The sequence below is a fragment of the Vulpes vulpes genome, chromosome 1 (genome assembly GCF_048418805.1).
Source record: "Vulpes vulpes isolate BD-2025 chromosome 1, VulVul3, whole genome shotgun sequence".
NCBI lineage: Eukaryota > Metazoa > Chordata > Mammalia > Carnivora > Canidae > Vulpes > Vulpes vulpes.
Genome location: NC_132780.1, coordinates 145453039 through 145525127, shown reverse-complemented (window position 1 = coordinate 145525127; position 72089 = coordinate 145453039). Strand labels below are relative to the sequence as shown.

At 35.0% G+C, this 72089-nt stretch overlaps 1 pseudogene; it reads left to right on the top strand.

Annotated features, from left to right (window-relative positions):
- The first annotated feature begins 23989 nt into the window (after nt 1-23989).
- LOC140597880 (glyceraldehyde-3-phosphate dehydrogenase-like) lies at nt 23990-48160 on the top strand (annotated as a pseudogene).
- Nucleotides 48161-72089: the final 23929 nt, after the last annotated feature.

Below are 72089 nucleotides of genomic sequence, written 5' to 3'. Positions count from 1 at the left end.
GCAATTTTTTCACTCTTTATATACTCTCTTGTTCTGCATTTTATCCCCCCAACCCACCCGGTTTGTTTTCCTAAATTAAAATCATATGTATTTTATCCTTTTTATTGACTCTATATCCTCTCATTTGTGTCCATGTATGCTTAAAACAACCTTCACAGTTCTGATCTTTGGAAAGATATTGGGAAAATTGCATCTCTGGGGAGATAAGGATAGGAAAATTCTCAACATTCTTAAATTGTATTATGCATACTGTGTATTAGCAAAAGCAAGTCCATAGTCTTCATCTTTAAATTGAGACAAATAGATAGTATCTTTTCCTTCAGTAATCCACAGCAATTTCCTCTCAAGCTTTATGCTTGTTTTAAAGGATAGTTGACCAACAATATACCAAGCTCCTGGAGTTAAGCTCCACTGACTTTCAAAGCCAGGCATTATGGGGACTTGTTTTCCCAGGGTTGGGGCTGCCCAATGTGGATCTTGAACCTCTTTGGTCCTCCAAGAGAACCTCTATGCCTCTGATATCTCTCTGGCTTCGGAGTCACTGTGCTGGGGGCATTGGCCCCAACTAGACTCTGTTTCTGCTTCTCCCAACCTTTTCATTATAGCTTTTTATTTTTATCTTTAACTGTAGGATAACTGTTATGCTAGTCTTTAGATAGTTTTCAGAATTGCTCCCTATATTGTTGAAACCTTGATGTGTTGATGGCAGGAGGTGAGCACAGGATCCCCCTACTCTGTTATTTTGATCAGGATTTGCTCTTCTCTCAAGTTTCTGAATTTGTGGTCTACTCTCAGATACTCAAAGTCTTCACAGAAAGCAACATTATGTATTGTCCTGGTTAGAAATCACATAATGATGAAAAAACATGTTCAGAATGTATTATTGATGTTATAAAATGCATTTGGTCTTAATATTCATTTTGTGATCTTTAGAACAATGTGTCAGGGATTCATATCTTAGAAATTAGAAGCTATACATCAGTGTGAATCTGTTCTATACCTGATATCTTCCTTCAGTAAACAGAAATAAATGAATATTTCTTTTCCCCCTTCTTTTTATTTTTTTTTGATTTATTTTTTTCTGAAAGAATATAAAGCAGATCCAAAATGCCAACAAGGAATCTCTATGAAGTGATTTGTCAAGTCTCCTAAGATACCACTGCTTACTTAGCTTCATCTCCTTATGTTGTTCCTGGAGGACAGAGCCCAAATCTACTTTTGTGTCTTACTTCTCAGGATGCAGAAAGAAGTGCAAGAAGTTTAGGGGAGTTATTGTAGAAGAGATATGTATTTCCTAGATGAGATTTAGATAACAGTTTATGTCTAATCCCTCTGTGACTAAAGCCGCAAAGGATTGTCAGAAATGGTTTGGTTCATCGAGCTATAAAACACAAATTTATTTTGACACTCTTAGGACACATAAGAAACCAGCAGAATTAAATTCGATCCTTAGGAATCCTTCAAACAGGATCTGTTCCTAAGAAGCAAAAGGCAGTTTCGTAGACTCAATATATGCTATGATTGGGAAGAGTTAAAAGTAAAATGATTTGAGGACCAATACCAGTGACTCACTAGTTAGCTTTTAATAATTGCATGTCCTAAATATTACTTTATGATTAAATCTACTTCATCAACAGGGAGCTATTTTCATTCTAAAATTAAATGTTGATGCTTATTTAGTGAGAAATGATGGTTCTTAAGACTTTCATTTATATTAACTTTGATATGCCTAATTAATAATCTTAAAAATAACATCTTTATTTTGTTCATACTATTCATAATTAAAGAAAATATGAGGCATCTTACCTAAACAATAAACTACTTTTTATGGTCAATAAGGTATAAAATTTTGATGATCATTTATTTTATCCAATCTCCAATGCTTGATATTCTAAAAAAAAAAAAAAAAAAAAAAAAAAAGGTTATGTCATACAGACATTTCCTTAAAATCTCATGAAAGACTAATACTTGAAGAATTGGGATCACAAAAATAACAATAGGAGGCCGGTGGCTCAGTCAGTTAAGCATCTGCCTTCGGCTCAGGTCATGATTTTAGGGTCCTGGAATCAAGCCCCACATCAGGCTCCCTGCTCAACTGAATGTCTGTTTCTCCTTCTGGCTTTCCCCTGGTCCTGCATGGGCACTCTCTTTTTTCCCTCTCTCTCAAACAAAGTATAAAATATAGCTCACCTTTAGAAGAAAATAGATGTTTGGGATCAGTCTCAGCCTTTCAATATTTAGGCTAATAGGTAGCTAGAAATGCCTGCAGCAGTCACCTGGGGCCATACTGCTTGTAGTGAGTCTATATAGTCATATCTCCTTTCAGAGCCAATCTTGTGGCTGCACTTGCCCTGGTGGATCGTGTTATGATTGCGTGATGCACTCCAGCAACAACTATCAGGGCATTTTGAAAAAACAAGGTTCATTACTCACAAGTCCTAGAAGGTACATGCCATACGCAGGGCCAGATAGCAAGGTCTCTGAGTATGTGAACCTAAGGTTCTGCCTTTATTGAGGTCAAGGATGGGATGCCTCAGGTTTCATGGTTTCATTCTTTATTGGTGAATTTAAAACATAAGAGCAGGAATTAAGGTATGGAAAGGGAAAGGCAATTGATCAAACTGATAGTTATATCTAGCAAAAAGAGCTCTCTATGAAAAAGGAGTCAGGGTTGGGATGGCCTGGCTCTTAAGCTGTGTAGCTGAACATGTGTTAATTCAAGATGGATGCTTTTGAAGTAGATGCTCAGGAATCAAAAGCTTAATGTCAGGCACTTATATTACAATAAAAAATGCCAAATGTCAGATACTTTGACTACAGTAGGTGTCAAAATATCAAAGTCAAGGAATTTTCTTACATGAAGTGGTCTTCTCAATCTCTAATATATTTAATTGCAGAAAGGATTGAACCACATATCTCTAGGCTCTGGTTGTTTAGACTAAAGTAGAAGAAACAAATTTCTTTGTTATTTTTTTAAATTTTCAGACTTAAGAAAGGTAAACAAGTTCATGTTTGCTTGTGTATAAAATATGTTTTCATGTAAAGTTTTCACATGAATTTGATTCAGGAGTGAGTCAGATTTATTTTGTAGACTGAATACCTCTTGCAAATGTTGACAGAGTTCTTAGTATTACAGATACCTTGGTTCCAGAACATGGAATTGAAGTGTATTTTTCTTTTTAAGTTTTTTAAAAATTTATTTATGTGAGGGAAAGGGGTGGGCAGCAGGGGGGAGGAGTAGAGGGAGAGGGACAGATTCCACACTGAATGCAGAACCAGACATGAGCCTCATCCATAACCGTGAGATCATGAACTGAACTGAAACCAAGAGTCAGACATTTAACTGACTGAGCCACCTAGCCATTTTGAAGTATGTGTTCTTAAATGTTTCATTAGGTATTACTAAAATAAGTAAGGCAAATATAGAGTCATTTAATTGATTTATTAACTCTGATTGTGACGTCATTCATTTTTATTGTTCAGGTTTTATGCACTTCTACGTTCCACAATGCCTGATTTCCTTCCTAAAGTATTTAGGGGAAAAAATTATGCCTGTCTTAAAAATGTGATTATCTATACAAGGAAGTTACAAGTAGAAAATACTTATTTAGTGTCTCATATGAGGAAACTATTTAAATGCTTGTGATACATACAATAGAAGAAAATCCCTGTCCTCATACAGATTATATATTATGTACAGTATACGTGTGTGGGGAGATAGTAAGGAATAAAGACAAAAATAAGTGTAATTTTAATAGTAAGTTGGAAAGGATTAAATACTAAAGAATGATGAAAAAAGACAGGTAGAAGGTGATTTGGCATGTATGGTGACTATCCAGAGGGACCAGCTACAATTTTTTTTTTTTTTTAATTTAAGGATAATTGTCACAAAAATGTTATATTAGTTTTAGATGTACAACTTAGTGGTTCGACAAGTTTGTACATTATGCTGTGTTCACCACAAAGTATAGCTACCATCTGTCCCATTACATTGCTATTACAATATCATTGACTGTATTTCTTATGCTGTGCCTTTTATTCCCATATAACTTACTCATTCCATAACTGAAGGCCTATATCTCCTTCTCTTCTTTACCCATTTTTACAAGCCCCTATTGGAATCCATCCCCTACTAGAATCTCCCCACTGGAAACCATCACTTTGCTCTCATTATTTCTAGTTCTGATTCTGCTTTTTGTTTATTTGGGGTTTTTTTAGGTTTTAGTTTTGTTTTAGATTCCATTTATGAGTGTAATCATATAGTATTTGCCTTTCTCAGTCTGACTTACTTCACTTACTGTAATATTCTGTAGGTCCATCCATGTTGTCTTAAATGGCATGGTCTGATCTCATCCTTTTTTATGGCTTTATAATATTCCATCGTTTGTATATACCACATTTTCCTTGTCCATTCATCTATTGAAGGACACTTAAGTTGCTTCCATGTCTTGGCTACTTTAAATAATACTGCAGTAAACATAGGGGTGCCTTTATCTTTTTGAGTCAATTTTTTTGTGTTCCCTGGGTAAATACGTGGTTGTGGAATTACTGGATCCTATGGTATTTCTATTTTTAATTTTTTTGAGGAATTTCCATACTGTCTTCTATAGTAGTTGCACCAGTTTCATCCCTATCAACAGTGCACAAGGGTTTCTTTTTCTCCACACCCTCTCCAACGTTTTTTGTTTCCTATCTTCTTGGTGTTAGCCATTCTAACAGGTATAAGGTGATATTTCATTGTGGTTTTGCTTTTCATGACCTGATGATTAGTAAGGTTGAATATCTCTTTATATATCTGTCGGCTATCTGTATATCTTCTTTAGAAAAAATTCTATTTGGGTCCTCTGCCCATTTTTTAATCAGATTTTTTTTTTTTGGTGTTGAGTTGTAGAAGTTCTTTATAGATTTTGTATATTTTGGATAGTAACCACTTACTAGATGTATCATTTGCAAATATCTTCACCCCTACAGCAGATTATCTTTGTTTTCTTGATAGTCTCCTTTGCTGTGCAAAAGCTTTTTATTTTAATGTAATGTCAATAGTTTATTTTTGCTTTTTCCCCCCCTTGCCTAAAGAGACACATCTAGAAGAATTTTGCTATGGCTAATATCAGAGAATTTACTGGCTGTGTTGTCTTCTAGGATTTTTATGGTCTCAGATCTCATGTTTAGGTCTTTAATCCACATTGAGTTTATTTTTGTGTATGGTGTTAAAGTAGTCAAGTTTCATTCTTTTAGCTGTTGAGTTTTCCCAACACTATGTATTGAAAAGACTGTCTCTTCCCATCGTATAATCTTGCCTCCTTTGTCATAGATTAATTGACTATATAAATAGGAGTTTATTTCTGAGGTCTCTATCCTGTTCTATTGATCTACATATCTTTTTTTTGTGTCAATACTGACTCTATTGATCACTATGGCTTTATAATATATCTTGATATCTGTAATTATGATACCTCTAGGTTTTTTGTTCTTTCTCAGGATTGCTTTGGCTATTTGGGGTCCTCTGTGGTTCTGTCCAAATTTTAGTATTATTCTAGTTTTATGAAAAATGCTGCTGTTACTTTGCTAGGGATTATTGAATCTATAATTATTTTGGGGTAATATGGACACTTTGACAATAAATTGTTTGAATCCAGGAACACGGAATTTCCTTCCATTTTTTGTCTCATCCTCAATTTCTTTCATCCGTGTTTTATAGTTTTCAAAGTACAGATCTTTCCCCTCCGTTAAGTTTATTCCTAATTATTTCATTCATTTTGGTGCAGTTATAAATGGTGTTGTGTTTTGAATTTCTTTTTCTGTGACTTTGTTGTTAGTGTATAGAAATGTTATGGATTTCTGGGTATAATTTTTTTTACCCTACCACGTTATTAAATTTGTTAATTACTTCTAATAGTTTTTAGTAGAATCTGTAGGATTTTCTAAGTATAATATCCTGTTGTCTGCAAGCAGTGACAGTTTGACTCTTTAACTTCTTTACCAATATGAATGCTTCTTTCTTTCTTCTTTCTTTCTTTTCTTTCTTTCTTTTTTTCTTTCTTTCTTTCTTTCTTTCTTTCTTCTTTCTTTCTTCTTTCTTTCTTTCTCTTTCTTTCTTTCTTCTTTCTTCTTTCTTTCTTTCTTTCTTTCTTTCTTTCTTTCTTCTTCTTCTTCTTCTTCTTCTTCTTCTTCTTCTTCTTCTTCTTCTTCTTCTTCTTCTTTTCCTCTTCCTTCCTTCCTTCCTTCCTTCCTTCCTTCCTTCCTTTTTTTTTTTGGTCCAATTGTTGTGGCTGGAACTTCTAGTACTAGATTGAATAAATGGTGGGAGCAGATACCCTTTTTTCTTGTTCCTGACTGTAGAGGGAAAGCTCTGTTTTCCAAGATTATTTTAGCTGTGAGTTTTTCATTTATGGCTTTTATTATGTTAAGAGTTTTTATCATGAATGGATGTAAAATCTCGTCGAATGCTTTTTCTGCATCTCTTGAAATTATCTCATGATTTTTATCCTTCACTTTGTTGATGTGGTGTGTGACATTGATTAATTTATAAATATTCAACCATCTTTGCATACCAAGAATAAATCCCACCTGCTCATGGTGAATGATCTTAATACATTGTTGTACATGGTTTGCTAATATTTTGTTAAGGAATTTTGCATCTATGTTCATCAGGGTTATTGCCCTGTATTTGTGTGTGTGTGTGTGTGTGTGTGTGTGTGTGTGTTGTCTTTGTCTGGCTTTGGTGTAAGGGTAATGCTGGCTTTGTAGAGTTCTTTTAGGACCTTTCCTTCATCTGTGTTTTGGAATAGTTTGAGGAGAATAGGTATTAACCCTTTTTAAAATATCTAATAGAATTCATTTGTGAATTCATCTGATTATGAATTTTTTTGGTAGTTTTACTAATTCAATGTTATTACTTGTAGTAGACCTACTGAGATTTTTTTTTTATTTCTTTCTGGTTCAACTTCAGAAGGTTGTATGTTTCTAGTAATTTATCCATTTCTCCTAGCTTGTCCATTTTTTTGGCATATCACAGTTCTCATAATCCTTTGTATTTCTGTGATGTCAGTTGTTACTTTTCCTCTGTCTTTCTGATTTTATTTATTTTTGTCTTTTCTCTCTTAAAGGATTGTCAATTCTGTTTATATTTCAAAAAAACAGCTCCTCATTTAGACTGCTTTTACTGTCACAGCAATTTGAGACCATTGTGTTTTCATTTTCATTTGTTTCTATGTATTTTTTATTTTTTCTTTGATTTCTTCATTGGTCCATTTGTTGTTTAGTATCATATTGTTTAGTCTCCACTTGTTTGTGTTTTTCCCCATTTTTCTTGCAATTTATTTTTTGTTTTGTCTTGTGATCAGAAAAGATGCATGGTATGATTCTAATCTTTTTAAATTTATGGAGGTTTCTTTTATGGACTAATAAGTGACCTATTCTGGAGAATGTTCCACGTGCACCTGAAAAAAATGTGCTTTCTGTTGTTTTTGCATGGAATGTTCTATATGTATTTGTTATGTCTATTTGGTTTAATGTGTTATTAAAGGCATATTTCCTTACTGAATACATAGATAAATCTTTAGGTGGTACTTCATCTTTCAGCATAGGTTTGCAACATTTTCAATGTAAAACTCCCAAACCTGTGGAATCTGAGGTGTTTTAAGTCTATCATTTACTGTATCTTTCAGAAATGATGGAGGCAATTCATAGAGTGAAAAATGCACAACAGTGGGTTAGTGGATTCACAGGAGCCATATCATAATATACCTTATAAACAGAGAAATAAAGTAAAGGTGTGAGGATTCTATATTATACCATTTTTGTTCTTTTTAATCTCTAGCTTTTAAGATGCATCTTGTTGTTTTTCCCCAGAGCTCTATCTGTGTCACTCTCAGTAAAGCTTATTAAAGTGGAATGCTATATCCAGTCATTGTTATGCTAATCAGTGTACAAGGATTTTCTTCATAGTGTTTCTGTATTTTATCAAAAAAAAAAAAAACAAGGTAGTTTAAAAGCATAAAATCTATGTTCCTAAATCATGTTTTTTCTTATATGTATTTACCTATATTCATTTCACATCACTACTGCTAAATGGTACCAATTGATAACGTTATTTTTATCATAGCCTAATTTCTTCAGTAACAAAACTTTATGGAAGGTGGGTCTTTTGTGCATGTTATTAATGACAACATACTCACATTTCAATGATTTTTAAAAGTGTTCTGTATAGATGATAATTTCTTTTCCCATTGCATTCTCTCCTCAAGGCCAATGTCCTCCTTTTAGTAGTGTAAAAAAGGAATTCTTAGTCATGGGGATTTAATAAATGTAGTGTAGCATGTGGATGTCAAAGGCCCAAAAATCACCTAAAACTATGAAATGTTGGGGGTTGGCATTTTCTCTCTCTCTCTCTCTCTCTCTCTCTCTCTCCCTCCCTCTTTTTCTCTTTCTCTCACACAGGGTTTTTTTCACAGGGTCCAAAAGTTCTAAAATGTTAATGGCTCCCCAGGGAAGTTCCAATATAATGCAGGAACTGATGTTCTGGTCTACAAAGAGGAATTCATTAGTAACTACCATCTTGAATTCCCCTTTGTAATATAGCATAGTATATCTTTTTCAATGCCCTCACATTTGAAAAGAAAATGAGAATATTTCTTGAGTATATCTGCTAATACTACTAGTACTAGTATTTTTGCATAAAGAGAAGTGAAGCAGGTTTGGATATAAATGTAGGGAGAGAGGACAGAGGATAACGTGGGAATTTAAGAATAGTGTCATTTAAGGGCACTTTCACAATATAGTGTTCCTACTAGTTTATAGCCCCCCACTATGTTATCCCAATAAAGATACAATATTGTAGGCTGCTGAGATTTCTTTTTTAATAGAAAGGGCTCCTAGAAGTATAAACACATTTTCATTTGTAACTTTACATTTACTCATTTCCTATAATCACCTCATAATTTATAAGGAGATACCAGCCCTGAACACAAAATCAATTAAATAGGTAGTGAATATTGAAGACTAATTATGGAATATGTTAAATTACTAGTGAGCAGAAATCTGAGTAAGACATAAAATGGGGATAAGAGATGGCCAATTCTATACACAGAGGAAGAGGAGAATCCTCAGGGCTTAAAAAATCTAAAAGAGGTAGAGAGAACAGAGGTTGTCTTTTGCCTCTGTAATTTTCCAAGACTTACTTTTAACCATAATGGAGTTATATCTCTAGAGATTTTTGTATTTGTGTTTTCCCCATTGACATAAGGATAATTTAAATTGCATAAAAAACTAGGGCAGCAGTTTTGCATCTTCCCAGCTATCTAGAAGTTCTTTCTTGAAACACAGCCACAGGTATTCTCTAGGAGAATGCATTTCAATTATCTGGGGGTGAAGGTTGAACTTTTTATATTTCACAATCTGTCATGGACCAACACATTTGTAAAATACAATAAAAATGAATTAGGAGGAAAAAATGAAATGAAAAGACACAAAATTCAATTCCCACTTTGTCACCAATAGATAAAACAGGGGGTCACCTGGGTGGCTTAGTGATTGAGCATCTGCCTTTGGCTCAGGTCATGATCCAATCCTGGGATCAAGTCCCACATCAGGATCTCCACAGGGAGACTGCTTCTCTCTTTGCCTATGTCTCTACCTCTCTCTGTGTGTCTCTCATGAATAAATAAATAAATAATAATTTTTTAAGAAGTAAAAATAGATGCAACACTTCCCTCAATTGCTAGACAATTTCTAAATTACTCTGATTACTCTTGAATTTTGTACATCATCTCGGAGAGTGACCAATATTAGCAGACCATCCCGAGTTGGCCTATTACTGTTTGGCGGCATTGTTTGGGAAGATAGACAATTGTGCACAATGAGGGAGCAAAAAAGTGGATTTCTCGACCTTTATTCCCAATAGAGAGGGACTCTGCCATTACCTTGTTCTCATGTAGAAAAAGTGCTGTAGATTGGCTTTGAAGTATGTTTCCCTTGCTTAGAAGAAAAATTAAAGATCATTCATATGTTATAAGGAGACTCGCATGGTGACCGTGTAAGCCAGTGGTTCTCAAAGGATCCTGACATAGACATTTTGTTAATTTTGTGGACTCCTATTGCTTATGAGATGATCTTTCTCTGTTTGATTTATTTTATTTAGAATGATCTTTTTTTTGTTTCTATTTCATAGTTAGAATTGTTAGGTCTTTATTGATTTTAAAACAGTATGTGGGTAGTCAAATTATTTTTCAATGAATTTTATTGCAAGATCATAAAAGAGGCAATGGCAGTTATGTTTGGAAATTATCAGAATGTAAGTGATCCATTGGATAGATGAAATTGAAACCACCTATATCATCTTGTACTGTGCAACAGTTTTGTATTTTTTATAAGTTGTTTTAAGGGAGAATCTCCAGTTTGTTCTAGAGATCTGAGTGTTATTTAAGAGACATACACAGGCACATCTTATATAGACAAAATTAATCTCCTTTTCTAAGCTTTACAAATGCTTTTCTGCTCTTATTTTTTCACATCTTTTTTATCAGATTGATCCTATTAAAACCTTCTGTTTTTATCTCCCCATGAAAACTTAGAACACTACCAATAATAATTTCAACAAAGAAATGTATGTTACAATAAAACATATTAGCTTCATCTATATGCTAGAAAATCAAACACCCAAACAAATATAATAAAAGAAGTAAAAATGAATCTTGAGAGCCCTAAGATACCAACTTAATTAATAAGTAACTTTTCATTTCTCGTCTTGGGTCTCCTTCTGTATCTATTGATATATAAACCCCAAGGTTAATTACGGATTAACGGTGGAGTATTAAGTATTACTTGTAGCACTTAGCTTTTCCCAAAACTCCATATATTTTCTTTTTCATATGCTAAAGATAAATTAAATATATACTCTTCAAAGACAGTCAGGTGATCTCAATGTGTATGTCTTTTAGATATGTCTTTAAATAAAATCATTGCTTTTCTCAACTGCTTCAAAATTTCCTGGAAGAAAAGCATAAGCAGATACCTAGGCAGTTAACTTGATCCTCTGTTAGTGTAGGAAAGTACACTTCTCTCATTTAGTTTTCCCCACTTTTTATGTCTTGATTTTTCTCTGTCATAGTCAGTGAGGTTGCATACTGATGAGAAAATCTATGCAGCATCAAGAACATTTATTCAAACTGGAGATGACTCTGGGACAGTGTTATAAAAAGATCTTAGGACAATTATATAATCAATTGGTTAGTTATAAATAAGGGAGTTTTAGGAGGAGAGGGGAGTAACAAGGTGAGATTTAGTGAAGGAAACCAGAATCCAAGAAAAATCCGGAAGCATTTATTCTCTTAATTCTCTTGAAACAAAGCCATATGAGGTAATCTATAAGAAAAGCTTTAATGCAATTGTAAAAAAAAAAAAAAATGCCCTTGAGCCAAGGGGTTAGTTTAATGCAATAATTTTGAATTTCACTTTAAAAGTGGAAAACCAAAACATAAATACATTCAGGATTGTTAGAAATAAATATATTTCAAAATTCCGTAAAGAAAATGTCCATACAAAACAGTGTTTTGTTAACAGCATATCCATTTACTGTAAGATTTCAGATGTTTTAAGGAGATACTGGTTTCCTAGCAAACTGTAGCCATACAACTCCTTTATCAAGACAAATTCACATTAAAGCTTTCTTTATGTAAAATTGAATATTCCCCATATTTAAATGTATAGTATAAGAAAGTTATTAGGAAAAATATTGATTTTTACTATGGATATACTAAAATATCATTTGACTTTGTCATCTTTAAGAATATTGTCATTTGGGGATCCCTGGGTGGCGCAGCGGTTTGGCGCCTGCCTTTGACCCAGGGTGCTATCCTGGAGACCCGGAATCGAATCCCACGTCGGGCTCCCGGTGCATGAAGCCTGCTTCTCCCTCTGCCTGTGTCTCTGCCTCTCTCTCTCTCTCTCTCTTTCTCTCTGTGACTATCATAAATAAATAAAAAAAAATTAAAAAAAAAGAATATTGTCAGTTATATTAATGGAAGTGTTAAAAAGGATAATATTCAAATACAGAATTGATATAAACTGGGAAGGAAAACTAGTATGCTTTTAAAATATAGTGTTTCAAATACTGAGTAAATGCTAACATTAGGGTTTTACCAGGTATAAAAATTAAGGATTGCCTTTAGATTAAAATAAAAGCAGTTGCCCAGATGATTGTGGTGATCTGCCTTCAGTATCCACATTAATGTAGCCAGGAGATTTTATTGATCAGAAATACCACTGGAACCAACATTGAGTCAGAACTTATCAAAACCAACATGTGATTTCTAGACTGCTTTAATAAGGGTACACTCACTAGATCAGTAAAACTAATTGCTCTCCAGTGTTTTGCAAGGGTAGCCAAATATGGAGCCTTGATTTAGATTCAAGGCACATTATTTTAATAGAACATGTTACATTTCAAATGTTGATCTGAAATCTAGGATGTATGAATAAGTATTGAGGAACTAGAGCTATCAAATCTGAAAAAGAAAAAAATCAAGTTTTTTAAAAGTTAGATTCAGATATCTGAAGAGCTCTAAGGGAGAACACACTTGTGTTGTTTTGCTCCAGAGGGCTGAGCTATGACCAATGGTTTGGTAGAGTGAGATGTTCTGTGTGATAAAGGAATTGCTATTCTCCTTGATCTAGGCAACTAAAGCTGCTTTCTGTCACTACAAATTCATTTGGATTTTCTAGAATGGCATATATCTGGAACTATGAATTGCATACTCTTTTCTGTTTGGCTTTACTTAGCATAATTATTTTGAGATTATCTATGTTTCATATAATAATAGTTTACTCCTTGTATTGAAGAGTAACATTCAATTATATGGATACAACACGAAGTGTTTACCTGTTGATGGATATTTGAGTTGCTTCCAGTTTGGAGCTATTATAAGTTCATCTGCTATGAGCACTGTGTAAAATTCTGAATGAATATACATTTATCTAGGTAAATAATACCTAGATAAATAGAATGGAAGGGCCATATGGTAGCATTACATTTCACTTTTTAAGAAACTGCAAAATATCTTGGGAGGCATCTAGGTGGCTCAGTTGGCTAAGTATCTGACTCCCAATTTTGGTTTAAGTCATGATCTCAGGGTCGTGAGATTGAGCTCCAAGTCAGGTTCCACCCTCAATGTGGAGTCTACTTTGGATTCTCTCTCTTCATCTCTTCTACCCTGCTCAAGCTCTCTTTGTTTCTCAAAACACAAAAACATAACCTGCAAAAGTGTTTCCAGTGTAATTGTATGATACATTCAAAACAGCAAGATGTGAAATCCCCACTTGCTTCACATCCTTACCAACATTTAATATGCTCAATCGTTTTCTTTTTTTAAATGTTTTTTTAAAAGATTTATTTATTTATTTATTTATTTATTTATTTATTTATTTATTCATGATAGAGAGAAACAGAGAGGCAGAGACACAGGCAGAGAAGCAGGCTCCATGCCAGGAGCCCAATGCGGGACCGATCCTGGGCCAAAGGCAGGCACTAAACCACTGAGCCACCCAGGGATCTGCTCAATCTTTTTAATCTGAAATATTATGGTGGGTGTGATTTAGTATTTTATTGTGCTTTAAATTTGTATTCCTCTAATGATAACATTGAACTCTTTTCGTGTGATTGTTTTCCATCCATATCTTCTTTTTAGTGGAATTATCAAGTCTTTTGCCTGCTTTTTCAAAGTTGGTTCTATGTTTCTTAATATTGAATTTTAGGAATTTTTTAATATACTCTAAATAGATTTCCTCTGACAAATATGTATTTTGTAAATACTTGCTACCAGTCTGTGACCTTTTTATTATATTATGTGAAATAAAATTATATTGTTATAATCTTTTAAATAACAAAATTCTAATTTTGATCAAGTTCAATTTATTGATTTATTTTCTTTTAGTTAGTACTTAAGGATTTTTGGCAAGAAAATGGTTACTAAGAGCTTTACTAGTTTCTAATTATTTCTAGAAATTTCATATGTGTAGCTGTTAAATTGTATGAATATACTGTATGATCCACGTTTAGTTTATATATATATATATATATATATATATATATATATATATATATATATATATATAGTGCTGGGGTTGATCCATGTTTAGTTTTATATATATATAGTGCTGGGGTTGAAGCTTATTTCTTTGGAATCAGTATCTTTTTTTTCAAGTTTTTATTTAAATTCAAATTAGTTAACATATAGTGTAGTGTTGATTTCAGGAGTAGAATTTAATGATACATCACTTATATGTATAGTGCTCATCATAACATGTGCTCTCCTTAATGCCCATCACACATTTAGCCTAACACCCCACCCACCACCACTCCATCAACTCCCAGTTTGTTCTCTATAGTCAAGAGTGTTTTATGGTTTGCCCTTCTCTTTGTTTTTATCTTATTTTATGTATCAGTATCTTTTTTAAACAAGGTTGTAACGTATCTCATTGAATTGCCTTACTACCTTTGTTAAACTTCAGTTAATAATATAAATGTGTATTTCTAGGCCATTCTATGCTTTGAGCTATGTATTTGTGCTTACTCTAATGCCACACTGTCTTGATTACTGTAACTTTATGTTTTGAAGTCTGGTAAAATAGGTCTTCCTTTTTTCCTTTATTTTCAAAATCGTTCTTACTATTGTATGTTCTTGACTTATCCATATGCATATACTCTGTTTGACATGTTAATTAAAATTCGTCTTCAGATAAAAACTCAAATATCTCTTCATCAGTAAACTTTTTCCTGATCTTTATTTTATTTTATTTTTTAAAAGATTTTATTTATTCATGAGAGACAGAGAGAGAGAGAGAGAGAGAGAGAGAGACAGGCAGAGGGAGAAGCAGTCTCCATGCAGAGAGCCTGACATGGGACTCAATCCCAGGTCTCCAGGATCACACCCTGGGCTGAAGGCGGCATTAAACCGCTGAGCCACCAGGGCTGCCCTGATCTTCTCTTTAAATACATAATTTCCCAGTACTGTAGGCTCTTTTTACCTCCTTTAATTTTTCCTTTAGAGAGCTTGCTACACTACATAATTAGTTGTTTTATTGTTTGTTTTTGTTCTTGTTTTACTTAATATTTGCTTCTTTCCTTCTGAAGGCAGGAACTAAATCTTTACAAACACGGAATCTAGTAGTAGCAGTCCTAATTTCTCACAGTTTTGCTATGCAGAAATTTCAGCTATCACTGAAAATAGTTAGATAACACCAGTCCCCCAAACCCATGGTTTAAGTTTCAGCTATTACTATGTATTAACTGTGAAGAATTACATAAAGTACAAACATTGCTGCTAAGTCTTCAATTCACAAACCACTAGGTGAATGACAGATATGGCTGTTTTTTTTTCTAAAGTCTGTCAGTGATTGGTCATTACATATCTGTTATTCAGTACATGTATAGACAGAAAAGCATAGAATTATACTGCTTCCTTGGCTCCAGTGATACACCCACATGGTACTTTACAAAAATGTATAATTCAGAGAGGTTGGCCAACAAAGAAAAAGTGCTAAAAAGCAAAAAGTGATAATGCTGGAAGTGAAACTCAAACTGCACATCAATGGAGTTAGAGAATAAATAACTGACAGAGGGAATGTTGATACACTTTTCTTTCCTTTGAAAGACACTAGACATTCAGACAAATTAGTAAATATGAATTTATCCAGATAAATGAGGAAAGTGGTCATGATTCAAGGCAAAAGATTTTCTAAGAAAATGTTACTGGTGAAAATCCTCATAATTAAAGGAACTCTGAGAGATATTTTACAACATTAAAATTGCAAAAGATAAAATATTAGAAGTTGATCCCAACTGTCTTAGCTTGGGTTTTCCTGATAAAGTTCCATAGCTTAGGTGGTTTATAAACAACAGTAATTAATTTTTCATAGTTCTGGAGGCTGGAAGTCCAAGACCAGGGTAACAGCATGGTAAGTATCTGATTTTGGGCTGCAAATGAGCCATTTATTGTACCGCCACATGGCAAAAAAAGAACTAAGGGAGCGCTTTGGCCTCTTCTTATAAAGGCATTAATCCTATTCAAGAGGGCTCCACCCTCATGACTATGACCTAATTATCCCCCGAAGGCCCCACTTTGAAACCCAATAACAGTGGTAGTAAGATTTCAACATATATTTTGGGGGGGCATGAACATTCAGTCTATTGCACCAATTTAAAAAGGAGTATGACAGTGATAATTCATGAAGGCATAGATAAAAGGCTCACAACTTATGCTAACCTCAAAAAGAATAAAAAAAACTTGTCAGTATTTCTAGTGGTTTAAATTACATTCTAAATAAATATTAGTTTTACTATTTTTTTCCATTTTCCTATACATTTACAATGAATACTATGAGTTTTTGATGCTTTAGGGATACTAAAAACTAGATGTTGCAGAGCAAAATAAAAGAATAGAAGGAACCAAGTTGGGGGTTAGAATCTGCATATAGTTTCCCCAAACATGCTTAGACAGGGCTAAGTTTTAGATGTGCAGGACAACACTTTGGAAACTGTAGCAGAGAGTATCTGCTTCATGGCCATTATGTGAAAAGACTTGCTGTGCTGGGAAACTGCAGTGTCAACAAGTCCAGTAGAGACACTGTGCTGTGTATTTCTGCTGTCAGCTGAAAGCCCTGTAAGTTCACAGTTTGAAAGTAATGACTATGCTACAGAGTAAGATATATGCCTTAAGCTTGAAACAAAAGTGAAATAGATGTATCCTAACAAGGAATAAAATTGGGCTTAATAAGATTGAAAGCATACACAAGTAGTTTAACAGGCATCCAGGAATACATTTAGCATACATTAAAGATAACATTATCCAAACTTCCTACTCTGTATATTCACAATTTCCACCATGCAATAAAAATCAACAAATGTGAAAAAAAAAACCTAGAAAATATGACTACAAAATTAAGTAAAACCTGGTCAATTGTAATTGACCATGAAATGACCAAGGTTTTGGAAATAACAAACAAGGACTACAAAATAACTATGAATACATTAAGGACAATAAATACACCAAGAAGAAAGGCAGACATAATGGTAAAGCATGGGGGAATCTCAGCAGATAATTGGGAAAGGCAAAGAAGAACCAAATGGGAACTCTGCTACTAAAACATACAATATCAGACATGAAAATTGTGCTAGATTGGCATAATTAACAGATTGGAAATTACAGAGAAAAAAGGCCAGTAAACCTAAATAAATATTAATAGAAATTTTCTGAAAATCAGGAAGAAAAAATAAATGAGCTATCTCAATAATCTGTGGTGTAATGATGCAACTGGAGTTCCAGGTTAGGGGGAAAAAGTATATGTATTGGAGAATAATAACAGTTTAAAATTTACAAAATTTGGTGAAAATATCAATATACTTATCGATGAAGTTCATAAAAATTAAAAAAATCAATATGCTGAAAACCTCACTTAGGTATATACAAACTGATGAAAACCAAAAATAAAGAGAAAATGTTGAAAGCAACAAGATGGGTAAAGACACATTACAAACTAGAGGGGGAAAAAGGATATGCATGTTATCTAATTTCTCATCAGGAAAAAAGAAGAGTCAGTTAAAAATGGAAAAAAAATATTTAAAGAGCTAAAAAAAAAATCAGCCTGGAATTATATATCCTCTGAAATTTTCTTTCAAAATGTGGGTGGAATACTTTGTTTTAGAAAAATAAAAGCTATAAGAATTTGTTGACAGCAGGTGTACTCTAAAAGAAATATTCAAAGAAGTTCCTAAAGCTGAATAAAATAATGCTATTTGAAAATTCAAATCTAAAAAAATGAAATAAAGAGCATCAGAAACACTAAACTTTTAAAAAAATAACATTTTTATAAGCACGACTATTTTTTTCACTTCTCATAAAATAACTGTATAGAGAAAACAAGCAAAACTGAGTTTATAATGCATATAAAGGAATTTATGATAACATCTTTACAGAGGATGAAAGAATAAATGTGATTATGCTGTTGTAAATTTATTGCATTTTAATTAAGTGGTAAGATACTATCTCTAAATAGAGTAAGCATGCTGAAGATGAATATTGCAATTGCTAGAGAAACCTCTTAAAAATAACATAAATAGGTAGGTAGAGCTAAAAAGTTAATAGACTAATTTAAATGAAAAGCTGAAAGAAAAAAAAACACCAGAATATTGAAAGTTTGGGAGGAAACAGCACAACAAACAGCTGGAGTAATAAAATATTATCAGCACAATGGTGAATTTAAACGCAACCGTATCAGTGATTATATTAAATATAAGTGGTTGGGCAGCCCAGGTGGCTCAGCAGTTTAGCGCCACCTTCAGCCCAGGGCCTGATCTTGGAGACCCAGGATCAGAGTTCCGCATCAGGCTCCCTGCATGGAGCCTGCTTCTCCCTCTGCCGGTGTCTCTGCCTCTCTCTCACTCTCTCTGTGTCTCTCATGAATAAATAAATAAAATATTTTTAAAAAGTGGTTAAAATATTGGGATATTTTTAGAAATTTTCACACTGAAAAATAGCAAATCCCAACGTTGTTATCTGCAAGAGATACACTTTATGTGCTCAGGAAGGTTAAAAGTAGACAGGAAAAAGTTATACCTTCCAAGTAGAAACACAGTAAGACTAATATAGCTTTGTTAATACCCAACAAAATAAAATTTAACGTGCATTAAGAGAGATTTTATGAGAGGCATTTCATAATAATGAAAGAATCTGTTTCTTAGAAGGATATCAATATTTATATAAGGAAAAATACAAAATTACCACACATTCTTTTTGATAACAGCCAAAGAGAAAATTCATCACCTCATCTTTTGAGTCTAGCCCAATTCTGATACTAAAATATGACTTTACAAGAAAATTAAAAGAAATATTCCTCAAGAACAGACTAATTATCATTAACAAAATATTAGCAAATCAAAATACATTTATCTAAATGTAATATATCATCGCCAATTGGGTTTTATCCTGGCAACATAAAACTGAATGTTGATCTAATGTTTGAACATCAATTTCTGTTATTCAGCTTCTTAATAAAAAGATATGTTTTGTGGTGTGATTTAGCAAAATTCACACCAATTCATATTTAAAAATTATTGCTAAGTCTGTGTTATGGGGAATATTTCTTATTAAGGTAAGTGGTATCTATGAAAAACCTAGAGCTAGTATTTAATGGTGAAAAAATAAAAGTTTCCCCCTGTTTGGAATTATACAGTGATATACATTCCAATTATTTCTATTTAATGTTTTATTGGAGTTCTTAGCCAGTGGATTAAAGCAAGAAAAATAAAAGGCATAAAGTCTGGGAAAGAAGAAATAAAGGAAGAAGTACAAGTTTCAGGTGATATAACTAATCTAGGGCAAATTATCCTCAAAAAATATCTGCTGGAAGTATTATCTGAGTTAGCCAATGAATCTCCAAAAAATATCTGCTGGAAGTATTATCTGAGTTAGCATTTCAGGAAAATCAGGGCAGTTTAGTTTGGTTATGTGACTACATGTATGATTCTGAGTATATTCAAACTGAAGCTTCCATTTTGTTTTCCCTGTAACATCAAAAAAGCCCATTATTGGAGTCATTTCTAGGAAATATGCTTGAACATTACCAAAATTTGTAGAATTCATGAAGTACCATAATCACAGTTTAAAAAGCATTTTATTATAACTGTAACAGTGGAATGTAGTGTAACTCAATCATATGTGTTTTTTTTTCATATTAAAACAAATACAATTTGCTAAGAATTTTTCATTATAAGATCTGTATAGTTTAGATGCATTGACTCTCTGATCCTTACATATCCTTAAAAATAGATAACTATCATTTTCTAAGTAAACAGTACCTTGGAATTAACTTTGTCTTTATTTTTTGGTGAGGCAAGTAAAGCAAAGGGATTTGCATACAGTCATAAATGTCATTTGTGATGACACATAGCAGTCCCATGACTCCACATCCTTATTCATCACTTGAAATGGATGCTTCTTTTATTACACTTGATTCCTAAACTCCATATCTAGCAGCATAATTCCTCTGTCAGGGTGAAGGGGTGGGGGAGGGGAGATTCTTTGCACCAAAGATCTGAGCAAATGGTGGAGAATGGACTAGTTTATTTCTCCACATCTTCAGTCCTATTCTCTTTCTACTCCTCTAGATTGTCTCTCATAAAAAATGACATGTTTCTGTTGTCGTGTAAAAGGTAACAGAAATTTGTGCCCTGCGTCCATGACTTGGAAAGGAAGAAAAATTGGGTGTTTTTCTGTATGTTAGTAAATGAACACCAATAAAAATTAATTAAAAAAAAAAAAAGGAAAGGAAGAAAAAGAGCTAATTTGGGACATCTTTGAGAAAAGCCATGGTGGAGTGGCAAAGTTGGCAGAAATTTTAGTTACTGTGGTAATATATACTCTGCAAAGAATATCTTCATCGAAAAATCCCTGACCAAATGCCCACCAAACTCCCATCTGGGCCTGAAAGCCCTGACCATTTTGGCTGGTCCTGAGTGAACTGGTACTACATTTATGGGAATGTAGGGCTTGCAGAGCCCTCGCAAGTGAGCATTGTGAGTGAGACCTCCATACACCTTAGCTTCACTCACCTTCACTCTTCCTCATCCAGGAAGGGAACATCCTCTCAAGTGAAAGAGAGAGAGTCTTTGTTCCTCAAGTTAATTGAGAACTAAAAATAGCTGAAAATGTTCTTCTTTGGGGGAGGAAAAAATTACATTAAAATGTATTGTTTGTTTGTTGAAAAAAATCTGTATTCACCAACCATAATGGGACTATAAACATATTCTATCATTCCAAGCAACCTCGTGACCCATTTTTGCCAGAGTCCTTAGTTTAACTCCTAATGTTCACACATAGTTTATATTGAAGGCATGTTTTATTTCTACTATTTAAAAACATCTTCCAGGGACACCTGGGTGGCTCAGTGGTTGAGCATCTGTCTTTGGCTCAGGTCACGATCCCGGGGTTCTGGATCCTAGTCCCCCACATCAGGCTCCCCACAGGGAGCTTGCTTCTCCCTCTGCCTATGTCTCTGCCTCTCTCTCTCTGCCTCTCTCTCTGTGTCTCTCATGAACAAATAAATAAAATCTTAAAAATAAATAAAAACCTCTTCTGGCCTCAGAGCTATTCAGGCTCTGAATATTTGGACAGAAGCAAAGTGAGTGAAGAAGAGAGGGACTGGTTTTTGTTAAGACAATTCATTTTTCAGTTAGTATGAGGTAGCAATTTACAGTTCTACAGGCTACTATATTTTGGATAAAGGATGGCAATTTCACAGTTGAAAGATTTCCATTTACTTCCCTCTATCGATTTAGCTTGTTCCCATTTTAGTGCTTTCTTTGATCTAAAACATCACTTATTTTAATTTCTCGGGGTTTTTTTTTTTTTTTTTTGGATTCTCTTTCTGTACTTGCCCATAATTTTGTGAAATACCAACTAGAGAGTAAATTATTCACGGTTAACTTCCCCAAATAGAATTAGGGCATTCCGGTCAGGGATGACCTGTGTATTTGGCCCCTCTCTTCAGATGGATGCTGTTCAGGACCTCAGCTTCCAGTTGGGCACTTAATGTTACATGGTTACTGCTCTTCATTTCTCGGTACTTATAAATGTCCACTAGACACCTTTACCTTCCTGCCTCAGGGTTGATTCAGAATGACTATTCCTGTTTAAAGATTTACAGAAATTTGGGCTGTTAAATTTAAAGTCAACAAAGCTTTAAATCTTAATAATTTTCAACTTTAGCTTATGCCTTCTTTCCTCTGACACTATGCTTTCAATCTCTATTCACTGTTATAATAGTTTCCTGTCATGAATCCATTTTTCTTGCTAGAATGTGAGCACCCAGAGGGTACACACCGAATTGATTACATTTTTTATCTTAAACAGCACCTAGTACGTTGACGGGAGTCAATAAATGCTTGTTAAATTGAATGATTCAAAGATCCACATGCTCTAAAGGCCATCAGATTAATTATACCTTATTAATGGCTTTTTAATTGGTGAATTATTCAGTACAGCAGAAAGAGTGTGAGACTTAGAGTCATAGAGATTGAGTTTAATTCCTAACCTCAAGTATATGCAGATATTATAGCTTGAACTCTGTGAGCTTCATTTTCATTATCTTTTAAATCATAGAGTATCTATCTCATGTTTTGGCAACTTGTCACATATTAATATTCAAGTGTGAGTTCTTCTAACTGATAAAAATAGAAGTGTTTAGTCCTTTTCATATTTCTGTACAAAAAGAGAAAGTTTTCAAATTTTTAGTTTGACTTTATATAAAAATATAAAATTAGTTTTTAATATTATTTGGGGAAAAGTCTCTATGTTTTTTAAAGTTTGAATTTATGATATACGTTGGGAATTTTCTAGACAAATTCTACTAGTTTTTACAAAGGTTGGAAAGATAATAAGTTAGGTGTGGGCATGTTGTTCTTGGAGACTATTGCCTTCCATTTAGAGATATCTATTAGGGTAGCTAGATATGAGAGTTCTATAATACCTTGGGTTTTTTTGTGCAAAAGAAATTTAAGATGGAATATTTTACTTGTGACATTAAGCAGGTCACTCAATCTCTGTGGGGCTGTTTTCTCATCTGTATCTCAAGTGGTTGGATTTGTTACTCTAAAACAATTCTAGCTTTCGCATGACAGGATTTTCAGAAGAAGATATTATGAGGTATTTGGTTCTTCATGTACATAATTTGTCATGTTATTATAACCCTTCATATTCCTACCTTATTAACCACTTTTATTCATGTTTGTGGCTTTTCTCAAGTTAATTAGATCCCTTGGAATAAAGACACACAAAGAGATATAGAAAGAATGAACCAGAATTTAGAAAATATAAATCATTTTATTAATCTCTACAATTTAAATATTTTTGCAGTGAGACATTTAATATTCTATTCAGTCTGGTATTATTTGATTTTAGAGGACTCCATTGTGCCCTTTAGATAAACTCTTGCTTTGATATTGTTCCAAATAAATTCATGCATCAATTTCCCACCACTACCACTATCACCATGATTCTGGCACTCAGTACACTCTGCTTGTTACTAGGATGGTTTTTTCTGGAAGATCATGAGTACCTTGACTATAGTACCCATACATTAATAAATTGAAATAAAAGTACAATAAAGATGATCTTTTCAGAAATATTTATGTTTCTTACTCTCAAGAGATACAAAAGACTCCAGTATGTCCTAACCACTGTCACAACTGTTTGTTGACTATTTTCCCTGTTATTCCACAGTTTTCCTTGATTTCTTCTTTCATATACATTTTAAATGTTGTATGACTTATGTGTGTGGATAAGGGAAGAAAGAAAGAAAAGAGGAGGTTCAGATATCAATTTGAGAATGAGAGGAGAGAGTCAGATTTGATAAAGAGACATGTCTGAATGAATTTTCTATCACCAAGTTTTATAAGGAAGAACATGGACTTAATCATTAATCTCTCCTGATATGTCAACTCTTAGATTTGACCTGCTCTAAAGGATGCCTATCCCAGACCCATCACATCACAAACCAATTTGCCCCTATTCCCAGTCCAATTATTGGGCCCTGCTTCCAAACAAAGTATGTAGACTTACCCTTAAAACTGGAAAGTGGCACATAAAATTAATTTATAGTTAAATCAGAAGTATTTTATATGTATTAGTATTTTTGTTTTATTAGGTTTAAGCCAAGATTGTAAGGGTTGATTTGTGCAGGTTATTTCACCTGACTTGCCCTTAGTTTTGTTATCTTTAAAATCTAGAAATTGGACTAGATACCTACTTAAGTCCCATTTATCTCCAAGACCCTATAAATCTGTGATTCAATAATATGTGTCTTACGTAAGTTTTACTGAAAGAATTAAGGTTTGTAAAATAATTTAAGATTCAAGGATGAAAGGTTTTATACTAGTTTCAGAAACTATTTTTATTTAATGAAGCATATTGTAAAAGTGCTTGGCCTGAGGATAGCCATGGTTGCTGCCATCTTGAGTTTTACCTGTGTTCAGGACCAACCTGAAAGTAAGAATATTTTACTAAAAGGTAAGAATATTTTGAGCCAAGAAGGGAATTGGAGTAGATGGAAAGTCCATTCCATCTATTCCATCTAATCCCTTCTATTAAAAACCAGAAATTGATAACATGCATATGAACACCTTAAAATTTTTCTAGTTCTCATGGAAGAAAATACAGATAGAAATAAAGCTTTATTCAAGGAGAAATTCTGTTACAGAAAAAAATCATCTGTTGTGGGAAAAGATCAGAGGTTGTTGCTTCTGGGAGTTAGGGGTATTAACATGAGATAATAGGGGGATAAAACTCTTTGGAGTTTTATGACTTTTTAAAAAAGATGTATTTATTTATTCATGAGAGATACAGAAAATGGCAGAGACACAGGGAGATGGAGAAGCAGGCTCCCTGCAGGAAGCCAGATGTGGGACTCTGTCCCAGGACTCTGGGATCATACCCTGAGCCAAAGGCAGAAATTCAACCACTAAGCCATTCAGACATCCCTGGAGTTTTATGATTTATAGTGACTACTCAGTATACTGTTTTGAGATTTGAAATAAAAAATGTAATTTAAAAACTGCAATTTTTTTACTTCCAATATTCTGTCATGAGAAAACCCAAATTGGGCAACTATCTATACAACTCAGTAATCTTTAAAATTATTTAAATTATAAAAGATAAAGAACAATTTAGGAACTGTTCCAGATTAAAGGAGAGTAATGAGACATGACAGCTAAATAAAACATGTAATCCAGAATTGAATCTCAAACCATAAAAAGGACCTTAGCAGAAAAATTAATAAAATTTCAACAGTCTCTATATTAGATAATAGTATTATATCAATGTAGATTTCCTGATTTTGCTAAGTGTCATGTGCTTATGGAAGAATGCCCTCGATTTTAGACAATATACAATGAAGTATTTGGAAGTTTACTTTTGTCTGCTTCTTACTCAAACATCTCAAATATGTGTGTATGTGTGTGTGTGTGTATCTGTTTACCTACGTCTAAATCTTTAGTTATATAGAGAGATGTGTACCTATACATGTACATCTGTATGTGATCATACATGTACAGAATAATAAAACAAGTTAAGGGTAGTAAAATGTTGATGTTTGGGAATCCCCAGAAAGTGTATATGGAAATTTTAAGTGCTATTTGGGCTATATTTTTTAATGTCTGAAGTAATTTCTAAAGAAAAGAGGAAAATATGTTAAAATTTGTGGGACAAGAATGGAAGTATTATCACAAATATTAAAATAACAGTTGTGGATAAGCTACTCATAAAAATTATTTATATTTTACACATTTTAAAGAAATCAACTTGCTTAATGGAAGTCACAGACTAGAAAAGAAAATTCAATTTATTTTAAAGTAAGAAATTAAAAATCCACTATATGTCTGATTTTGGAGAATTTAATATAAAATTTATGATGACTTGTGTTTCTAGCAAGATTTTGTCAATTGAGAAAAGAGGATGACCTAGAATTAAAACAAAAGCATTTATTTAGGGTCTCAGAATTGCAATTCAAAGGGCGGATTTGGAAAGCAACCCAAATAATGCCCTCACCAGGAAACAAAAATCAAGGGTTTTTAAACACAAGAGGGAATGCTTACATATGTTGTTTACAAAGAATGTGATTGTTGTTAGTGGCAGAAAATGAGTCTTGGCTGAGTACAATTGGTTACTAAGGCTGTCACTAAGCAAAGTCTCTTACTCTAGCAAGTTATTGGTATCTAGGAGGAGTCCTTGAAGTATTTGCAATTTGGCCCAGTTCGAAAGTTCATGGTTCCATCTCATGGCAATGTGCATAAGTTTCATTTCCTTAATGGCCTCCTGACTCAATTTTAAAACACTTTGACATAAGTGACCCTATTTCATGTTATGTTTCACGGTGTTATAGGAGATATTATTAAAAAAATATTTCCAGTGCAAGCACTAAATATAAAATACTATTTGTTATGGACTAAATGTTTGCGCCCCAGTCCCCCAAATCTATATGTTGAAGCACTAATGTGAGGGTATTTGGATGTGGGGACTTTAGGAGGCAATTAGATTCAAGTGAGGTCATTAGCATGGGGCCTCATGAAGGAATAAGGGCCCTTATAAGAAGAGGAAGAAAAATCAGAACTAGCTTGATCACTCTTCCATGTTCTTTCCACTTTAAGAGGACACAGGAAGAAGGCAGTCATTCACAAGCTAAGAGGCCTCGCACTGAGAAGTGAATCTGCACCTGTCTTAGACTTCTCAGCCTCAAGAATTGTGACAAATAAATGTTTATTGTTTAAGCCACCCAGACTATTGTTTAATAATTTCTTGTAGCAGCCTGAGCTGAGTAGGGCACCATTATAGCAGTGCATGTGTGTGTGTGTGTGTGTGTGTGTGTGTGTGTGTGTATGCATGCATGTGTGTGGGGTAGGGTATGAATTGCTATAATAGTAAGAAATCAGTAAAGGACAAAGACAAAAAGAGCAAAAATCCTAGAGGTAAGTTCATGTTAAAGTTAGATTTTAGCCTGAGGGTTTTATTTCATGGATGCCCAGATGTAGAGTACAAGAGATAAAATTTAGATTCCTCTTGAGGTGCTTTTTAGTCCAACATCCCCTTGTACTTTCATTATTAAAGAGTGAGGCATCAAAGGTAAGATGTTGGTTTTAGTGCAGTTAAAAAAAAACAAGTGAGGTGGATTTTTGTAAGATTAAAAGTTTATGGAGTTTGGATAAAAATAGATTTGATTTAAATCCAGGCTTTACCAACTACTAGTTTATGGCTTTAGGTAAGTTGTGCATCCTATCTTGAATTTCAGTATAAACATTGATAATGGAATAATAATAATAAAATATTCATTTTAATTTCCTACCCTATACTATAGAAACTTGTTACATGTTAGCTATTATCATCATTACCAACATTATCAACTTCATCATATTTTTTAATTAATAGATTTATTTCTTTGAACACTTCAGCTTTATAGAGAATTGAGCAGAAACTAAAGAGAATTCTCATATACTCCCTCTCTCTCACCCTCCCTCTTCATTGTTTCTCTTATTACTACCTTTCATCAGTATGGCACATTTTTTTATAAATGAAGAACCATTGTTGATACATTATTATTAACTAAAGTCCACAGTTTACATTAGGGTTCACTCTGTGTTGTACATTTCTCTAAGTTTTGACAAATGCATAACATAATGTATTCAATATAATATAGAGCAGTTTCATTGTCCCTAAAATGTCCTGTGTCGACTATTCATCACTCTCTTCTGTCATCCAATGCCTGGCAAGCACTGATCCTTTTACAATTTCTATAGTTTTGTCTTCCCCAGAATGTCATATGTTGGAATCATATAGAATGAAGCCTCTTCAGACTGACTTCTTTCACTTAGCAATATGCAATGTAGGTTCTTTCATGTCTTTTCATGGCTAGGCAGTGCATTACTTTTTGTCATTGAATGATGCCCCATTGCATGGATGTGTCACAATTTGTTTATCCATCACTTGTTAAAGTAACCTAGGTTGCTTCTGATGTTTGCAATTATAAAAAACTTCCTACAAACATTTGTGTTCAGGTACTTGAGTGGATATAAGTTGATTTTGGCTTAGGACATGAACTCCAGGTCCTGAGATCAAGCCCTGTGTCAGGCTCTGCATTCAGCAGAGAGTCTGCTTGAGGACTTTCTCTCCACCTGCTCCTCCTCCAGCATGTGCGCTTGCACACATGGTCTTTCCCTCTAAAATAAATAAATCTTTAAAAAAAAGGATTGATAGATCATATAGTAAGCCTATGTTAAGCTTTGTAAGAACTTACTGTCTTTCAATGTGACTCTACTATTTTCATTCCCAATAACAATGAATGAGATTGTCTATTGTTTCATATCCTCATGAACATTTTCTGCTGTCAGTGCTTTGGATCTGAGTCATTCTGGTAGGTGTGTAATAGTATGCTGTTTTAATTTTCATTCTTCTGATAACAATATGTTGAGTACTTTTTCCTAGTATCATTTCTTAAAGGTAGCTACTATTTTAACTACACCATCCACATTATGGGATTAGCTATGTTATACATGTGGGAGCAGTGTTGGTTAGCAGCACTCTTGGGAGCTTTCCTGGTGAAATCTGAAGCCAGCCCCTGTACTCAGATGATAGACAGAAGAAAGAAGCAGGCCATGCCAGGTTGATCCACAGCAGTATGAGTAAGCAAAGGGAACTTATGTATCATGATTGTCTTGGGTACAGCAAAAGGAGTAGATCCCTCCACCAGCCAAATAGTAAAAGTTTATATAGAGGCCTTGACTGGGTTTAGTCGCATAGACCATTCAGGCATTTTCAACACCACCTCACTATCTCAAAGCTATGTCCTTGTAACAGCCTCTGGGAGCTGGAAAGGCAAGAGGAACCCATATGCCAAGGACAGACAAAGGAAGCAGTGAGGGTACTTTCTAAGTGCCCAGGTCCAACACAACTAGTGGTCAGAGGTTTTGATGACCTTCATCAACACAGAGAAGTTCTGAAATGGATAAAGCTAGAAAGAGGAGGGAAGAACAAACAGAATGATATAACTCCTGATGATATCAGAGAAGCTAAAAGAGAGAAGCAAGGCAGGGAAATCAGCAAACAACAATAAAAAAAATACAAAAAAAACTTATTTAAGGATATTCATGCACTAGGACTAGATGACTCCCGAGTCTTTAAAGAGAATGTGTGTGTGTGTGTGTGTGTGAGAGAGAGAGCACTGTGTGTGCAACAGAGTGTGAGCCCCCTATAAATCCACACTTTGTTACAAAAGAGTAAAAGCTTAGAAGGAAAAAATATTCCAAATACTCCTTTTATATCCTTGACCTGACTGCACACCATTGAAATTAGATGCAAAATTCTTAGGCTTTCGTTACACAGGATAGTCATAAAAACTTGAAAGATATATTGTGACCATCCTCTCTCCCTCCCTCTCTCTTTCTCTCTGCCAAATCACACTTTTTCCCAGATATTGCTACAGTGAAATGTGTTTAATAAAAGAGTAATGGGAATGCTTAGTGGCTCTAATCCAGATCTGAGGTTATGTTAAAAAATTATATTAAAATATCCTATTAGTGAAAGTGTACAATGGTGCAATATTTCAGTTTGGCAATATATAACATGCCTGTGTGTTGATAAAGTAGTACCACTTCCAGTAATTTATCTGAGAGAATTATTTATAGATGTGTGTGGATTTAGCTAGAATTAAAGTCACTCAGCATTTTTTTATTACTACAGAAAATGGAAAACAAAATATTCCCAAATGAGATAATAGATAAATTAGGGCACACCCATAAATTGAAAGGTAATGTGTGGCTATTGCATATAAAAATGTGAAAGAATATATCAACATGAAGAATTGTTCAGTATGTATTTTTTGTGTGAAAAACAGGCTAGATCATGCCTGCTCTCTTTTTATGCATAGAAAAAAAGCATAGGAGGTTATATAAAGTGTTAGGATATTTCCTCCGGTTGGTTCAATAATAATTCATGTTTACTTTCCTCTTTTTGCTTTTGTTCAGCACTTGTAGAGTTTGGAAATTTAGCATACAGAACCTGGAGTCAGAAAAAAATGTTTTCATATTGATTCCATTGTTTAACCAGCAGTTGAATGAGTACCTTAATATCCCAAAGCCTCCAGGAAAGGAAATTCCTTTTTGTTTTGAGTCTCACATGTTTAATATGTGCGCTAAAGTGAAAAATGTCTGTGAAGCACTCATTTCAAACTTCGAACATACAAAGTGACAAGAAATGATGATCATTATTTTCATAATAGTATTTACCTACCCTTTTCTAAAACTTTAAGCAAAGAAGAGGCATTAAGTTTATAATTATTTTTTAAAAGTTATGAAAAAATTAAAAATAGATACAGATCTGAAGCACACATTATTTTATTGTTTGAAAGCAAGAGAGAGGGAACAAGGGAGAAGCAGATGGAGAGGGAGAGAGAATCTCTAAGCAGATTCCCCATTGAGGGCAGAGCTTGATGTGGGGCTCAATCTCATGACCTTGAGATCATGACCTGAGCCAAAATCAAAAGTCTGAGACATCCAGGCACCCCATAGAGCTGTCTAATCTTATATCTCTGTTTACTGCTATGACTGAAATCAAAGCTAGAATGTTAACAATACTGTTTTTATTCTTAAGTATACAAGTGGAACACTTAAGAATTACCATGGCTCACTTTTAGTGCACACATTCACATTTAGTCATCCCTGAATTGTGTACATGTTGCTTGTATATAATCCCTAAATCCTTTCAAGTCTGTTTCCTCTCTAATTCCTTGAACCATTATAACTTTTTCAAACTAATTTCAAAGCCTCCACATTGACACTCCCATCTCTTGTTTTGCATCTTCTAGATTATTCCTTTTTTTGCACCACACCTTTTCTTTCTAGAATGTAAATTGTACCATGTCCCTCATACTTAGACTTCTTCACTTTCGCCATGTAGGCCATCAGACAAAGCCCCAAATTTAACGTTATTATAAACTCCTTGATGATATGGACTACTTCTCCGGATTCCAAGGCTTCCTACACAGTGTGTGAATGGTAACACACATATTTGTTGGATATCTTAAAGAAGCATGCTTTCCATGGCCCTTTATTTTTACAACCATTTCTTTGTTTTCACACATGCCCTTCCAACCTCTGAGGCATTAGTTCCTAAAAAGAATTAAGAAGAGAAAAACCATAAAAAAATTCCACCAAGTGCAGGAGTGGAAGGCAGAATGAGAAGTGCTGGGTTGTCTGCAAGTGGCCGAAAAGGTAAAGAGGAGAGACCTGGCAAAGAGGGATGGACAAGAGTCAGATTTCCAGAGGTGATAGAACCCAAAGAGGAATGGGTACAAGGCAAACAGGAAAAGAAACAGCCATGAAGAGCAGCCTATGGTTGAGATATCCTCGATAGCTGTACTCTTCTGTGGCAGGATGGATCTGGCTTTGAATTTATTTTACTTTACAGATATATTGCTGAGTATTATACAAAGAGCCAACAACACAAAATTAAGCAATACAGACACTGCTTAGAATCCATCATTCAGAAAGCAGACATAAACAAGTGTCAGTATACACTTTTTCTTCTTTTTCAAATACAATGTATACTGTAAAACTTTTAGAATAATAAACATGTTTGGATTTGATTTGGGGGCATGCAGATTAAAGTAACAAATTAGGGAGACAAAATCTAAAGCTGCATTTGAGAACTTCCACATATAATGTTTTTCAGGTACTTCATATATTTAAATTGAATAATGCACTATTATCAGATAATGGTCTATACCTTGTAAATGAGTGAAGAGATTAGTATGAAACTTCAAAAAGAGCTAATTACAGAGTTCAGCTCATTTCTTATCTTAGATTGGCTCTCAATTTATCTTCCTATTTTGTCATAGCATGAGCTTGTGAAAGTTTCTAAGGACTGCATTATAATACGTTGTGTAAGTGTGTGTGTGTGTGTGTGTGTGTGTGTGAATGTGTTTGTGAACATATATGTGTATTGTATACATGCATGTATATATATATATGTTTGCTTACATTTATATATCTTTTGAATATATATGCCTTTTTCTATATATGTAGAAGCATATATATCCCTTATTTTCTTTAACTTTTATTATGAGAAACTTCAAATATTTAAACAGAATAGGAAAGTGAACACTGTGTACCTCAGAACACTTAAAATTGTTAAGATCTTTCTGAATCTACAAATGCCCAGAGCATACACTTCCAATGCTTTAGAAGTAGTTCTGCCAAGGTAGAAATGACTGAACTCTCTGGACGTTTTGTTTTTTCGTTTCTCATAAACTAAATGCATCTCATGTTTCCCACAACAGTGAAATACAACTATAAGCCTCCTTTTCACTACCCTCTCCCCCCTTGTCTCAAGGAAAAAGCCTATACGTATAATCAGAATGTAGTCAGCTTGCTGCTGGATTTCAGCTTAGAGAAGGAAAGTAGCACAGCCACTCGGGTACATTTGTCTACCCACCTCCAGGGAGCCAAACAGATTGGGAGTTGGGGGTAAAACTCACTGAGGTAGCATTGTGCATGGCAGGATACTGTCCAACTTGAAAAACTTTTTTTTTTAATTTGCATGTTGGGAGAGGGTGGTTAGGCAGCACAGACAGCCCAGGCTGCTACTGGCTCCTCTCTCCTCTAGGAAGAAGAGATCCTGCTACTCTGCAGCCTACAGCAGCAGGTTTAGAGTGATATGTTCCAAAGAGCCAATGGACAGTGATTTGGTGAAAATGCACCAGAGACCTCTCTGCTTTGTCTCCCCAAACCAAAACAAAATTAGTGAGTAGAAGAATATTGCACGTATAAATATTTCTTCTCAAGTCCACATTCCCAGCTTTTTCGGCTCTAGTCAGACCCCAGTTTATTGAGTCATCAATGTCTTCACCTGACAACCTCCTTCCTTCTCTTACTGAAGGAAGTGTGGGAAGAACAACAACAACAAAATGACTCTGCCTTAAAGAAAGTATTTCCCCTTTTTCACCATGCATCCCACTCTGACTCCTCTAGTGTAGCACAAAACAACATAATCTCATTTTTGCAGAATTCCAATTAGATACCACTATTTTTCAGAGCAAAAAGGAAATGCACACAGGTGGAAGGTCTCCTCAGAGCAGGCTGGGGGATCAGGTGGACAGGGCATGGGTGCTGCACACCAACAGAAAGGCTTAGAGAAGAGATTCACCAGCTGTACCAGCCTGGAGAGCAGTGGAATCCAGACTGAGGGGTGGGGAGAGGGTGACAGACAGAGAAGTTACCTGTTTTCAATATTTGCTGTGTTTTAGTACCTGCTGCAGTGTTTGAAAAGTGAGAAGAGCACCGGGAGTGTGTCTGGGAAGCACCTGCCAAAGTGATTGTGTGAGATGAAAGGATAGTGAAAAGGGAGGGGGTGTAGACCTCTCACTGTCAACAATAGCAACAGCAAAGAGGCTATCAGGAGGACAAGTGACCCTGAGGAGTGCAGGGGGCGGCAGGGGGGGGGGGTCTGGTGCTACACCTATTAGTGTACTAGATCTGGTGGAGTCTGCTGCAGCAGATGCCCCAGTCCGAACCATCACTTTCAGCCTCAGCGCGCTCAACCGCTTCCAGCCTGGTCGCTCCCAGCCACAGCCTGGCCAAGATCGAGCGCAGCCTGGCCAGCAGCCGTTTCCCCCTGGACCAGTCCAAAAGCCAGCTCTATTCGGACTTAACACACCCCTGGGAGGTAGGGCAGGGTGATCCTCCTCTCCCCACCCGGGGACAATATTTTGCTCCAGGCTGAGGGGATCCTGCAGACCCACCGACCTGTGCTGGAAATGAAGGTGAACCACAAGGGCTAGAATTATACTTTTTTTCTCATCTGTCACGGAGATCCATCAGTCTGAGAAATGCACTGGATGATCATACTTCAGTACTAAAGGATCTCAGCCAGGGTGCGTGACAACAGCCAAGGTGCAAGTGAGGTAGCCCAGCACTAAAAGAAATACAAGCTCCTCCTGCATGCTTCTGCCAATTAAAGAGGCAGCATTTCATTTCTTATCCTAAACAAGCAAAGAAAATGCAGACATCTCATCCTCATAAGCTAATGCTTCTTTCATCGAGGGAGATGTTATGGGCAATTTGGGTGGGGAAGGAAAACATTAAGTAGATGTATAATTATATATTTATTAAGGATTAATTTGTGACTAGAAACTAAATAGTGAGCCTTTTGCATTGCTAAGAACTTCATCTCCATTGCCAGGTGAAATAACTACATTTCTGCCAGCACTTTTGCTTGAATTTGATATTTGAGTGTCTGTTCCCTTGCATGCCTGTGTGACCGTCAGTAATAAGTTGACTGAAATTCCATGAATTTGCATATGGGAGTCTAACAACTGTATATATTTGTGTTGTATACAAAAATATGATACTGTAAACATAAATGAAAATAATTATGTATCACTAAATGATAAACTAGAGGAAGAGTTGAAACCTTTTCTGTAATTACTATTTATCAAATGCTTTAGGCTTTATAGGTCATACTGTCTTCATTGTATATTCTTTTTTTATTTTGTTTTTTCTTTTTATTGTTTTTAACAATCCTTTAAAAATTAGAAAAAATTGTTCAAAGTCCAAACCAAAAGATGACAAGGGTCAAGTCTCCTGGTAAGGAGGTAAACGCCTTAAGCAAATTTGGTTTCACTGCAAATAGCATTTAAGTTCAATGTCATTATTAAATAACAGGGTTTGGTTGTGTTTTTTTGTTCAAAGCACATTTTTACATTAGAGTTTCAAAATTATTCTGTAGTTGGAAATCAAGTCCCTTCAAAATGCCATTTATTAACCACAGACAAATACGTAGATAGGGTCCCGTGGATTATATGATTTCCTTAAATGGATACAAATGAACTGTTATATAGGCTCTTCTACAATGGTGACATAAATTTAGACCATGAATGTGGATGTCAAACAAATTTGAAAAGCTATTTCTGTTTTGCATCCCTCCTACTTATGCATCTCAAACTTGACTTCTCTTGTTTTGACTCTGTCATCATTACATTTTTCCAATAAATGTAATTCCTCCAAATAAAGAAAGATCATTATGTAGAAATTAAAAAAATAGTTTTATTTTCCTTAAATTTATATTTAATTTGGTAATTATGGCTACTTTAAATAAATGATCTCCATATGTTTATTATTCCATATTAATTTTGAGGGAGTTTTCTTTTTTCTTTTTTTTAATAAATTTATTTTTTATTGGTGTTCAATTTGTCAACATACAGATTAACACCCAGTGCTCATCCCGTCAAGTGCCCACCAGTGCCCGCCACCCAGTCACCCCCACCCCCCGCCAACCTCCCCTTCCACCACCCCAGTTCATTTCCCAGAGTTAGGAGTCTTTCATGTTCTGTCTCCCTTTCTGATACTTCCCATTTATTTTTTTTTCTTTCCCCTTTATTCCCTTTCACTATTTTTTATATTCCCCAAATGAATGAGACCATATAATGTTTGTCCTTCTCCGATTGACTCATTTCACTCAGCATAATACCCTCCAGTTCCATCCACATCGAAGCAAATGGTGGGTATTGGTCGTTTCTAATGGCTGAGTAATATTCCATTGTATATATAGACTACATCTTTATCCATTCACCTTTTGATGGACACCGAGGCTCCTTCCAGAGTTTGGCTATCGTGGACATTGCTGCTAGAAACATCGGGGTGCAGGTGTCCCGACGTTTCATTGCATCTGAATCTTTGGGGTAAATCCCCAACAGTGCAATTGCTGGGTCGTAGGGCAGGTCTATTTTTAACTCTTTGAGGAACCTCCACACAGTTTTCCAGAGTGGCTGCACCAGTTCACATTCCCACCAACAGTGTAAGAGGGTTCCCTTTTCTCCACATCCTCTCCAACATTTGTGGTTTCCTGCCTTGTTAATGTTCCCCATTCTCACTGGTGTGAGGTGGTATCTCATTGTGGTTTTGATTTGTATTTCCCTGATGGCAAGTGATGCAGAGCATTTCCTCATGTGCTTGTTGGCCATGTCTATGTCTTCCTCTGTGAGATTTCTGTTCATGTCTTTTGCCCATTTCATGATTGGATTGTTTGTTTTTTTGATGTTGAGTTTAATAAGTTATTTATAGATCTTGGAAACTAGCCCTTTATCTGATATGTCGTTTGCAAATATCTTCTCCCATTCTGTAGGTTGTCTTTCAGTTTTGTTGACTGTATCCTTTGCTGTGCAAAAGCTTCTTATCTTGATGAAATCCCAACAGTTCATTTTTGCTTTTGTTTCTTTTGCCTTCGTGGATGTATCTTGCAAGAAGTTACTGTGGCCGAGTTCAAAAAGGGTGTTGCCTGTGTTCTCCTCTAGGATTTTGGTGGAATCTTGTCTCACATTTAGATCTTTCATCCATTTTGAGTTTATCTTTGTGTATGGTGCAAGAGAGTGGTCTAGTTTCATTCTACTGCATGTGGATGTCCAATTTTCCCAGCACCATTTATTGAAGAGACTGTTTTTTTTCCAGTGGATAGTCTTTCCTCCTTTGTCGAATATTAGTTGACCATAAAGTTAAGGGTCCACTTCTGGATTCTCTTTTCTGTTCCATTGATACATGTGTCTGTTTTTGTGCCAGTACCACACTGTCTTGATGACCACAGCTTTGTAGTACGACCTGAAATCTGGCATTGTGATGCCCCCAGATATGGTTTTCCTTTTTAAAATTCCCCTGGCTATTTGGGGTCTTTTCTGATTCCACACAAATCTTAAAATAATTTGTTCCAACTCTCTGAAGAAAATCCATGGTATTTTGATAGGGATTGCATTAAATGTGTAAATTGCCCTGGGTAACATTGACATTTTCACAATATTAATTCTGCCAATCCATGAGCATGGAATATTTGTCCATCTCTTTGTGTCTTCCTCAATTTCTTCAGAAGTGTTCTATAGTTTTTAGGGTATAAATCCTTTACCTCTTTGGTTAGGCTTATTCCTAGGTATCTTATGCTTTTGGGTGCAATTGTAAATGGGATTGACTCCTTAATTTCTCGTTCTTCAGTCTCAGTGTATAGAAATGCCACTGATTTCTGGGCATTGATTTTGTATCCTGCCACGCTACCAAATTGCTGTATAAGTTCTAGCAATATTGGGGTGGAGGCTTTTGGGTTTTCTATGTAGAGTATCATGTCATCGGCTAAGAGGGAGAGTTTGACTTTTTCTTTGCCAATTTGAATGCCTTTAATGTCTTTTTGTTGTCTGATTGCTGAGGCGAGGACTTCCAATACTATGTTGAATAGCAGTGGTGAGAGTGGACATCCCTGTCATGTTCCTGATCTTAGGGGAAAGGCTCCCAGTGCTTCCCCATTGAGAATGATATTTGCTGTGGGCTTTTCGTAGATGGCTTTTAAGACGTCAAGGAATGTTCCCTCTATCCCTACACTCTGAAGAGTTTTGATCAGGAATGGATGCTGTATTTTGTCAAATGCTTTCTCTACATCTAATGAGAGGATCATATGGTTCTTGGTTTTTCTCTTGCTGATATGATGAGTCACACTGATTGTTTTACGAGTGTTGAACCAGCCTTGCATCTCGGGGATAAATCCTACTTGGTTATGCTGAATAATCTTCTTAATGTGCTGCTGTATCCTATTGGCTAGTATCTTGTTGAGAATTTTTGCATCCATGTTCATCAGGGTTATTGGTCTATAATTCTCTTTTTTGGTGGGGTCTTTGGTTTTGGAATTAAGGTGATGCTGGCCTCATAGAACGAGTTTGGAAGTACTCCATCTCTTTCTATCTTTCCAAACAGCTTTAGTAGAATAGGTATGGTTTCTTCTTTAAACGTTTGATAGAATTCTTCAGGGAAGCCATCTGGCCCTGGACTTTTGTGTCTTGAGAGGTTTTTGACGACTGCTTCAATTTCCTCCCTGGTTATTGGCCTGTTCGGGTTTTCTATTTCTTCCAGTTCCAGTTTTGATAGTTTGTGGTTTTCCAGAAATGTGTCCATTTCTTCTAGATTGCCTAATTTATTGGCGTATAGCTGTTCATAATATGTTTTTAAATTGTTTGTATTTCCTTGGTGTTGGTAGTGATCTCTCCTTTCTCATTCATGATTTTATTAATTTGTGTCTTCTCTCTCTTTTTAATAAGGCTGGCTAATGGTTTATCTATCTTATTAATTCTTTCAAAGAACCAACTCCTGGTTTTGTGGATCTGTTCCACAGTTCTTTTGGTCTCAATTTCATTTAGTTCTGCTTGAATCTTTATTAACTCTCTTCTTCTGCTGAGTGTAGGATCTATTTGCTGTTTTTTCTCTAGCTCCTTTAGGTGTAAGGTTAGCTTTTGTATTTGAGTTCTTTCCAGTTTTTGGATGGATGCTTGTATTGTGATGTATTTCCCCCTCAGGACTGCTTTTGCTGCATCCCAAAGATTTTGAACGGTTGTATCTTCATTCTCATTAGTTTCCATGAATCTTTTTAATTCTTCCTTATTTCCTGGTTGACCCTTTCATCTTTTAGCACTATGGTCCTTAACTTCCACGTCTTTGAAGTACTTCCAAACTTCTTGTTATGATTTAGTTCCAATTTCAAGGTATTATGGTCTAAAAATATGTAGGGGACGATCCCAATCTTTTGGTATCGGTTCAGACCTGACTTGTGACCCAGAGTGTGGTCTATTCTGGAGAACGTCCCATATGCACTTGAGAAGAATGTGTATTCAGTTGCGTTTGGACGTAAAGTTCTGTAGATATCTGTGAAATCCATCTGGTCCAGTGTATCATTTAAAGCTCTTGTTTCTTTGGAGATGTTGTGCTTAGAAGACCTATCGAGTGTAGAAAGCGCTAGATTGAAGTCACCAAGTATAAGTGTATTATTATCTAAGTATGTCTTAACTTTGGTTATTAATTGATTGATATATTTGGCAGCTCCCACATTAGGGGCATGTATATTGATGATTGTTAAGTCCAATTTTGAGGGAGTTTTAGATAGTCGTTCGTTTTGGAGACACTTTACCAACATAGGTCCTTCATTCTACAATGATAATACTTAATTTTATAAATTTTTAAATTTATGATTTTATACTTCATGTGTGCCCATACTTCTCCAATCTTGCATAAAAGCCATTAAAAATGTTTGTTTATATAAAGCATTTCTTTCCTTAAGACCTCATAGTAGCAGTGTATTTCCCCTCTTCCATAAAGTTAGACACATCAGGTGATTTGTTTTGGCCAAGAAATATGTCTGTAGAATTGCTTTAACCATAGTTTTCTTCCTTCTGCTTGAAATAGTTCTCCCCAACCCCTAAGTAGTGAAATTAAAGACCTTGAGTGTGGAATAAACAGCATATTCAATGGACATATGGAAAACCAGTGGGACTGAAGCAACGTTATCAAAGGGGCAGTGGAAAAGAATAAGATCAGAGAGGCATGAGGTGAGGTAGGCAGGGTCCAAATCCTTTGGTTCTTGCTGGCTCTAGGATTATATTAGGAATATATTTTAAGTGTGCTAGAGGTATTTCAAGTGTTATAAGCAAAGGATCAATATGCTCTGTTTGATATGTTTTAAATATTACTTTACTCTGTGGAGATTGAATTGTAAGGGACAATTGTGGTAACAGAAAATTATAAATGAAAGCTACTTATTAATGCAATCAAGAGCTAATGGTGAGCTATGGTATTAGCAGTGGAGATGGTTGTAAGTGACAATGTTTGAAATATTTTTAACATTAGAGTAGACAAGACTTATAGAGTAGACAGGTGTATGGTAAAAGGTAGTATAGAAAAAAGACAAAAATGATGGTACTATTTGTTCATAATACAAATAGACTTTGCAGGACCATATCACTTGTTTTGATCAAGTTGTTTGAGATATTTATTCAATATTTAAAAGATATTACTGAGGCAATTGGGCGTGAGTGTGGAGCTCAGGAAAGAATCTAGGCATGGGAATGGAAAAATGCCCATGATCATCATATCAGTGGAACAGGATAAGTTCAGGTAGGCAGAGAATGTAGGTAAAGATGAGAAGAAGAAAACAAGAAAAATGTAGAACATAGATCTAGAAGGAAGGATTTATCATCAATTATCAGTGATGGTGACACAGAACATTAGGTTTTTAGCTAATCAAAGTAGATCTTATTAAGGCTTCCTATGTCTCTGTAGTCATTTCTTGTAATACCCTAACTCCATCTACATAGAAGTCATGCATGAGTCCCCAGTTGCTTCTTCAGGTTTCCTATAAAATACCAATATTTTTAGAATGCATAACTCTCATTTCTCTTTTTTATATAGAAGAAATTTAGGGAGGATGTGAAAATGTTGTTCATCTCCCTTGAACACTTGTTTTTACATTTATTTTCACTAATAGACCAAAGATGGGGAGAGCTTTGAGGACATGGCCAATAAACTATGCACATGTGTAACACTCTCCACATGACACAGAGCGAAAAAAAAATTAAGCATTGTATAGAAGGAACCACGGATATCTTAAATGTAAAAGATTTTTGTGCTACACAACACTTCAGCCTTGCCAACAAAGTCAAATATCATGATAGGACATATTGTGTAGGGACATCCAAAATAGAAGCTTGATTAAAAAAGAAGGAAAACACACACACACACACACACACACACACACACACACACACACACACCACAAATAAATGGGTTCTAAAGTCAGACTTTCCATTCTTCTTGTTTTCTACTCAGACATAATCCTCATTCAAAGACTATAGAAACATCAAAATTAAACACCCTAGGGCAGCCCGGGTAGCTCAGTGGTTTAGCGCCACTTTCCTCCTGGGGTGTGATCCTGGAGAACGGGGATCGAGTCCCACATCCGGCTCCCTGAATGGAGCCTGCTTCTCCCTCTGCCTGTGTCTCTGCCCCTCTCTCTCTCTGTCTCTCATGAATAAATAAATAAATTAAAAAAAAAACCCTAAACACCCTAAAAGAAAAAACAAACAGCACAGGCTTGCTTAAAATAAAAAAAAATACTTTTATATCCTAAAGTATAAGACAAATACAAGACAAGGATAAAGTACAGGAATCAATAATTGACAATAGAGATATAAGTGGCCTAAAAACACGTGAAATGTTCTTACTATCACTAATAGTCAATAAATGCAGGATAAAATAGCATGATTCTCTTACTATCACTCATGCTAAGATTTACTTGGTAACAGAAGAACACAGAAACATTGGAGATTTAAGCAAAATGGAATTTTTTTATTTGCTCTATAAAGGCCAGGATGCAGAAGTATGCAGTCCAGGACCAGTGGAATAATTTTACTCAGTGAGGACACCTGAAGCTCTAGCTCATGCCAGCTCACCGTGCTTCTATTGCCAAGAAATAGCTTTCCTCCTCAGAATCAGGAGCAGCAGCATATTCCAGACAGTAGGATAGTGGAAGTATGAAAAAAAGTCATACATCCCAGTTATTTGTACTAATCATTACACTTGTGTATAAGTAAAATATTCTTCTTTGTACAATATCTGTCTTGTGTCAAATATATAATTCAAGTGTATAATTTGTATATATGAAGATTAAATTAGCTAATGCATATAGCACTTCTATAATAATGCCTGGCATAATACAGTATAATTGCTATTGAATTGCTAAAGAATAATTGCTATTCTTATCTCATATTACTATTTTATCCCATTCTACTTCAGTTACATGACATTCTTTTTCAAAGTTCTGAAGAGCAAATAGTTATTTTGGAATTAACCATAAACTAATAACGTAGAGTTAGAATATTCCAGGTTGAAATTACTGATATACATTTCTTATAGAGGTAAGAGTTAGAAATTATTACAGTATATCATTTATCTTAGGCATGATTAGGGTCTAAGATTGACTTAGCCTTTAATACTTTGCCACAACCATCCCAATTATGTAATTATGAGGTAATTATGTACACATAATTGTGATTATACTATGTGGATACTGAAAACCACAAAACTGAAAAATTACAAAATCACACATAAAAACAACAGTGCAACACTGAGGTATCTTGCTAGAAAAACGGATGGTGGCTTCATTTTTATTGATTACCGATTATATACCCAGCAACTTATGAGAAGGATCAAATTTAATTGCAACACCAGCAAAGTAGACTTAGTTCTCCTCATTATATAAATGTTGAAAACTAAAGCTCGTGGCTGACAACAGTTTGTACATGGATATGTAGTAAATAATTAGCAAATGAGACTAAATTAAAATTAAAATTTAAGTTAAATTAAAATTCCTGTTGTTGTTTTTTACTACATTTTTATGCTTTGAGAAATTGGAAGTTACAGCATTTACAAAGGATACATTTTTGTTTACACAATTTGACCCAAGCCCAAAAATCATTCTGGAAATGAATTAGCATTGAGATAGATGATCTTTTGTCTAGACTGGTATTTATTTTTAATATTATGCAATAATTACTTAACACTTTAAAAATAATGTTTGAAATATTATTTAATATTTTGTTATTGTTATTTTGTTATTGTTTTAAAAAGATTGAGAAAAATGCATATAAAGCTCTTATAACTGAATTTGTTATTATTTTAAAAAGATTGAGAAAAATGCATATAAAGCTCTTATAACTGAAAATTGATTGTTTGACTCAGAGTTAATATGTTAGGCCCATATGTCAATGTATATCAGCTTTAAAAGATGTACTAAGTGAAATTAACAAATTTTTCTTAAAAACATAAACAATTTGAAGAAAAAGATGATTACAGGCCTACAAGAGAAATTGTGGGTTTGGTTCCAAATCACCTCAATAAAGCAAAACATCACAATGAAACATGTCAAATACATTTTTTTTTGTTTCCCAGTGCATATACAAGTTCTATTTATGGTATACAGTAGTTGATTAAGTGTTCAATAGCATTATGTCTAAAAAAGCCAATTATATATCTTAATTAAAAAATACTTTATTGCTAAAAATGCTGATCATTCTCAGCTTTCAGCAAGTCATAATCTTTTTGCTGGTGGATGGTGTTGCCTAGAAGCTGATGGGTGCTGATTGATCAGGGTGGTGGTTGCTGAAGATTGAGGAGGCTGTGGAAACTTCTTAAAATAAGACAGCAATGAAATTTGACAAATCAATTTTACAAACTATGTCTCCACTGTATATGATGTTGTTTGATAGTATTTTACTCAAGTAGAACTTCTTTCAAAAATTCTTCAACATCAGGGCAGCCTGGGTGGCTCATTGGTTTAGCGCTACCTTCAGCCCAGGGCCTGATCCTGGAGTCCTGGGATCAAGTCCCACATTGGGATCCCTGCATGGAGCCTGCCTCTCCCTCTGCCTGTGCCTCTGTCTCTCTCTCTCTCTCTCTCTCTCTCTCTGTGTGTCTTTCATGAATAAATAAATAAAATCTTTAAAAAAATTTTTTTCAACATCATTCAAACTTGAATTTCTTTCAGTCTCCTCAGCTTTATCAAGTGCATTTACATAATATTCTAAATCCTTTTTTGTCATTTCAACAATCATAATATCTTCACCAGGTGTAGATTTCATCCAAGAAAACACTTTTTGCTTCATCCATAAGAAGCAACTCCTCATCCACTCAAGTTTTAACATAAGATTGCACAATTCAGGCTCCACTTTTAATTCCTATTTTCTTACTGTTTCCACCCCATCTGCAGTTACTTCCTGCACTGAAGTCTTGAACTCTTCAAAGTTTAGTTGGAATCAACTTCTTCCAAACTCCTGTTAATGTTGATATTTTGACTTCTTCTCATCAATCATGAATATTGTAATGGCATTTGGAATGAAGAATCCATTCCAGAAGATTTTAAATTTACTTTGGCCAGGTCCATCAGTGGCATCACTATTTGTAGGAGCCTTACAAAATGCATTTCTTAAATAATAAGACTTGAAAGTTTAAATTACCATTTTTTCATAGGACGCAAAATGATGTTGTGTTAGCAGGCATCAAAACAATATTAAGCTGGTGGTACATCTCCATCAGAGGTCTTAGGTGCATTGTCAATGAACATAAATATTTTGACAGTAATCTTAATTTTTTTTTGGAGTAATAGTCTCAACAGCAGGCTTAAAATATTCAGTAAGCTATATTGAAAACAGATGTGCTGTCATCCAGGCTTTGTTGTTCCCTTGATAGAACATAGGTAGAGTAGGTTTAACATAATTCTTAAGGGCCTGAGGATTTTAATAATGGTAAAATAGCATTGGCTTCAACTAAAAATCACCAGCTCCATTAGTCCTAATAAGAGAGTCAGCCTATCTTTCAAAGCTTTGAAGCTGGACACCGACTTTTCCTCTATCTGTGAAGATCCTGGATGGTATCTTCTTCCCATAGAAGGCTGTTTCATCTACAGTGAAATCTGATGTTTAGTGTAGCCACATTAATTAATTCTCCTTAGCTAGATCTTCTGGGTGGCTTGCTGCAGTTTCTACATCAACACTTGCTGCTTCACCTTGCCCTCTTATGTTATGGAGATGACCTCTTTCCTTAAACCTTATGAACCAACCTCTACTAGATTCAAGCATTTCTTCTGTGACTTCCTCACTTCCTTCAGCCTTCATAGAATTGAAGAGAATTAGAGTCTTCTCTGGATTAGGCTTTGGCTTATGGGAATGTTGTGGCTGGCTTTATCTTCTCTTCAGACTGTTGAAACTTTCTCGATATATGCAATAAAGCTGTTTCACTTCCTTACCATTCATGTGTTCAAGAAGCAGCACTTTTAATTTCCTTTAAGAACTGGTCCATTGACTTCACAACTCAGCTAACTGGTACAAAAAGTCTAGCTATCAGCGTCTCTAAACTTTTGTTATGCCTTCCTCACTAAGTGTAGTCATTTCTAGCCTTTGATTTAAAATGAGAGAGTGCAACTCTTTCTTTCACTTGAAAACTTAAAAGCCATTGTATGGTTATTAGTTGGCCTAATTTTAATATTGTTGTGTCTCAGGGAATAGGGAGGCCTGGGGGTGGTGGGAAGAGAGAGAGATAGGGAAATAGAGTGTCAGTGGAGGAGTCAGAACACATATATTTATCTATTAAGTTTTCCATCTTACATGGCTGGGATTCATGGTGCCACAAAACAATTACAATAGTAACATCAAAAGCCACTGATCACAGATCACCATAACAAAATAATAATGAAAATTTTGAAATATTCCAAAAATTACCACAATGTGACAGAGACATGAAGTGAGAAAATACTATTGGAAAAATGGCACCTATGGACTTGTTCAACACAAGTTTATCATTAAATGTGACATGTTCATAAAGAAAATCTACAAAGCACAACAAAGAAAGAAAAGGAGCAGGAGTAGAAACAAAGTATACTTATATATCGCAAGGGGAATATAAAATAATATTCTTTATGATGTTTATACATAGAAAAAAATATTCCTAGGGAGACTTAAGTACACACATATGTAATAAACAACAGTCATATCTGATTATCAAAGGCTTGTGTATATGACATTCACAAAATAAATAACAGTCCAAGAAATCTCCTGGTTTACTAAGAGCAGATTTATTGCAGTGGTAAACTAAGTAAAGCATTTTTTTCACTTATCAATAACTACTTAGGACAGAACTTGTAGCTTTTAATATAGTAAATCCCTGAAGGAATAAAATTTAAAGCTATAAATATTTATTTAGCTCTCCTCCATTGCCTCTTCTATGAGGTGACTTTATCAGCCAACATAAACTGATAGTCCCCAAAACAACAACAAAAAATAGTGGGCTGGGGATGGAAAAACTGTAGGTTTTTGCATCTGATAATGTATTTGTAATCAAGAGGAAATATATATGTTAGACGTTAAGGAAAGTTCATTTGCAACTAGAAATTAGTTTTAAACCTTTTTTCACTCTTTCACACTCCAGCTAAAGCAGCCTATAAGAAAAGTAATACACCATTTGAACATTTTTATCATTTTCATCTGGATATTCTAGTTTGCATTCCCATGTAGGAAAGTGCAACCTAAAGATAATCTATAACAGACAGATGTATCAAAACTTTAAAAAATCAAGCCATAATTTATCTGTAATATACAAATTTTAAGTATTTCATTCTCTGAAATTTGACAATTATAAATACCCTTGAAATAATCCCCATAAAAGGATAAAAAACGTTTCCATCTTACCAGGGAGCTCCTGGTATACCTTTCCAGTCAATACCCTTGTACCCCAGAGGCAAACATTAGATTTTCCTATTCTTGAAATTATCATATACGATTATACAATAGGTAATATTAACTGGATTCTTTCTTTCCACATAACATTTCTCAATTCTACTAATTTTTTCATCTATCAGTAATTTTTAATTATTTACTAAGATTACATATAAGGTGCATTTAATAAGATATTATGTGTTTTTTAATTCATTCATATGTTGATGGATTTGTTTTTCTAGTTTAGGACTATCATGATAAGGTTGCCATGAACATTACTGTACATGTCATTTCTCTTGGGTAAACACCTAGAAGTGAATTGCCAGGTCATGAGATGGTTGCATGTTGAATTTTCATAAGAAAATAGTAAAATTTCCAAATAAGCCATTTTAAAATGTCAGGACAAAATAGTAAGTTATAATTAGCTAATACCCTCATCAACATCTAGTATTTTGGGATATTTTGATATTGTTTTTGAGGTATTTTGTTCATTCTGATAGTTCTAAATTGTGTCTCATATGGATTTTATTTTTATTTCATTGATGATTAATGATGTTGAACACCTTTTCATGTACTTGGTGGCCATTCACCTATTTTCTTTTGAGAACTGCTCATGTATTTGACCTATTTTTCTTTAATTGAGTTTTATATCTCATTTTCACTATTAAGTTATACATTCTTGCTCAACATACTTGACTTTTTTTATGTTCCAGAAAACTTCATTTACAAAAATATGTTGCAGACTGAACCTGGCCCATAAACTGAGTTTTCCAACCCATAATAAAACGTAATAATGATCAAATCACTTCTGAAACATTCACTCCCAAAATACTTGTAGATATTCTAGAAGCCTTTGTTCATGTCTCCTGGAATTAAATTTCTCGTTTTGTTCCCCTCAGTTGCTTGGCAATTCCATCTCTCTGTGCCTGGCTCAAGGTCATCATACTTAGGCTCATGAACCAGAAGATATTTTGTTTTTCTCCATTTGAGTGATCTTTGGTTCAAGTTTGCTGCCCACTCTAACAAATGATTTTTCAGTTTGTAGTTTGTTCTTTGATAGATAAGCTATGATCTCTGAAAACCCATTAACACATTAATGAGTCAGAAAATTTTTTAATACTGTGCCTGGGAATAATGGTTTACTTTAATTCAGTCCTCTACTTTAATTGTCAGGGTTGCTACCAACCTGGTGATGAGGCATTCAATAAAGCCCAATATATTTACTTCAACCTTCACCATTGTGTTTTGGGATACAGCTGACCCTGCACTAGAAGATGCAGCTATCTGTCCAATAGGGAGGAAGAGAGCCTAGTAGAACCTAGATTTAATCAGGCTATTTGGCTGATTTTAACTTTGGCAAAGTGGATATTGTCACCCTCAATGACCCTTTCTTTGACCTCTACTGCATGATTCACATGTTTCAGTATGATTCCGCCTATGACAAATTCCACATCACAGTCAAGACTGAGAATGGGAAATGTGTCATCGATGGAAAGTCCATCTCCATCTTCCGGGAACAAGATTCTGCCAACCTCAAATGGTGTGATGCTGGTGCTGAGTATGTTGTGGACTCCACTGGGGTCTTCACCACCATGGAGAAGGCTGGGGCTCACTTGAAAGGCAGGTCCAAGAGTATCATCATCTCTGCCCCTTCTACTAATGTTCCCACCTTTGTGATCAGTGTGAATCATGAGAAGTTTGACAACTCCCTCAAGATTGTCCACAATGACTCCTGCACCACTAATTATTTGGGCCCTCTGGCCAAGGTCATCCATGACAACTTCAGCAATGTGGAGGAACTCAGGCCTATAGTCCATGCCATCGCTATCACCTAGAAGACTGTGGACAGCCTTTCTGGGAAGCTATAGTGTGATGGCTGAGGGGCTGCCCAGAACATATCCTTGCCTCTACTGGTGTTACCAAGTCTGTAGGCAATGTCATCCCTGAGCTGAATGGGAAGCTCACTGGCATGGCCTTCGGTGTCCTCAACCCAACATGTCAGTCATGGATTTAACCGACCTCCTGGACAAAGCTGCCAAATACAATGAAATCAAGAATATGGTGAAGCAGGCATTGGAGAGAACTCTCAAGGGCATCCTGGGCTACACTGAGTACCAGGTTGTCTCCTGCAAATTTAACAGTGATACCCACCTTCCAGCTTTGATGCTGGAGCTGGCATTGCTCTCATTTTGTCAAGCTTAATTCCTGGTATGATAATGACCATTTTGTCAAGCTTAATTCTTAGTATGATAATGAATTTAGCTATAGCAACTAGGTGGTAGACTTTGTGGTTCACATGGTCTCCAAGGAGAAAGAGGCCCCTGGAGCACCAGCCCCAGGAAAAGGAAGAGAGAGGCCCTCAGATGCTGGGGAGTCCTTGCCCCAACTCATCCTCCAGCACTCTGAGAATCTCTGGACCTTCACAGTTTCCATCCCCCGAAGAAGGGGAGGGGTTTGGGGAGCCCTACATTGTCATGTACCACCGATAAAGTATACTGTATCCTAACAAACAAACAAAATCTAGGTTCTACTATTTACTAGTCTTGTGACCTTAGGCTAGTTACTTAACCTCTCTATGCCTATACTTGACATATCCTTGATTATCATACGTACATATATTAGCCAGTTTGTGGGTTACTAATTCATTTTCATTACATTTCTTAAAAAGAATAAAAAATTTTAAAGATTTTATTTATTTATGAGAGACACACAGAGAGAGAGAGAGAGACAGGCAGAGGCACAGGCAGAGGGAGAAGTAGGCTTCATGCAGGGAACCCAATGTGGGACTCGATCCCAGGCCTCCAGGACCATGCCCTGGGCTGAAGGCAGCACTAAACTGCTGAGCCAGCTGGGCTGCCCTAAAAGAATAAATTTTTAATTTGTATGGGGTCCAATTTATTCTTATGTATTTTATTTATTTCTTTAATAGTACCTGTTTTTAGCATAGTCTTTTATTAAACTTGGCTACCCGCCAAGGTCACAATTAAAATTTCCTGTTTCTTCTAAAAACTTTATAATTTGGGATACAAGCCTATGAGTAATCTCAAAATATCTTTCATATACAGAGTGAAATAGAATCATCATTTTTCATTTGGATATCCAGTTATTTTACCATCTCTGCTTAAAACAGCATTTATTTGATAAGTTAACCTTGTATAAAATATGCTGAATCAAGACTTCCAGTCCCCAGTTCTACATGTAAGTAGCTTGGAAATTGTCATCGCATCCAGACAACAAGTGAAAAACTTAACAGATCAAAAAATCAACAGCTCTTCTTGGGTCCACAAAAGAGTGGAAGACATAGGGCAAATAGTAGCTTCCCAAATTGGAGAGGCAGGCGAAAACAGTGAGTCATGACCACACAGAACAGAAACTAACAAGTTAAAACCTTCTGTTATAGTGTTCAGTTGAGAAAATCAGAACTGTAACTGAAAAATTGCCACAGTCTCATTATAGAGAAACCTGAAAGTTAAAAACTCCAGAAGGACTCAATACGTGAGATTTAACTCCAAGAGATTGACCAGATCCCTAAAGTAAATATGAGAGAAAGATCTCCTTTGGTTTCTGGCAGGAGGAGAGGAAAAAGAACCCTTTTGAAATATGCTAGAGCACTCTTATTCTTAACAATCCTGCCTCCAAGGGAAACTAGTTAACCAGAACCTAAACTGCTGAAGTATTATCACAGAGTAAGTGACTGGGGGAAAAGAAATACTCAATTCTAGCTAGTTCTAGACTATCTGTCCCAAATAAAGAAGGAGGGAAAAAAATAGAAACACTTGTGAAGTCCAGGCACAGTTCACTAAAAGACTCAGACCTAAGTATAGAACTATAGAACACTTCTCCTCCCCCACAGCCACCACCATATTAGTAAACGCCTGTTCACAGTAGTTCCTTTTATGCAGTATGTTATTTCTGAATAGCAAGAAAAAATTACAAAGCATACTAAAAGACAAAATAAATGAATAAAATCAGTCAATCCCACAACCTGAAGACAAAGAACAAATATCATAACCAGAGAGGGCAGAGATACTGGAATTATCAGAAAAGGAATTCAAAACAACTCTGATTCATGTGCTATGTGCTCTAATGGATGAAGCAAACAGCATGGAAAAACAGGTGGACAATGGAAGCAGAGGTAAAAATCCTTTGAAAGAACCAGAAGGTAAGGCTACCGATTAAAAAAGAAAAACCAAAAAAACAACACTGTAACAGAAGTGAATACCTTTGATGAGCTCATTTAGTAAACTGAATAAGGCCCATGAAAGAATCACTAGCTAGGGGATATATCAACAGAATCCTCAAAATGCAGAAGGCAAGAAAACAAAAAGGAAAACAGAATATTCAAAAACTATGGGACAACTATAAAGGGTGTAGCATGCATAATGGGAGAACTACAAAAAGAAGAAAGAAAGGAACAGAATATTTGAAATAATGACTAAAAATTTCTCCAAGTTTCAGGCCAAATCACAGATTAGGGAATTTAAAGAACAACACACAGAATAAAAGCTGAAAAAGCTATATCTACTCATATTACCTTCAAACTACAGAAATGTGAAGATAACTAATAGTTTCCAGAGGATTGATTCTATGTTCAATTTTCTCATACATGAACATGGCATGTTTCTGCATTTATTTAAGTATCATTTATGTTTTGTAGGGATATTTCACATCTTTAAAAAGTGCTTTTGAAGTTTTTGTACAAATTTATAATTGCCATCATCAGAAATATAATTTCTATTGAATATTGACCCTGTAGCTGGCCATACTGCTAAATGCACATGCTCATTTGAATAATTTCTGTAGATTTAAAAATGTGTGCAATTGCATGCTCTGAAATCAGTTTTACTTGTCTTCAATCTTCATTATTTTACTTACTGCGGTGTCTAGAATTTTAAGTCAAATGTGGAAAGTAAGTGGTAAAAATACATACGTGTGCCTTGTTCCTAGTTGTAGGAAAAGAGATTCAACAATTCTCTATTATAATTTTTAGCTTTTGGTTTTCCGGGTGTTCTTTATCATATAGAAACGTATTTTCAATCCTAATGTATTGAGAAAATTATTTTTTTAAATCATGAAGGGCCATTGAATTTTATCAATGATGTTATTGTATTTATTTTATTAGTAAGTATTCCACTGTTTATCTACCTTGATTATCACATAATTTTAGTCCTTTATTCTTTTGATGTGGCAAATGATATTATTTTACTTTGGAATCATAAATAAACATTGCAGGGCAGCCCTGGTGGCTCAGCGGTTTAGCGCCGCCTTCAGCCCAGGGCCTGATCCTGGAGACCAGGATCGAGTCCCATGTCGCGCTCCCTGCATGGAGCTTGCTTCTCCCTCTGCCTGTGTCTCTGCCGCTCTCTCTCTCTCTCTCTCATGCATAAATAAATAAAATTTTTTTTAAAAAATAAATATTGCATTTTGGGGAATAAGTTGGTAATACTATGTTAAGGAATTTTGTGTTTATGCATGTAGAGTATTACAATATTCCATGTTAACTTATATATTCTAATTATAGCTTAAAATGCTGAAGATAAATATAAGTATCATGCTGATCTTATAAAAGGTAACTTGAGAAAGGTTTTTTGAAAGTGTTTAGGTAGTAATGGTGTTCTTTCTTATAGGTTTGATAGCAATCAATTTTTAATTTTTTTAAGCTTTATTGAAGTATAATTGACAAAGTCATAAGATATGTATATACTGAAAAGATTCTCACCATCTAGTTAGTTAACATATCCATTGACTTAAATATTTATCTTGTATGTGTGGGGGTGGGGTGTGTGTGTGTGAGAAATGTTAAAGGCATCTGAGCCTAGAGTTTTTGGTGGAAATCATTTTGACTTACAGTATTAAATTTTCAAATAACTATAAGGTTATTTTCTATTCACCTTGTTATCAGTTTTCTGTTGTGTTTCTCAGGGAATTTGTTTCTCTGTTAAATTTATTTGTATAAGGTATCCTATAGTATCCTCTTACAGTCTTCTAAGTCTTTGTGGGATCTAAGAGATATCTCATTTTAACTGATATTGATGAAATGAAATTTCTCTCCTCTTTGATCATGTTTGCTTGGGTTTATATATTAGTTTAGTGTTTTCACTAGTATTTTGACTTTTTTAAATTGCTTATCCATATTCTATTTAATGTTTTACACTTATGTAGTTTTTTCTGCTTTCTGCTTTAAATTTTAATTTACATTTCCTAAATATAAACTCTTCACAATTCACATCATTGTTGATACAGCTTCTTTTCTGATATAGTCATTTAAAATATATTTTTTTCTTTAAGCTCTGCTCTAGCTGCATTAACTCTGCTTTGATATATGTTACTGCCATTGTCATTTAACTAATTTCTCCTTTTATTTTTCTCAGTATTCTCTCATATATGTTAGGCACATATATATTTAAGACTCTGATATATTCTAAATAAATTAGACTGTTACCATTATTAAATATCCCTGGTTTAACGGAGACATTTGTCAAATTTTATGTAACATTTGACTATAGAATCAAACTTCAAAGCTTCATTTATAGTTTTTTTTAATTTATCATTCTTTGAGAATGAAAAAATCAATTTATTTGGAAAAAAAGCAAATTTAGAGCTAGCCAGAATGATGAAAACATTAAATATGAAAACAATATTATATTGTCTTTTCATAATATTTAGCTCATATGGGATATAAAAGCTTTGTAGAAACTTCATGAATTGCTCATTCTTTATGACTAAGAAGTGAGAAGATGGGTGTAAAAGATGTATGTAATCATGGTTGCAATAAAATGTTTTCACTAATCTCTCAAATGGTGGTTTCATCAACATCTCATTTTGGTAATATTTTATATAACATATGTTGGTAAGAAAGCAAATTTAATGGGTAATTTGAAAAAGCTGAATAGATGATTTGGAAAACTTTACCAGGGGATCCCTGGGTGGTGCAGCAGTTTGGCACCTGCCTTTGGCCCAGGGCACGATCCTGGAGACCCGGGATCGAATCCCACATCTGGCTCTCGGTGCATGGAGTTTGCTTCTCCCTCTGCCTGTGTCTCTGCCTCTCTCTCTCTCTCTCTCTGTGACTATCATAAATAAATAAAAATTATTTTTTTTAAAAGGAAAACTTTACCAGGCTTTGTCCTCTATTATTTTTTGTCATTTATTGTCAATTGGCTCTTCTGAGGAAACAGAATGAGAGGAATAGGAAAAATGAGATACTAATCTTGCAAAACTCTACATTCAAGAAGAGTTCACTTCTATAGTTGGAATTCCAATGTTGTACAGAAGTTCATTGAACAGCATTAGCCAAAGGGATCAGGGACTCAAAATAGGATCACGTCAGTAAAAAGAGAAAGTAGAGTAAGTGAAGAGATATTGTGAATGTGGAATAATCAGTTTTTGTAGTCAGTTGAATGTAGGGAACAAAGACAAATAATTAAAATTACTCCAATTTAGAACTAGTTTGCTAGAAAAATTATAAAGAAATGAGAAAAGATTGTGTTTTTAAAGGGATAAAAAAAAGGGATGAATTCAGTTTTGGACATGTAGTCGTTCCATCAGGAAATGCTTGTCAAAATATTCAACTGGGTGTATATTAGTGTTAAAATGATTACCAGTTATAATTTTTATTTTAGATTCACTTTGTCTATGATCTTAGTCATAGCTTTTTTTATGAATTAGAGATGTTGTAAATAAAAGTATAAGTTTCAAAATTCTGTGCAGTATGAGGAAATATACTCGAAATTAGCAGTCATATTTTAGAAGACTGGAAAATTAAATTTAAAAATCCATCAATTTTGAACCATTTTTTAACTGGAGGCTTTTGTTCTTATTTTGTTTTGTTCACCATGTTTTTAGGCCTTAGCAATAGGATTATTATGTTTTCATTTCTTGTCAAGATTCCTGGAATCTCTGGAAAACATTAGTTTGAAAACTCAATTCTTGGTGAAATAAATTGGGTGAAATCGAGATTCTTATAGATTCTCCACAGATGGGTTTTTACTGATTCCATCCCACTTGTTGAGCCCTCCCTTATTCTTCATAGGTGGCAATTTTTAATTTTTTAGGTTTAAGAATATTTTAATGAAAGACTGTGAACCAATTTATGTTGGTGATGGAGTATTACTGTTGGGGTAGATGCATAAGTTTTATTTTCATTGTCTCTGGTTACCACTCATGCAATGGACAATAGTTGGAGATTACAACATGGTATCAAATAATGTGAGACATAGGATTTAAGTATTAAAGGATCAGAATAAATAAATAAGAGTAATAATCTAAGTTATCATTTTTTAGATGACTTCTCTGTGTTGGGAACTGTGCTGCTTTTTATTGCTTATTTTACGTAATTCTAGCAATAGCCAATATTGTAATATAGCCAGAAAATCCTATTTTCATATCATTCACACACAAAAATATTATCATGACTCTTCTTCCTTTTCTCTATTAAATATAATTTCTTACTTTATAATACCTCTGATTTACAATTTATTCACACCTTCCACACTTGGCATGGGGAAGAGGAGAGGAACTCATTCAACCCCCTGTCCAGCTTTCACAGGAGAGGAATTCATTCAACCCCCTGTCCAGCTTTCACAGAAGAAGAACTCATTCAACCGCATGTCCAGCTTTCACATCATTTCCATTTTAACCTCTCCTCTAAACTGTAATCAGCTTTCAGGCTACTGTAACTCATCTGGGAAGATAATATGGCTGCCTTGTTTTCCATGCTTCTTTCTTCCAAATTATTGACTTTTTGCAATCTTTTTTTTTTTTTTCTGCAAAATTTGGTTACTTTTGACCAGATTTTTCTTAAAAAAAAGTCTTGAATTCCAGATTATTCTGGAATCTTTCTCTTCCTTGTAATCCTTCATGATATTTTAAATATGGTTTCCTTTTCTTCCTCCTGTGCCTGACAATAGTCCTATCAACAAGTACTTATTTTTTTTTACATTCCATGTTTTAAACACTTAATGATAATTTGTTTTAAGGTGATGTATCTTATAGTGGCATCTTTTATGACTCTTTTAATGATTTACAAGTTATTTTGAGGATCAAGTGTTCATGTCAATTCTGGTCTCAGATTCCCCACTTCTTGCAAGTCGACTTAGCTTGGATTAGCAGTCAATTTAATTAATAAAAGTTAGAGAGGTTTCTGCTTTTTTTTTAACATTTAATCAAAATGTATTTTATTAATTCATAAAAATGAACTGTCATTTCTCCACATTTCCCCAACTAGTCCGTCCCCACTTATACCATATGTTGTACATGGAAAGAAATGTACTTTGTGTTAATTGTATGTTCTCCAAAATATATTATAGACAACAAATGGGCATTAATTGAATTAACAATGGAGTATGTACGTTGTCACTTATTAATAATTATCTGTTATGCTTTCTATGCATCAATCAAATATTTGCTCATTTGTAAGGGCATTGTGAATTCTATGAGGACTCAGACCATATCCTATGGAATTAAAGTAAAATAAATATTTATTTATCCAGGGACGCCTAGGTGGCTCAGCAGTTGAGCATCTGTCTTTGACTCAGTTCAGGAACCTGGGATCAGGGATAGAGTTCCACATTGGGCTCCCTAAGAGGAGCCAGCTTCTCCCTCTGCCTATGTCTCTGTCTCTCTCTCTCAGTGTCTCTCATGAATAAATAAATTAATAATGAATTATTAATTATTCATGAATAACTAATATTTTTAAAATATTTATTTATTGAAATTGAAATAGCTATAGTTGATGGATTCCACAACGAATATCTCATCTCTCATAGGCTTAAAACTCTTTTCATTATGCCAGCTTGTATGTCATTATTTTTGGAGAAAAATTAATTTAATTATTAAGTAACTTAAAAAATCCCGGTCAGTGGCATGTTCATAAGGCTAATATGTGATTAATCCCACACTAGAAGAATAAACAATATTTTTGTTATATGTGTCACACAAATGTGTCTGGATCATTGCATATTTCATGGCAAAATGGCAATTACCAAATTTCATATCTATTCTATTGCTAATATATCTTGATCCTAGAAAGTCTTGCTCCATCAGTTCAGCTGCTCTGATTCAGTGACCCAACTCATTTATCTGATGTCATAGAAATGACTTTGGGCTTATTCCAAGATAAAGATTTTCCTGTTATCATTGATAGTTTATTGCATATGAAATAATAGCAAAGCTCGCACACTTAGTAAAATTTTTACATCAAAAAGTTGACAAAAACCCTAATTTGTATATAGCATTTATTACATATAATACTAAAAAATACAATAGTGTGCATAAACATGGCTACTTAAAAAAATTACCAACCCAATGAGCACAGTAAAATATAAAAATGAAGGGCACCTGGGTGACTCAGTGGTTGAGTGTCTGTCTTTGGCTCAGTTTGTGATCCCAGGGTCCAGGGATTAAGTTCTGCATCAGGATCCCCACAGGGAGACTGTTTCTCCCTCTGCCTATGTCTCTGCCTCTCTCCCCCTGTGTCTCTCTTGAATAAATAAATACAATCTTTAAAAAACTAAAAATGAAATATGTGTTTTGCAAAGAAGATCTATGCCAGAGCACACTGTTAATAAAATGAAATTTTAATGGATCAAAATATAAACACTTTTCTCATCTCTTTTTCACAGAAAAGTCTCCTGGAATTTTAATGCAAAACCCGCCTTGATATCTAATTATCAGTTAATTGTAGTTTTCTGCTGCTGTGTAACAAATTACCAAAAACTTAGTGGGTCAAAATACTAACCATGTATTATCTGACAATTTCTATAGATCAGAAATAAGGGAACAACATATGACTGGGTTCTCTGTTCAGGGTGTCCAAAGTCTGAAATCAAGGGACTGAACAGGAATTCAATCTTATCTGACGTTTAAATTCTCTTCCAAGTTCATGGATTATTGCCAGCATTGATTCTTTTATATCAGTATTTATTTGATCAGTACTTTCTTGCTGACTATCAGAAGCCATTATCAGCTCCTAACAATTGCCTATGATTCCCAAACATGTGTTTCTCTCCAGAACATGACAGTTTCTAGATTTCTGCCTACTGTGACCTCTGGACCTGCTTTTAAAAGGGCTTACTTGATTAGGTCAGAGCTACCCACTCTCAAAGGGAGAAAATTATATAAGGTATGCACATCAGGAATGAGAATCTTGAGGGTCATCTTCATTTCTGCATACAAAATTGACTCTAGAACAAGGGGGTTCTTCACTCCCTATCCAGGTGTTTTCATATATCAGGAATGAGACATTCACTCAATTCAGACTACTGTACATTGTGGTTTTATTCAGAGGAGAACCAAAATTTAAGAGACAAGCAGAGAATAATTTGGAGACATTTAACTTTATTTGAAGTTAAAGAGATATATATCAATTCAAGTGCCTGTATGCAAAGTTTTTTTTTTTTTTTTTGGATTCTAGTTTTTTTTAGAGCATAATTTCAGTTCCTGAAGTTGTCATAAGATTTGTATGACTCTACATCACCTAGATTAGTAAATCTAAAAGGCATATCTGAGATGGCCACAGCTGAGTGTCATTGTTACTCAGGTCAAGCATCACCTACCCTTTCTTCAAATACTGCTTTGATTAGACCACAGTTCAAGTCTTTACTGACAAGATCAGAAAGCAATATACTTGAATAGAAGTTATGGCAATAATAGATGGGGTCTCAAAACTACAGGCACATTGAACTATAATGACTCCCAAGTATTTCCAGGAGTGTTACAAATAGACCATGAAATTCAGCTTTCTGTAGGCTTTGATCAAAATAAAAAAACCTCATCCCTGGAGGTCAGCAGTCTGGTGTCACAGGGTCATTTATAGAGTCTTAAACTCTATCAACATCTGAACTTCTACCAAAATTCTTTAAGGAAGAAAAGACTTCTTTTTAGAAAGAGTTCCAGACTGAGGTATTCTAGTGATATATTTCTGTATAGCAGTTTTTAGTTAATTATGTTGTATTTGGGTGATCATCTAGGTTACCTGTGCCTCAAATTCTTATAAGTAAAGGTGAGAAAGCATGTTTCATCATACTAGAATCTATTTTGATTTTTCTCTCATATAATGCAAACTGGGAATTGAGCATTTGTTATTTCACATTATGTATCTCTTTCCACTAGTACTAAACCACTATCTGTTCCTGCAGCAAATGTGTGTTCTTCATCTTCTGTCTCATATAACCTTGTTATACTTACTAATATAGGACAAAGATTATTTTTTTCTATTTCCCCAGTTCTTCCTTTTTTTATTATTAATTATATCTCCAGTCCTTCATAAACTATTCAATTTGTTTAATGTCAAATGTGAACTTCTATTTGATGCCTTAGTCTTGTAGGTTCCTGACATTTTTTTTGTGTGTGTGTGTGTGACTATTTCTGTGATTCTCATTTAATTGCAACCTACCTTGTACCAGATACCACTTGCCCAAAATGCAATGCAAGGGAACCATGCTTCCCAATTTATCAAAGAAGGTAAGTTTGTGAATGTGTGGTGGTAATGGTGATAGGGCATTGTATAAAATCAATTGACTATAAATCATAGGAGAAAAAAGATATTTAACTTGGTTTCCTTTTATCAGAATTTATTTTAAGTAAAATTTATAGGAGGGAGGGCCAAGATGGCGGAAAAGTAGGGATCCTCATCTCACCTGGCCCCACAGAACATCCTGAACACCTATGAATTTGACCTGAGATTTAAAGAGAAAACAGCTGAAATGCTACAGAGAGAAAATTTTTCACTTCTAACAAGGTAGGAAGGCAGAAAATAAATAGGCTAAAGTGGAACGGCAAGAGCCTCCAAGGCAGGAAAGCCCTGCCCTGGAGAAGTGGGAACTTTAAAAATCCACAGCAAAGTTTTCACTGACAGAAAAGTTCTCAACAGGGAAATCAAGCAGAATTGCAGGAGGGGCAGTGATGCCTCAAAATCCCCAGAGTCACTGTAAGAGGAGGGGTGCCAGGGAGGAAAGCTTACTACAAACCAAGGTCTGCTATGGGTAAAGGGCCGGAAGGCCACAGCCCTCTGGGGCATTTGGAAGAAGCCAGTCAGTTAGGTGGGCTGACTCCAGAGCGGCCTTTACCCTAGAGCACCGCTCTGGACGAGGGGGCTGTGCCCCATTCCTTTCAGGAGAGGTGGTCCCTGGGAACACAGGTCCAGCAGTACAGGGCCCCAGATCCCAGGGAGCCCAAGCAGACAAAGCCAGTGATCCTGCATTCCCCCCAGGAGAGGCAGAAGTGGGGAGAGCACAGGGAAGCAAGAACTGTCCTGCTGCTGGGCGCCCTGCAAGCTGTGCAGATCATTGCACCTGTGCCTGCCTCCAGGAGCATCTAGGCCAGTGTGGACTGGGAGAGTGCAGTTACTCAAGGGGAGCTGACTCTAGAGCTGGAGAGCTGGCCACTGCCAGTGTTGTTCCTCCTTGTTTCACCTTGTGCCTGGGAGGGGCGGGGTCGCCAGGGAACAGAGGTCTAATGGGGTAAACACCAGTGTGGGCAGGGCAGCTCCCCCAGGTACACACACCTGAGAATCAGCACAGCAGTCCCCTCCTCCAGAAGAACCGCTGGAAGAACAGGGGAAGAGCAAATTTAGTGACCAAGCAGCGCTGGAAAGCTATAGGAATGAGGGTAAATAGTATATAGAACTAGAGGGTCCTTTTTTTTCTTTTTCCATTATGACTCGTTTTTATATCAGACTAAAATTTTTCAATACTTTTTCTCTTTTCCCACCTTAGCTACAATATTGTACTAGCCCTTCATTTTTAGTTTTTTTCCTTTATGACTTCCATATTTCTACAATTACATGTCTTAGATATATTTTTCACTTCTGGATTCCATACATTGTATTCAGTTTAGTTTTAGTAGATATACGAGATATGGGTTTTTGTATTTGTTTTTTGTTTTTTTCTGCCTCATTTTGTTTTACAATGGCAGAAGTTAGTACCTTCTAAAACATGACCAGCATGCACCCAGAACCACGTGGAATACCATGTTGGTTCATTCTGTGAGATTATGTTCTCTCTTCCTTCCCATTCTGCCCTATTATTTTATCTAGTTTCTCTTTCTGTGGTCAATGTTGGGGCTTTCTATAAGTATTGCTGGTTTAAATAAATGTGGGATTGAGCATCTTCTAACACAGAGAACAAAATACACACAGAACCAAGAGGATCACCCTCTAGGACCCTACAGGTAGAGTACATTCTCTCTCCACTACAACTTTTTCAACACCACCATTCCCCCCTTTATTTCTTTTTCCTCTTTACTTTTTTTTCATCTCTTTCTTTTTTCTTCTTCTTTGTTTTTGGTTTCTGGATTTTTATTTTTTCTACTTTGTTTTAAAATTTGTTTTTCACTTTAGTGGTCCTTTTGTTTTATTTTGTTCTGTTCTTCTTTTTCTTTTATTTTTTGATCTCAGATCTCTTCAGAATCCAAGAAGCATTTTATTTAAGTCGTGGTTGATGTTTTTGACCCACCCTCCTCATACAACCACTCTGCACTGGACAAAATGACTAGAAGGAAGAATTCACCACAAAAGAAAGAATTGTAAATAGTACCCTGCCACAGAGTTACAGAATTTGGATTTAAATATGATGTCAAAAATTCAATTCAGAAGTACAATTATAAAGCTACTGTTGGCTCTGGAAAAAAAGCATAAAGGATTCTACAGACTTTGTTACTGAAGAATTGAGATCTAATCAGGCCAAAATTAAAAATAGATTAAATGAAATCTAATCCAAACTGGGTGCTCTAACTGCTAGGGTTAATGAGGTGGAAGAGAGACTGAGTGACATAGAAGATAAGTTGATGGTAGGGAAGGAAGCTGAGGAAAAAAGAGAAAAACATTAAGAGCCCATGAGGGAAGGCTTAGGGAAATAAATGATAGCTTGAGAAGGAGGAATATGTGTCTAATTGGGATTCCAAAAGAGGCTGAAAGACAGAGAGAGGACCACAAAGTATATTTGAACAAATCATAGCTGAGAATTTCCCAAATCTGGAGAAGGAAACAAGCATTCAGATCCAGAGATGGAGAGGATCCCCCCAAAATCAATAAAAATAATTCAACACCTCAAAATTTAATAGTGAAACTTGCAAATTTCAAAGATAAAATTATTTTTTTAAAATTATTTATTTATTTATTTATGATAGTCACAGAGAGAGAGAGAGAGGCAGAGACATAGGCAGAGGGAGAAGCAGGCTCCATGCACCGGGAGCCCGACGTGGGATTCGATCCCGGGTCTCCAGGATCGCGCCCTGGGCCAAAGGCAGGTGCTAAACTGCTGCGCCACCCAGGGATCCCTCAAAGATAAAATTCTTAAAGCAGCCGGAGACAAGGGATTCTTAACCTATATGGGGAGAAATATCAGATTAATAGCAGACCTCTCCACAGAGACCTGGCAAGCCAGAAAGGGCTGGCAGGATATATTCAGGGTACTAAATGAGAAGTACATGCAGCCAAGAATACTTTACCCAGCAAGGCCGTCCTTCAGAATAGGAGAGATAAAGAGCTTCCAAGATAGGCAGAAACTGAAAGAATATGTGATTACCAAAGTGGCTTTGCAAGGAATATTTAGGGGGATCCTATAAAAGAAAGAGAGAGCCCAAAGAAACAATCCACAAAAACAGGGACTGAATTAAGGTAATATGATGACACTAAATTCATATCTTTCAATAGTTACTCTGAACATGTATGGTAAATGATCCCATCAAAAGACATAGGGTATTGGACTGGATAAAAAAGCAATGCCCATCTATATGCTGTCTACAAGAGACTCATTTTAGACCTTAGGACACCTACAGCCTGAAAATGAAGGGGTGGAGAACCATGTACCACTCAAACGATCCTCAAAAGAAAGTAGGGATGGCAATCCTCATATCAGATAAATTAGTTTATACTGAAGACTGTGGTAAGAGATGAAGAGGGACACAATATCATATTTAAAGGGTCTATCCAACAAGACGACCTAACAGTCATGAATATTTATGCCTCTAATGTGGGAGCCACCAAGTATATCATAAATTAATAACCAGAGTAAATAGATACTTAGATAATAATACATAATAGTAGGATACTTCAATACAGCATTTTCAGCAAATGATAGATATTCTAAGCAGAACATTACCAAAGAAACAAGAGCTTCAAATGATACACTGGGCCAGATGGATTTCACAGACATATACAGAACCTTGCATCCGAATGTAACTGAATACAACTGAATACGCTTCTCAAGCGCACATTGAACTTTCTCCAGAAAAGACCACATACTGGGTCACAAATCAGGTCTGAACCAATATCAAAAGATTGGCATTGTCCCCTGCATATTTTCAGACCACAATGCTTTGAAACTAGAACTCAGTCACAAGAAGAAATTTGAAAGAAACTCAAACACATGGAGATTAAAGAACATCCTACTAAAAGATGAATGGGTCAATCAGGAAATTAGAGAAGAATTAAAAAGATTCAGGGCACTATTGAAAATGAAGGCAGAACCATTCAAAATCTTTGGGATACAGCAAAAGTGGTCCTAAGAGGGAAATACATCACAATACAAGTCTTCCTCAAAAAATTGGAAAAAACTCAGGTACACAAGATTACCTTGCACTTAAAGGAATTGGAAAAAGAGCAAGTAAAACCTACACCAAGCAGAAGAGAGCTAATAAAGATTTGAGCAGAAGTCAATGAAATAGAGACTAGAAGAACTGTAGAACAGATCAACAAAATCAAGAGTTGATTCTTTGAAAGAATAACATAGGTTAACCCCTGGCCACCTTTATTAAAAAAGAAAAGACTCAAATTAATAAAATTACAAATGAAAGAGGAGAGATCACAACAAATACCAGGGAAATACAAATGATTTTAAAGATGTATTATGCATAGTTATATGCCAACAAATTAGCCAATCTAGAAGAAATGGACACATTTCTGGAAAACCACAAATTACCAAAACTGGAACAGGAAGAAATAGATAACATAAACGGGCCAATAACCAGGGAGGAAATTGAAGCAGTCATCAGAAACCTCCCAAGACACAAAAGTCCAGGGTCAGATGGCTTTCCAGGGGAATTCTATCAAACATTTAAAGAAGAAATAATACCTATTCTGCCAAAGCTGTTTCGAAGGCTAGAAAGGGACAGAATACTTCCAAACTCATTTTATGAGTCCAGGATTACCTTGATTCCAAAACCAGACAAAGACCCCACCAAAAAGGAGAATTATAGACCAATATCCCTGATAAACACAGATGCAAAAATTCTCAACAAGATACTAGCCAATAGGATCCAACAATACATTAAGAAGATTATTCACCATGACCAAGTGGGATTTATCCCTGGGATGCAAGAGTGGTTCAACACTCATAAAACAATCAATGTGATAGATCATATCAACAAAAACAAGAACCATGATCCTCTCAATAGATAGAGAAAGCATTTGACAAAATACAATATCCTAATCAAATCTCTTCAGAGTGTAGGGATAGATGGAACATTGCTCAATATCTTGAAAGCCATTATTGAAAAGCCTACTGCTAATATCATTCTCAGTGTGGAAAAACTGAGAGCCTTTCCCCTAAGAACAGGAACAAGACTCTCTCTCAAGATGTCTACTCTCACCAATGCTATTCAACATAGTACTAGAAGTCCTAGCCTCAGCAATCAGGCAACAAAAAGAAATAAAAGGCATTCAAATTGGCAAAGAAGAAGTCAAACTCTCCCTTTTCACAGATGACATGATAATGTATATAGAAAACCCAAAAGATTCCACCAAGATTGCTAGAACTGATACAGCAATTTGGCAATGTGACAGGATACAAAATCAATGCACAGAAATCAGTTGTAATTTCTGTACACTAACAATGAGACTGAAAAAGAGAAATTAGGGAATTAACCTCATTTACAATTACACTCAAAAGCTTAAGATACCTAGGAATAAACCTAACCAAAGAGGTAAAGGATCTCAAAACTACAGAACACTTCTGAAAGAAATGGAGGAAGACACAAAGAGATGGAAAAACATTGCAACATTCTATGAATTGGAAGAATAAATATTGTGAAAATGTCTATGCTACCCAGGGCAATTTACAAGTTCAATGAAATCCTTATCAAAACATGAGAGACTCCTAACTCTGGGGAATTAACAAGGGGTCGTAGAAGGGGAGGTGGGCAGGGGGATAGGGTGACTGGGTTATGGGCACTGAGGGAGGCACTTGACGGGATGAGCACTGGGTGTTATACTATATGTTGGCAAATCAAACTTCAATATATATATATATATATAGAAAAAATATATAATATATATTAATATGTATATATTGATATACATATATATTAAAATACATATTAATATATTTTTCTACATATATTTCTCTCTCTCTCTCTCTCTCTCTCTCTATATATATATATATATATATATATATATATATTTTTTTTTTTTTTTTTTTTAGGAAAAAAAACCCTATTAAAATACCATAGACTTTCTTCACAGAGTTGGAACAAATAATCTTAAGATTTGTATGGAATCAGAAAAGACCCTGAATAACCAGAGGAATATTGAAAAAGAAAATCAATAATGGGGGCATCACATCACAATGCCGGATTTCAAGCTATATTACAAAGCTGTGATCATCAAAACAATATGGTACTGGCACAGAAACAGACACATAGATCAATGGAATAGAGTAGAAAACCCAGAAATGAGCCCTCAACTCTATGGTCAACTAATATTTGACAAAGCAGGAAAGAATATCCACTGGAAAAAGGACAGTCTCTTCAATAAATGGTGTTGGTGTTGGGAAAATTGGCAGCCACATGCGGAAGAATGAAACTAAGCCATTCTCTTACACCATACACAAAGATAAACTCAAAATGGTTGAAAGACCTAATTGTGAGACAAGAATTTATCAAAAAACTGTAGAACACAGGTGACAACCTTTTTGAACTTGGTCACAGCAACTTCTTCAAGATACATCTATGAAGGCAAGGGAAACAAGAGTAAAAATGAACTATTGGGACTTAAGATAAAAAGCTTCCGCACAACAAAAGAAACGTCAATAAAACTAAAAGACAACCTACAGTATGGGAGAAGATAATTGCAAATGACATATCAGATAAAAGGCTAGTATCCAAGATCTACGAGTAACTTATCAAACTCAAGGGACCCAAGAGACAAACAATCCAATCATGAAATGGGCAAAAGACATGAACATAAATTTCACCAAAGAAGACATACACATGGCCAACAAACACATGAAAAAATGCTCCAGGTCACTTGCCATCAGGGAAATACAAATCAAAACCACAATGAGTTATCACCTCACACCAGTGAGAATGGCAAAAATTAACAAGACAGGAAACAACAAATGTTGGAGAGGATGTGGAGAAAGGGGAACCTTCTTGCACTGTTGGTGGGAAAGCAAACTGGTACAGCCACTCTGGAAAACAGTGTGGAGATTCCTCAAAAAGTTAAAAATAGAGCTACTCCATGACCCAGCAATTGCACTACTATTTACCTCAATGATACTGATGTAGTAAAACACCAGGATACCTGCACCCCAGTGTTCATAGCCACAATGTCCACAATAGCCAAACTATGGAAGGAGCCTCAGTGTCCATCGACAGATGAATGGATAAAGAAGATGTGGTTTATGTATACAATGGAATATTACTCAGCCATCAGAAGAGACAAATACCATTTGCTTCCACATGAATGGAACTGGAGGGTATTATGCTGAGTGAAGCAAGTCAATTGGAGAAGGACAATTATCATATGGTTTCACTCATACAGGGAATATAAGAAATAGTGAAAGGGATTATAAGGGAAAAGAGGGGAACTGAGTGGGAAAAATGAGAGAGGGAGACAAACCATGAGAGACTCCTAACTCTGGGAAACGAACAAAGGGTTGTGGAAGGGGAGATGCGAGGGGGATTGGGGTAACTGGGTGATGGGCAATGAGGAGGGCACTTGATGGGATGAGCACTGGGTATTATACTATATCTTGGCAAATTGATCTTCAATAAAAACTAATAAAAATAAATAAAATTTATGTATTACTATATTTCTAATTATAATCTATCCAAATTATTGAGCCACATGGTCTTCATTTCTTAAACTCCTTTCAGTTAATATGTAGAATACATTATGTTTCATAAATTAGAATTCTACCTTATAGACTTATGCAGGATTTTATTTTTATTTTTATTTTTTTTAAACCTGTTCACTGTGGTAAGGTATCATATAATCTTCTCCTGGAAGAAATTATATTGGTAGAAAAGTTGACTATGTCCACTCTTTTTTCTCTCCATAGAAAAGAAATGCTTTATCTGGTTGGTTAAATGAGGAAAGGGGTCACCAAATACCAATATCTAAGGCATCCATGCTTTCCTTTCCAGGTAGTAAAAACTGTATGTTTCACAGGTTCATGGGTCTATCTCCTCATCTCTTCCTCACCCAGGCAGATCTTACCCATGTTGGGGAAGCCTTGGATTTTAGCTGCTTAATCTACCCCTGTGTGTGTCCTTTCAGTTGTGGGAGAAGAAAAGGGGAAGTAGGGAGGACATTTAAATAATTTGCAAGAAATATACCCAACCTACCTTTAACATGAGCTAACCAGACACTTAGATTGTCATTGACTCTTGTATCTGCCTCTTTCTTGGCTCAGAGCTTAGAGGGCATAGAAGAATGACTAATTAATTTTCCTTATGCTTCAATAAATGCAGGTAGAAGGGATTATTGAATATTCTCCAGACAATTAACATTTTCTGCCATACCTTAACCTTTTTAAAACCTTCTTTTGAACAAAATACTACATTTCTAGTGAAAAGAGGTAACTTAATTTTTTCAGCTCTTTGAGACCTAATAGTTTAATATATTTAAAGTCTAAAACATGATAGTATACATATACACTGGTAAAAGGATTCTCTCATCAAGTAAGTTAATTAACATACTCATCATCCTATGAATCCTCCTCTTTTTTTTGGTGAGAATATTTAAGTTCTCTTTTAGCAAATTTCAACTTCTTCTAATGTGTTTTGTGCAGTTTAAGCTGAAAAAATAAAATAAACTACATTTGGCTGGTTATAAAGGTTCAGAGTGTAAATATGTATTTCATTTGAATTATATGAAGTTATCAATATTTAACTATTTTATTTATAAAATAATTTAATATAGTAAATTGATTAAATTCCTATGGAAACAAACTATCATTAAAGAGGATTATAAGGGGAATATTTTGAAATTGCTTTCTTTCAACAGACATTAGAATAGTTTCATATTTTGCAGTAGTAAAATTACTATTAAGAACTTTCTGCATTCAGTATATTTAAATGGTAAATCTATCTATACTCTGGAAATTGTTACTATTTGGCATACAAAGTTAGGAATAATATAAGTGCATAACTTTATCTAAGATGTTTTTGAGAGAATTACAGACAAGTCATTAGTCAGCTTATTCATAACCTTTCCTCTCTCTGCAGGTATATCATGAATATTTTCTTCTCATTCCCTTTGGGATGCCAGATGTATTATAGCAAGTCACCAATATATTTTAGGCTGAACTGACATGGAATTAATTGGATGTTTTGTTCCAATTTTGGCCCTCAGTTATATGACAATACAATAATATTTCAAAGGCAGTAAAATACTTTTATTGGGTATGAACATCTACATATTTAGCAATTAATTTTGCTGAACTCAGGAAACAATGAATATTAAGGATCAATAAAAAAGGATTCATATCAAATTCTGGCTATTTACAAGTATTAAGGTTTAGGAAGCTATAAGCTACCTTTAAGAACATACACTTTAATATATTCACTTAGTTTCAGTTCTAATACTTTTAATAACAATTGTGATGGACTGGACTACCCAGGAGAAACAAAACTAAAAACAAACTAAAAAACAACAAAGGAAAACATACAATGAAAAAAAGAAAACAAAAAACAAGAACAGCCTCAGCACCAACTGGCTGACTTGTATTGATTTTACTCTTAACACTACTAAGAAACATTAAATTCTCAATTCTGTAGGAAAAAATGTGTTTATTTCAGCAGTCAGCATTTAGCAGACACATAATTTTTTCTCCATGTAGGGCAATATGCTAGTGGGTAAGTATTCAAGGAATAAACAGACATGATGCATGCCCTCTAGAAACTCATGATCATCTATTAGGGAGACACATGTAACAGCTTTTGCCACTGTAAATCAATAGCACTTGAAAGGAGCTATATTGGGACCCCGAAGAAAAACTGTGAGTGCACAAATTATAAAAGTGTGTGGAGGGCATGGATATTGAGTTTATTCTCCCTAATGCAGCAGAACTCTATCACAACCCCATAGCTTCAGCATTGAGCTGGCCCCATCACATACTGAGATGGAGACCAGGCCAAAAGATAAGGTGATCATGAAATATTGGCCTCAGGGTCACACTTCTACCAAAACTAAGGAGGAAAATACATAGATTCAATAGTATCTCTAGTCTTCACGGCATCAGTTACCTTGTAAATCTTTCAGAATGTGGAATCCATGGCCTAGTAGAGTAAACTTAGAATAGGCAGGTTTAATTTTTTAAGTAGTATTTCTAAGTATATTCAAGTAGATGTTAAGGGAACCTAAGGAAATCCAAAGAGTAAATATGAAGCTTGAACATTTGTAACACCAGAGACTAAAAAAATAAATAAATAAAAATGAGAATAAAAGTATATTGGACCCTTAAAAGATACTGAAACATAAAAGAATTAAAAATAATTTTAAAAAGGGGCACTTGGATGGCTCATTCACTTGAGTATCTACCTAGCTTTGTGCAGGTTAATACTACAAATATGCATTCTTTAATTTAGCAGAATCTAAAAGAGATTCTATACAGATTTCTGGGGATATATTTTCTGAATAGCCCCTTTGTTTCTGGAACTCTATTCCACAATGCCCAGTCATTCCAAACTTCAATTTATATCTCTTGAGATTCCAGAAGGTCAGAGTCTGGTTGTGTCCCTCCTCCCTTGATCCATCATCCAAAAATTGCTTCCAAGGAGAAAATAAAATATCATAGGATTTATTTCTATTATCTTAGTATTTATAGTCTTACTTTACCTACTGTCAAAACTCTGAACAAATATATTTCTTAGCATTTTTCCCAATTTTTATAGTTGCTCATTGGAAAGGTTAAGTATGCTTTTTACTGTATCATGCTTTTTATTGTATCATGGCCTAAAAAAAGTAAAACTATTTGGGAAATATTTTAAATTTTATTTTACCTTGGATGTAAGACATCAGAAAGGAGGAAAAACCCAAAAGCTGATTCCATTGACTGTCTGCTTTGTAATTTCCTCGGATGCTTATGGAAATCCAGATTTCCTCTACCCTACCCTAATCTTATCAAAATCCTCATGGATGGGCTCATAGTACCTATATTTTTAATAAGCTTTTTGAGGTGATTATTAGGCAGAATACTGGTTTCAACCCCATAGAATAGAAAATAGGTAAAGATATGCTTTATAATTTTCCTGTATGAGATGTATATAACGTATTTTTAAAAATATCAGAGCACTTAATGAACCTGGATTTTCAAACACCCTAATTAGGAATGCTACAAATCAAAATGTCAGGACCTTCTTACCCAAATGGTTAATAATGGGGTTTAGGATGTTATAAAATAATCCTTTTGAACATATAATAATATGAAAAAAGACTCCTGTCATGAAATTTTCAATCCATTGTGTGAAACTTGAGTTGAGGTCTAATGTGCTTTGATGGAACTGAAAGCAATTATGAGGGGAAAAAATACATCATGAACCACTTTCTGGTTTACATAAGTCATCGTAAAACGAAAAGTCCTAAAGCGAGAGAAAAATGTTTAGTGTTGCTAATGGGTAAATTCAGAGAAGGTGAGTAATGAGGAAGGGTAATATTTAAGCAGAAGGCAAGGAGAAAAACAGAATTGGGGACTTTGGAAGATAGACATTACCATGCTTAAACTGACTGACTGGAGGTCAGAAGGCATCAGAAATAGTCTTACCTAGGTGGCTCAGTCAGTTAAGCATCCAACTCTTGATTTCAGCTCAGGTTATGATCTCAGGGTCATGAAATCAAGCCCCACATTGGGCTCAATGCTGAGCGTGGAGTCTGCTTAAGATTCTCTTTCCTTCTCCTTCTGCATCTCCTCTCACTGTCTCTTTCCCTCTAAAAAAAAAAAAAAAAAAAAAAAAAGAAAGAAAGAAAGAAATAGCATTGTCTATATTGAATCATGTTATAAGTAACACTTGTAAGTAATATCAAATCATTCCAAATTAAGTGACAGACTGATAGTGAATCATTTCTTCCTTTTAAGAAGAAAGCAGTAAAAAATAATTTTTTAAAAGATTTTATTTATTTATTAATGAGAGACACAGGCGGAGACATAGGCAGAGGGAGGAGCAGGCTCCATGCAGGGAGCCTGATGCGGGACTAGATCCCAGGACCCCATGCCTTGAGCCAAAGGCAGATGCTCAATCACTGAGCCACCCAGGTGCCCTAAAAAATAATTTTGAATAGGGACACACAGTTGGCTCTGTCAGTTAAGCATCTGACTCAATCTCAGCTCAGGTTTGATCTCAGGGTTGTGAGTTCCTACTTGGTAGGTCATGGAGCCTACTTAGTAAAGAAAAAAACATCTTGAACAAAAGATGAGGAGAATCTAGTTTTGCTCTTTTCTCCATATTCCCTAATTCAGAATATCAATTTATGCCAAATTATATTTAGGAAATAATCTGAGTGACTACTTCCTAAAACAATGCTTGCCCAAACACTTTGCTTTTTGCTTTTTTTCCTTGTATGTTTATAGATTTTTTAAAAGGTCAAATTAGTTTTGTGAAAGTATGCCATTTTTCAGAGTAAAGTTGTTGATTGGAGATAGAAGGCTATATATTTAAAGGAAGTAATTTTGCTACTCACTTTTTCTTTCAGCCTTTTCAAGTTTGAACTTGGATGTTTCTACCTGTTAATTGTGAGGGTGAGAAGTTGGAATGGACCCTTTGTTAGCTTAGCCTTTTAGAGCTGTTTGCTTTTCATGCTGAGAACTCAAAAATGACTTCCACATAGTAGCCCTTTATTTTCAGTCTTTTGACCCACTTGACCCTATGTCCATCTGAGGAACATTGGCTGTGCAAACTATAGCAATTTGAGTAAGGGAACAATTGGATCATTATCAAACTATATCTATGAGTAGGGGAAAAAATTAAACATGTACCATTTTTTGACCTGAGTCAGCAGATTAATTTGAAAAGCTGTGTAATTTGAAAGGGTGGAGAGAGGGAAACTTAAGAGGAAGATATACTGCAACATTTTTAGTTTTGCTCTATCTAGATAGACTTTCTTTCTCCCACTATATCTCCCTACTTGGACTAGTCATTCTTTATAGTAAAATTTTAATTTTAGAATAGTTTTAGATTTAGATAAAGTTATAAAGAAAACATAGAGTTCTATATCCCTGCACTCAATTTTCCCATTATTAATATCTTACATAACCATGGTTCACTTGTCACAACAAATGAACCAATATTGATGCATTATTATTAACAAAGTTTCACAATTTACTTGAATTTTTTTTCTTACATATTTTTTTTAGTTTTTACCAATGTCCATTTTCTGTCCCAGGATTCTATCCAAGACACCATATTATATTTTGTTGTCATTTTCTCTTATGTTCCACTAGACTCGTAGTTTCTCAGACTTTTCTAGTTTTTGGTGACTGATTGATTTTAGAAGAGCAAGAGAGCAGGTGGTAGGGGGAGCAGGTGGTAGAGGGAGAAAGAGAATCTTAAGCAGGTTTCACACAGCACAGAGCCCAGTGTGGGGCTCAATCTCACAATCCTGAGATTATGACTCAAGTCAAAATTAAGAGTCAGAAGCTTAACTGACTGAGTGACACAGGCACCTCTTAGTCATTCTTTTTTGGTTGAATGATTAATTGACTGGTCAAGAGGAAAAGCCAATAATATAAAATTATATAAGTATAAAAATTTTAAAAGAAAAAATTATTTTAAAAAGATTTGGAATATCTTTGGTTTGACCTCTAGTTTATAAAAACTTGGATTTTAGAGAAACTCAAGACAATGCTCAGTACTCTTTTTTTTAGTTCCTGAATTGGCACTTAAAGTGCAATTTTTGGCTACTCTGTATGTATCCTTTCCACTATTGATAAAAGTCTGTAATATTACTTTTTCCCTCACTAGTCTTTAGGACATGTGAGATTCCTGGATCACTACCATTTATACTGATGACTACAAAGCTTGACCTTGAGAGTTAGGGTATTCTGAGAATAAGTTTTTTTTTTTATGGAAATAATTGGGTAGCATGATGTTTGCATTCTTTCCAAATGCATATCTTTCTACCTACTCAGTTCTAGCAAACTCCTGAACCATGGAAAATATCAAAACACTATAATCAGTTCTCCATCAACATGTATTCGCATTTAAGGATCTAATATGAT